The 72,089-nt window shown below is 43.1% G+C and overlaps 2 protein-coding genes across 5 annotated transcripts in view; both read right to left on the reverse strand.

The window, feature by feature from the left end:
* Positions 1-2,306, reverse strand: part of LOC139551904 (fap1 adhesin-like) — a 2,665-nt gene extending 359 nt beyond the window's left edge. Inside the window, exons 1-2 of the mRNA XM_071363242.1 lie at positions 2,233-2,306; positions 1-635 (exon numbers count right to left, since the gene is read on the reverse strand). The exon at positions 1-635 is cut by the window's left edge and continues 359 nt beyond it. Coding sequence (XP_071219343.1) covers positions 1-635; positions 2,233-2,306 — 709 coding nt within the window. The remainder of the gene's footprint in view (positions 636-2,232) is intronic.
* Positions 2,307-5,155: 2,849 nt separating this feature from the next.
* LOC139552828 (sterile alpha motif domain-containing protein 9-like) lies at positions 5,156-56,833 on the reverse strand. 4 transcript variants are annotated; one of them, XM_071364894.1, is made up of 10 exons: positions 56,709-56,833; positions 22,215-22,278; positions 16,088-19,478; positions 15,599-15,636; positions 13,681-13,748; positions 10,462-10,676; positions 7,749-7,990; positions 7,489-7,608; positions 7,193-7,334; positions 5,156-7,040 (listed from the first exon to the last, which is right to left on the reverse strand). In XM_071364894.1, the coding sequence occupies exons 3-10, from the start codon at positions 19,005-19,007 to the stop codon at positions 6,742-6,744; spliced, it is 4,044 nt and encodes a 1,347-aa protein (XP_071220995.1). In that variant the 5' UTR covers positions 19,008-19,478; positions 22,215-22,278; positions 56,709-56,833; the 3' UTR covers positions 5,156-6,741. The 4 variants fall into 4 exon arrangements, 3 of the variants coding, with proteins under 3 accessions (XP_071220995.1, XP_071220996.1, XP_071220997.1); XM_071364895.1 differs by having other exon boundaries at positions 22,215-22,275; positions 56,709-56,827; XR_011670538.1 differs by lacking the exon at positions 15,599-15,636 and having other exon boundaries at positions 6,973-7,040.
* Positions 56,834-72,089: the final 15,256 nt, after the last annotated feature.

Consider the following 72,089-nt stretch of genomic DNA (forward strand, 5'->3'; position numbering starts at 1 on the left):
CTGGTCCACTCACTGGTCCCCTGGATGGTCTCCTGGCTGGTTCCTGGCTGGTCCCCTGGCTGGTCTCATGGCTGGTCTCCTGGCTGGTCTCCTGGCTGGTCCCCTGGCTGGTCCCCTGGCTGGTCCCCTGGCTGGTCCCCTGGCTGGTCTCCTGGCTGGTCCCCTGGCTGGTCCCCTGGCTGGTCTCCTGGCTGGTCCCCTGGCTGGTCCCCTGTCTGGTCTCCTGGCTGGTCCCCTGGCTGGTCCCCTGGCTGGTCCACTCACTGGTCCCCTGGCTGGTCCACTCACTGGTCCCCTGGCTGGTCCACTCTCTGGTCCCCTGGCTGGTCCACTCTCTGGTCCCCTGGCTGGTCCACTCACTGGTCCCCTGGCTGGTCCACTCACTGGTCCCCTGGCTGGTCCACTCACTGGTCCCCTGGCTGGTCCACTCTCTGGTCCCCTGGCTGGTCCACTCTCTGGTCCCCTGGCTGGTCCACTCTCTGGTCCCCTGGCTGGTCCACTCACTGGTCCCCTGGCTGGTCCACTCACTGGTCCCCTGGCTGGTCCACTCACTGGTCCCCTGGCTGGTCCACTCACTGGTCCCCTGGCTGGCCTGCTCTGCATCTGAGGCCACAGCAGAGTGTGTGGTCTCATCCCTGGAAGAGGAGATCACAGGCCTGTAAAAATGGCCACGTCACTGCTGTGACCTCACCAGCTGTCCCTGATCCTGTGCCTGGCGTTATCAGTTCTTATTAGCATATATATCCTGTTGTCATCTCATCACTGTCTAGACCTGCTTATGTAATGTTTCTATTGAACAACAGAGGGGGAAAGGACATTCGTTTGGGGGTAGGTGCTGTCATGTTGTTGTTCCTGACGCTTATGTGGCCAAAGATATTGGCCCTCTGGAATAAATACATTTTTGAAATGAATAGAGGTGGATCAATCAACCTGACACTGACAGCTAACTAACTAACACATTTGACATTGTACTTCCTCTTCAAATTCTCCCATTTCTTGCTATTCTGCTTGCCAGATACTAGCCCCACCAGCTGCACTTCTTTTATTAGGTCCATAGAAGGATCTTTTAAGATATGTACAATGAACAACAGTGGCGAACTCATTAACGTTACTACTAGCTAGCTAGCGACTAGGCACAACTACTCAAAGCCTAGAGTAGATGCATTTCTGCAGCTAGTGGAACTGGTTATATTCTCCTCAACCTTATCAGGGTGAACGTTTGCTTGTCAGTCCGTGCGATGTTGAGAACAAAATGTGTTTAGTATTTAATTAGCTAGTGGAACTGGTTATATTCTCTTCAACCTTATCAAGGTGAACGTTTGCTTGTCAGTCCGTGCGATGTTGAGAACAAAATGTGTTTAGTATTTAATTAGCTAGTGGAACTGGTTATATTCTCCTCAACCTTATCAGGGTGAACGTTTGCTTGTCAGTCCGTGCGATGTTGAGAACAAAATGTGTTTAGTATTTAATTAGCTAGTGGAACTGGTTATATTCTCTTCAACCTTATCAGGGTGAACGTTTGCTTGTCAGTCCGTGCGATGTTGAGAACAAAATGTGTTTAGTATTTAATTAGCGAGTGGAACTGGTTATATTCTCTTCAACCTTATCAAGGTGAACGTTTGCTTGTCAGTCCGTGCGATGTTGAGAACAAAATGTGTTTAGTATTTAATTAGCTAGTGGAACTGGTTATATTCTCTTCAACCTTATCAAGGTGAACGTTTGCTTGTCAGTCCGTGCGATGTTGAGAACAAAATGTGTTTAGTATTTAATTAGCTAGCTTTATAAGACATTGCTAGATGACTACTACGACTAACGTTACTCAGCTAATGTTATGTAGCTAGCTAGCTAGCGTTAAGCCACTTAGCTAGATAGCTATGTTAACGTTAGTAACGTTGAATAGCAAGCTAGAGCTAACGTGAACCTAGCTAGTTAGCTATACTGAACAAAAATATAAACGCAACAATTTCAAAGACTTCATATAAAGAAATCAGTCAATTTGAAATAAATTCATTAGGACCTAATCTATGGATTTCACATGACTGGGAATTCAGATATGCATCTGTTGGTCACAAATACCTTTAAAAAAAAAAGTTGGGGCATGGATCAGAAAACCAGTCATTATCTGGTGTGACCACCATTTCTCTCATGCAGCACGACACAACTCCTTCGCATAGAGTTGATCAGGCTGTTGATTGTGGCCAGTGGACTGTTGTCCCACTCCTCTTCAATGACTGTGTGAAGTTGCAGGATATTGGCGGGAACTGGAACACGCTGTCGTACACGTCGATCCAGAGCATCCCAAACATGCAAGAACTGGGGCATTTTCAGCTTCCAGGAATTGCATACAGATCCTTGCGACATGGCGCCATTGCATTATCATGAGATGATAATTTGTTGCTCCCTACATCCCTACATCTTACATCTTGTAGACAATGTTCGCTCAAAAGAAAAACTGTCACTGAGCAAATTCCAGGTCTGCTGAGAGCAAACTTGAACATTGTGAAAATTCTGTGCAACTTCCATTGTGCTTTTACAATGAGGCTTTACCCACTTTAGGTCACAGTTTTAACCGTGGTCAAGTAGGCTACTGTGGCTATTCGATTATAATGTAGGCCTACCAGAGTGGCCTACCATAAAAAAAAATGCAGAAATTGCATCCCAAAACATTTTAACATGGTAATAGTTGTTCTATCATTCAGCCTACAGTAGCAGCCTATGTGTGGTGTTCAATGTAGGTCTACATTCCATTAGAAAACATGCAGGGCTTGACATGAACCTGTTAATCCACTTGTCCTTCAGACGAGGAGGTCACTGATAAGGCTGATGTGTTGTTTGATGCAAAAAAACACATTACAAAATAAAATGCATCATTATTCCCATACCATTATTACAGAGAATCAGACAAATCATGCTACCCTCTGCCTATTGGCTAATTAGTTTATTCAAGCCTCTCTCAAAATACAACACTGCCCCTTTAAGACAAATAAAGCTCTTTACCTGACTGGCGTTTCAAAGATGTCTAGAAATGTACACGTTTTGTGCTCTTGTAGGAAACAATCAATCCCCCATTGCTGACCACAAATGATCTATAACTGGGCTGATAACTCACTAACTAGCAAAGGATATGAACAAAATGTGCCCACGTGGCTACATGCTGCTCTCGCTCTGATTTCAAAACAAACAAGCGCATCTACTCATGACGCTGTAAACGGGTCCATTTCAAAGTAAACGGCACAGATCCATATATGGCAATGGTCGATTTGCATATAGGCATACTACAGCTCTGATTGGTTATGGCGCACTCGTCTGTGAGGTGTGGAGTATGGGCCGGAGTCGTGCGTGTCAATGCAACCTACTCTGATGTGTTCTGCCTACAACAAAATATATTGCATAGTTTACTTAGTTTTGCATACTAATTCTTGCATAGTTCGTTTTGTTTCGGTATGTTGCATTGAAAGTGAGTAATATTTGCGTTGATTCGATCCCAATTCCCATAGTAAAGCGAAACGTCGATAGTGTTAACTAACGAGGAAAACTCTAGAAAGTTGAGTGAAGTTCAATCGTGCTGATATTTCTCCGGTCCCGGGGGAGCTGCTCGTCCGCGCACAGTTTAGCGCGAACATTGCCTCTCAATAATCAACACCGGTTCTTTGTTGTTAATTAATGTGTTACGATGTCAAAGACACACAATCGACTGGTACAATAAACCAGTATATTCAGAGACACATCATTTCACCAATACCTTTACGGATCATAAGGGTGGGTAATAGCAAACATCATAAACATACAGTATGCAGTAGGATTTGATTGATTGGTTTGTTCAGTGTCTTGCACTCAGTCATGTTCAGCTCACATCATACTAAGCAGTGGCGATTTTAGCATGTCAATCTTGGTGGTTTAAAAAAATGTATAAGTGGGAAGCATGCCAGCAAAGTCACTACACAACAATAAACAATACATTTATTGTGTAAGAAATTATAATAGATACGGGGAAACTTGTAATAATAACTTCTCAACATAAGCTATCTTTTATACAAGATGCACACACCCCCTCTTTCCCTTGGACACATGCTGGTCTCATTAGACACTAACCACAGACACACACAACTCCCATCCCCCATGAAAAGACCCCTGCTAAAACAACCACATACACACTATATTCGAAGTTGGAACTCAAGACAAAGAACTATGTTAAGAACCAATGGAACGTCGACACCAGGTCCGAGCAGGAATACCCACGACCCAGATCGACCAACCAGAAGGCCAGACCACCAGATCAACCTACTTCATTCAATGCATATATAAGCTGTACAATATGTTTAGCGCTCTCTTTTCCAGACGATTCCATACGAATCAGACAGAAGGAGCCGTGCTGCACGATTTACTAAGATATTTTTACATATGAATAAAGGCCTTATTATATAATTATCCACCTCGTCCTATGTCTCTACTTGATCTCCTGTCTCCAGTAAACGTTTTACTAACAATTGCACTATAACGGTGACAAACGGTGCCCATGTAACCGATGTAAAATGGCTAGCTAGGTAGCGGTGGTGCGCGCTAACATCCTTTCAGTCGGTGACGTCACTTGCTCTGAGACTTGAAGCGATGGGTAACGATGCTTCGTGGGTGTCAGTTGTTGATGTGTGCAGAGGGTCCCTGGTTCGCGCCCGGCGAGGGGACGGAAGTAAAGTTATACTGTTACACCCACAAACTGTTAGAGCCTACATAAAGCTGTCCCAACAGCAGAGTCCCAACAGCAGCCCCAACACCTTACCACTGTTACACCTGGCTATCAGTGGAGCCTTGACTGGCAGCGAAACAGTTCATTCAGCCTCATTTACTGACTTTAAAAAAAACATAGCTGATATGGCTGTCTTGTTTAAACAAATGTGGTTTCTACTAACAATTGAGATGTACAAACTATGGAATAAGGGAACGACAAGCGGATAAGAGGCAATCCGTAATTTCGATTAAGACATTAATGAGCGAGCTAGGATGGACGTAGTCAATAGAACTATTTGTTTAGCACTTTTGTAATGTACTGCAACAGAATTCAGAACATGGGCCGTTCTTACAGTGTTCTCCCTGTACACCAAGTCAGAACTTTAGGATAAATGAAGAGGACAATGAAAGCTCTTACAATATTCGATGATTACGTTTCTCTATAATTTTTATTTACAGCATGTGAGAGAACATTCATAAACCAATTGTATCGAACACTAAAAACTAGGATCTATTGTAAGAAAATAAAATAAAATGTAATGCAGGCCTCCAATTCACAAACATACGTTTACAAAAAAATAAATACATAATCAGTATTAATATTAATAACAATAATACAATGTTTCCTTATAAATGTGGTTCATTTTGGTTGGCTGGAATTGAACAATGTACAAAATGTCAGCCAGACGTTCTTATTTACAGAATCGCGTGTTGGGTCAATGTTGATACTCAAATGTTTTAAGTTTTTCTAGTGCTAGCATGCACTGGCTCGCACGGATATACCACAAGAGCTGGTAAACAGCTAATGACCGACTGTTCATTTTGACAACTTCCATGTTGATTGTTTACAATTTGTACATTTTGTTAAACACTTCCAACAATACACAGTTCAAACTTTTTTTAAATGTATACGTGGGCCATTTAGCAGGCGTTCTTAAACATGTTAACATTGTTAACAGAGTTTTGTCTCAGTACAGTGTTGAATGTGAGGTGATATTCTGCGAGTCAGGGTGATGACATCTCTGTGAAAAGATGTAGGATCTTAAAACTTATTTGGGATTGGTGGGTCCCCTGCGGGACAGTTGAACTAACGTAGGCTAATGCAATTAGCATGAGGTTGTAAGTAACAAGAACATTTCCCAGGACATAGACATATCTGATATTGGCAGAAAGCTTAAATTATTGTTAATCTAACTGCACTGTCCAATTTACAGTAGGTATTACAGTGAAAGAATACCATGCTATTGTTTGAGGAGAGGCACAGTTTTGAATGTGAAAAGTTATTAATAAACAAATAAGGCACATTTGGGCAGTCTTGATACAATATTTGGAACAGAAATACAATGGTTCATTGGATCAGTCATTGGATCAGTCTTTGCACGCACAAACTGCTTCCACCTAGTGGCCAAAATCTAAATTGCACCTGGGCTGGAATAATACATTATGGCCTTTCTCTTGCATTTCAAAGATGATGGTACAAAAAAATACAAAAAACTGTTGTTTTTTCCTTGTATTATCTTTTACCAGATCTAATGTGTTATATTCTCCTGCATTTCTTTCACATTTCCACAAACTTCAGTGTTTCCTTTCAAATGGTACCAAGATATCTTTGCTTCAGGTCCTGAGCTACCCTCAGTTAGATTTGGGTATGTAATTTCAAGCGAAAATTTTCAAAAAGGGACCGATCCTTAACCTCTTTTAATTTGAGCCTGTCTCCAACAGCAGGAAAATAATCCTGCAGCAACAAGAAATGTGAAATATCATGTGTACATATTATATTAATGGACATTTAATGTACATTTTGTAGTGGTTAATACATAAGGTAAAATCAAGTCTGAAATTTGGAAATTACAAACTTTAGAAGCCTTTTTAAACATAAAATACACCTCAAGTTTTAAAGGAATGTTCTGCAGCAGAGTTGATCAAATTAAGATCTTACATCTGTAGCTGTTTGCCTAGAGACTAATGCCGGGGGATGGGTATACTCAACAAGTTGTCTCATTCTCCAACAATGTTCTAGCTCAAACCTAGTTCTGAGCATAAGAATTGGTCTAATTCACACAGAAGTGTTTTCATTGTTAAACATGCAAAAGTTCCTTTATTCAGCACCATGTCGATGATGGCACGTGCCTTGTCTGCCCTCTCAGCTATCACCTTTACTGAGTCTTTTTCATAATCATTGATCGCTTTCTTCTGCAGGAGTCCGTCCAGGAGACATTTAATAATAGGCTCTGATACTTTTTCCACAAACTTCCACCGCACAAAACGCAGCTGCTCCACGGCACGGACCTCCAGCCCACCAATCAACACAGTATCTGGGGGGGGGGGGGCAGGGGAAAGTAAGAGATACATTTGCCAAACATGTACTTGTGATGGAAGATACCTTTTACATTTACGTGTAGATGATCCACACTATAGATACGTGTATGACAGTAAAGGGACTGGATGGGTTTAAATAATAACTTACCAGTTAGTGGCACTTGGCGCATCCATACCTCCTCATCCCCTCTCTTCAGTAGCCTAAGCTCCACATCCTCTGTATCTGCCTCCAGGAACACCTGGAAGGTGGGGTGGTAGTTGGGGCCGTAGTCACGGCGAAACCTTTCCGCCTGAAGCACATGGAAAGTCAACGTTATTTCTCCACCAACTGACATTCAGTACATGCATCAGTACAGCTCACATTTCAAAATCACAACAATGTCACATTCACATGATCCAGCACATGTCTGCTGAAAACATGTGAAAAAATATGATTTATTGTACCAATGGTTGTATCTTGTTTTTCTCAGCAGAATCACAGCAGAGTTTGTATATTTCCCCACAGGTGAGCAGGCAGTTGGAAGGGATCTGAATGTATTTGCAGGCCCGCTGTAGCTTCTCCACCTGCAAGAGAGCTGATTATCAATAAGGGTCCTTCGATTATTATAGGAGAGAAAAATTACATATTTTACTACCTAAAGTGACTTTCAGATTCATTTTTAGCAACAAAAGTGTCCTTATACTGAATGTAAGGGTTTTTGCACCTCAGTGACAGGCACGTTCACTGGAAGTAAATGTACGTTCAGAGTTGGCTTGCGGAGTTGTGGTTTGTGGAACAGCAGCACTTGGCCTTCCACTGAGGAAGAAAAGTAGGAGGATACCAGGCCCCATAAGGAGAGTTCTGTGATGTCCATCACAGCATGTGAGTCAGTCACCCTGACTGGCTGCAAAACTTCCACACTGTCACCAGTAACATGGGCCACAGATAAGGAATCAAACCCTTTCCCTGCAATAGAGAAAACAGGTCATTTGTGAACTGTGTTGATTGTGTAACAGGGTGAAGATTGTCCTGTTACTAGGTAGTCATTTTGAGTATTGCTATTGTGCTCTGGGATTGATCTTTCCAATTACTTCAAGGATAACGAGGTGATTAAGCACACCTGTGCCCCTCCCTTTAAAACTTATTTGGGATAGGTGGGACATTAGCTTCCCACCTGGCCAACATCCGGTGAAATTGCAGAGCACGTAATTCAAATTAAATTACAATAAATATTAAACTTTCATGAAATCACAAGTGCAATACATCAAAATATAGCTTAACTTGTTGTTAATCCAGCCGCCGTGTCAGATTTCAAAAAGACTTTACGGCGAAAGCAAACCATGCGATTATCTGAGGACAGCGTCCAGCACACAAATGTATAACAAATCATTTTCAACCAGGGAGTTGCGACACGATAGTCAGAAATAGCGATATAATATATGCCTTACCTTTGAAGATTTTCTTCTGTTGGCACTCCAAAAGGTCCCAGTTACATCACAAATGGTCCTTTTGTTCGATAATGTCCTTTTTTATATCTCAAAATTGTCCATGTGTACGCTCAATAAAATACTTCAGACCTTCACAGTGACACGAACAATTTACAGCCGTACTTCTTCATTCCTCAAAAGAAAAACATCAACCAATTTCTAAAGACTGTTGACATCTAGTGGAAGCCATAGGAACTGCAACCAGGGCCCATATAAATCAAGATTCCCAATGAAACCTGTAGAAAACACAATGAGCTCTAAAAACAATTCCCTGGATGGATTGTGCTCGGGGTTTCGCCTGCCAAATCAGTTCTGTTATACTCACAGACATTATTCTAACCGTTTTAGAAACTTCAGAGTGCTTTCTATCCAAATCTACTAATTATATGCATGTCCTAGCTTCTGGGCCTGAGAAACAGGCAGTTTACTTTGGGCACGCTTTTCATCCGGACATGAAAATACCGCCCCCTACCCCAAAGAATTTAAACTGATAGAAATACTAATTATTTGCTTTCATGATTTTCAATTTGAGTGTCATTATTTTAATATAGCTCACACTTTCTCGTTCTGAACTTCTAAACTGAGTGGGACAGGCAAAAACCTGAGAAAAAGTCCAACCAGGAAGTGGGAAATCTGAGGTTTGTAGTTTTTCAACTCTTTGCTTATCCAAGATAGAGTGGAAATGGGGTCATTATGCACTTCCTAAGGCTTCCACCAGATGTCAACAGTCTTTAGAACCTTGTTTGATGCTTCTACTGTGAAGTGGGGGCGAATGAGAGGGGATTGAGTAAGAGGTCTGCCAGAGAGACACGAGCTGACCATGCGCGTTCACGTGATAGTTAGCTTGCGTTCCATTGCATTTCTGAAGACAAAGGAATTCTCCGGTTGGAACATTATTGAAGATTTATGTTAAAAACATCCTAAAGATTGATTCTATACTTCGTTTGACATGTTTCTACGGACTGTAACGGAACTTTTTGACTTTTCGTCTGCTCCTAGTGATCGCGCCTCATAAATTTGGAATACTGGGCTAAACGCGCTAACAAAAAGGAGCTATTTGGACATAAATTATGAACTTTATCGAACAAATCAAACATTTATTGTGGAACTGGGATTCCTGGGAGTGCATTCTGATGAAGATCATCAAAGGTAAGTGAATATTTATAATGGTATTTCTTTGGCTTGATTTGTTGTCTGAGCGCCGTACTCAGATTATTGCATGGTTAGCTTTTTCCTTTAAAGTTTTTTTGAAATCTGACACAACGGTTGCATTAAGGAGAAGTGGATGTAAAATCCCAACCATAACAGTTGTATCTTTTATCAATGTTTATTATGAATATTTCTGTCAATTGATGTGGCTCTCTGCAAAATCACCGGATGTTTTGGAACTACTGAACATAACACGCCAATGTAAACTCTGATTTTTGGATATAAATATGAACTTTACCGAACAAAACATACATGTATTGTGTAACATGAAGTCCTATGAGTGTCATCTGATGAAGATCATCAAAGGTTAGTAATTAATTAGTGATCTATATTTATCTATATTTCTGCTTTTTGTGACTCCTCTCTTTGGCTGGAAAAATGGCTGTGTTTCTGTGAATAGGCTCTCACCTAACATAATCATTTGGTTTGCTTTCGTCGTAAAGCCTTTTTGAAATCGGACACTGTGACATTTCTACACTGTTTGATGGACTTCTGTAGTAGACAAGCAGTTTGTTTCAATTAGAGCTTTTTCATATTTACCTCTGTAACTGTAACACCTTAATTAATTAGTAATGAATAATATTTGTGTAATTCTGTCTAGCGTGAACTGTTTCCTTACCATGTACCCAGTTGAAGTCTTTAATGACTCTGCTCTATCCCAAGAATATGTGGGTGTTACAATTGTCTATTTGGCCAGATGTTGACATTAGAACTTTGATGAAGACTTCGTGTAAAACTCACCAGAGGGAATCTCACAGTGTGGGAGGTGTAACTGACGAACAGATCCCTGAGGACAGTCAATGCTGAACAGAGGTCCGGCAGGTGTCCGGCCTGTGGAGTGCAGGAGACTGTCGTCCCATTGGACAGTCCTGTAAAGCACCTCCCCCTCCCCCTCCATCAGAAACACCAGCCCTGTCAACCTGCACTGGAACAGGCCTGCATGGGGGCACTGGAGCCTGGGGGTCACAGGACAGAAGTGGCACTCATTTGAATAAACATTTTAGCTGGTTCCTCACCCAGGAAGTAGTGTATGGGCCAGGAGAAACTATAATCCATTGTTCGGTTTTCTTTCTATTTAAAATAAATGATGTCGCTTTGACTACGGCGATATAATATATATGAACGCTGCTGCCGCCACATTATTACGTGTGACCGATTTGACATACATCACTGTGATCTGTATCAGAAAGTGGGCTGGCTGTCACTGGCAAAGCAGAGAATGCAACATTGCATTCTGTTCATTTACAGCTCTCTTGCAGAATTTCCCATATTACCTCACATCACTTCTAACGCACAGAGGAAGGAAATACACGACATGGCCGAAGGCACAGTATGTGGGCATCCCTTCAAATTAGTGGATTCGTTGCTGACAGGTGTATAAAATCGAACACACAGCCATGCAATCTCCATAGACAAACATTGGCAGTAGAATGGCCCGTAATGAAGAGCTCAGTGACTTTCACCGGGGCACCGTCATAGGATACCACCTTTCCAACAAGTCAGTTCGTCAAATTTCTGCCCTGCTAGAGAACTGTAAATGCTGTTATTGTGAAGTGGAAACGTCTAGGAGCAACAACGGCTCAGTCGCTAATTGGCAGGCCACACAAGCTCACAGAATGGAACCGCGAGTGCTGAAGTGTGTAAAAAGTCGGCTGTCCTTGGTTGTTTTCACTACCGTGTTCCAAACTGAGTACCCTAAAATTCACTACTGCCTTTTGGGCATTTTAGGGAATTGGTAAATGACCTGTTCACAGACAAAATGTACAGTGAGCTCCAAAAGTTGTGGCTCTGTACTCCAGCATTTTGGATTTGAAATGATACAATGACTATGAAGTTGAAGTGCTGACAGTCAGCTTTAATTTCAGGGTATTTTCATCCATATCAGGTGAATCGTTTAGAAATTACAGCACTTTTTTTTTTACATACTGTAGTCCCCCCCTTTTAGGGGACCAAAAGTACTGTATTGGGACAAATTCACTTATGTGTAATAAAGCAGTACAAATACTGCTTTAATATCATATCCTAACTTCCCCTGTTGTTCTAATTGTGAGAGGTTAAGATGTCTTGGGGTATGATATTTATGTAACTTTCTCGCTCATCATTATTCACGATTAATTATCCATCATTAGCAACATTAATGTAGAAGTGTTTAGAAACATATTCTATTCTTATTTACAATACAAGTGACTCCAAAATGACACAATACATTATTTACCATTCCTTTCCTTTCTGTTGGGAACAAAATAATCTGACCAAATGCATCCAACCAGTTTGTGGAGTCTCTAGCTTGATGTTAGTCATTCTGAATATGGGACCAAATACTTACCTGTTTACTATAATATATATATAAATATATACTGAACAAAAAATATAAAGGCAACATGTAAAGTGTTGGTCCCATGTTTCATGAGCTGAAATAAAAAATCTCAGAAATGTTCCATACGCACAAAAAGCTTATTTCTCAAATATTTGGTGCACACATTTTTATCCATACCTGTTAGTGAGCATTTCTCCTTTGCCAAGAGAATCCATCCACCTGACAGGTGTGGCATATCAAAAAGCTGATTAAACAGCAGGATCATTACACAGGTGCACCTTGTGCTGGGGACAATAAAAGGCCACTCTAAAACGAGCAGTTTTGTCACACAACAAAAATGCCACGGATGTCTCAAGTTTTGAGGGAGCGTGCAATTGGCATGCTGACTGCAGCAATCTCCACTAGAGCTGTTGGCAGAGCATTTAATGTTCATTTCTCTACCATAAGCCACCTCCAACGTCGTTTTAGAGAATTTGGCAGTACGTCCAACCTGTCTCACAACTGCAGACAGTATGTATGGTGTCGTTTGGGCAAGCGGTTTGCTGATGTTAACGTTGTGAACAGAGTGCCCAATGGTGGTGGTGGGGTTATGGTATGGGTAGGCATAAGCTACGGACACAATTGCATTTTATCAATGTTAATTTGAATGCACAGAGATACCGTGATGAGATCATGAGGCCTGTTTGCTGTGCCATTCATCCGCCACCATCACCTCATGTTTCAGCATGATAATGCACAGCCCCATGTCGCAAGGATCTGGACACCATTCCTAGAAGCTGAAAATGTCTCAGTTCTTCCATAGCCAGCACACTCACCAGACATGTCAACCATTGAGCATGTTTGGGATGCTCTGGTGTAACCAACAGATGCATATCTGTATTCCTAGTCATGTGGAATCCATAGACTAGGATCAAATACATGTATTTCCTAATATGAACTTTAACTTCGTAAAATATTTGAAATTGTTGCATTTTGCATTTATATTTTTTGTTCAGTGTACTTTAATACACATATAAGTTAATTTGTCTCAATGCTAATAAATAAAGTGCTGTAATTTCTGACAGTCTTGCACTTTAACCTCATAGTCACTGTGTCATTTCAAATCCAAAGTGCTGGAGTACAGAGACAAAACTACAACAACAGAATTTACTGTCCCAATACTTTTGGAGCTCACAGTTTTTTTCTAGCATTGTTTAGTATTGTTGTATATCTGATGATACTGCCTTTATTGTTGTATTTATATAATTTATTCTATATATTATATCATCCTGCTGCATTGTTTTGTATGAAGCAGGGCTCCCCTTGCAAAAAGACAAATGTTTAAAGAAACATATAAAACAGTCCTACAAACTTCAACTAACCTGGCAACCACTAGCAAACAATCAATGGAAGCAATAGGGGCGTGTTTTCTTTCTTCTTAATTAACATCAAACCAAATATGGAGTTGATTTGAGTTGATTTGACATGTTGAACATTTGCACACGTCATCACTCCAGCTGAGCGGCTATTTAGACACAACTGAACCAAGACTTACAGTTTCTCCTGGTTTTCTGTCAGCGTGAGGAACCATCTAACATCAGGTTGTAAAATCCTGACCTTCCCCTTCAAGTGAAAAAATGTATTCATGGATAATAAAGGCTAACCTGTAATGGGTTTTTGTCAATTGTGGATGGATGTTTTTCAATTCAGGTTCTGTCAAAAGAGTTGGGGTCTGGAATAGAAAAAGGAACACAAACATGTCAGCCAACACTTTAAGGCCTACATTCTCTCTACTAAGCAGTGATGATGTTAATAACAACAGGATGCATTACCGACAATGTTTGCCTCTGTTTGGAATGAGAGACTTTCCACGCCTGTGTTTGAGACTGTCATTATGCCATGCTTTGATACAATACAACTTTTATTAATCAAACTCTTATACAACTGTTATCCATAAACACACAACGACACAGAGCACAGAGTTAGAGAGCACTTTGATTGTCTTTAAGACCAACTGTCTGGCCATGGTGTTCATGTTGCATTATTGGTCCCTACACTCTACAAATTAGGGGTTCAACAAGGCGTCTTCTAAGATCATCAAAGATCTCTGAAGAACTTTTAAAAGTTTGGGGGCAATTTTTAAAAGTTTGTAAAAGTTTGTTTCTTTTGAAATAGACTAAAATGAACAGCTTTGTTTACATAAAACAACATGTCCCGCTAGGTCCATTGTCACGCCCTGACCATAGAGAGCCATTGGTTCTCTATGGTATAGTAGAACAGGGCGTGACTAGGGGTGTTCTAGGTTTATTATTTCTATGTTGGTGCTCTTGGTATGGTTCCCAATTAGAGGCAGCTAAGGTTCGTTGTCTCTAATTGGGGATCATACTTAAGGGTTCCCTGTTCCCACCGGCTTCGTGGGATATTGTTTTGAGTTAGTGCATGTAGCACCGCTGATGTCACGGTTCTTTTTGTTTAGAAGTTTCGCTTGATTAAATATGTGGAACTTTAATCACGCTGCGCCTTGGTTCCGTCTCTCCACACAACCGTGACATCCTGGTGGTGCAGTGGACTAGTTGATAAAGAACAATAGATCATAGGTTTGAATCTCACCGATGCCTTGTCACAATATAAAATACATGTGTTTGCATGATTAGTGAATTTCCATGTGATTGGAGTTCAAAAAAGTTTACCCAAAATAAGCTAGCAGTGTTATTAAAAGTCTTATTGAAACATTCAGTGAATGTTTAAAGGACGTTACGGTAAAACTGAAATTAATAGAGGCATACTACGACAAACGAAACGTGACACAGTATGTAAATGATAACACATTAGTGCAGAAAATGAAGATATTGATTAAACTGCTGTAAGTGAATGCTTGAATCTAAATATTAACTATGCAAAGAAGGAAAAGCTGTGTGCATTAAGGAAATATAAGCATGGCTTAAATAGAAGCCTGTCTCTAATAAGTGCCTGTTGTGTTCAGTGATTTAAGAAAATAAAAGCCCAGGCTATTGATTGAAGTTTTACAATATAAAAAAAACCTTGTTATTAAACCTCGTTATTAAATTACATCAATAAAACCTCCCAGGATAACTTTTAAGGAACCAGAGTAAAACGTTCTCAGAACCTCCCTGCGACCTCAATATAAACGCTTTGATGCTAGCTTGCTAACCAGCTATGTTAAGTGTATGGAAGAGGCTAGCTATCTAGCATCAGCTTTGTAGTGGTTATGCGATGTGGAAATCAAATAAAATTTGATTTGATTTGAAACACTCGTTTTACAATGTTCCTCCATTGGTCTCATTGTTGTCGCTTTTCTAATTCTGTGAATGTTACTAAGTAATTTTAACAAATTTGATCCATGTTTAACGACATCACCTTCCTGATGGCAAGGCAAGGCAAGGCCTGACGACGTATCCGAAATTATATTTGGCCGACAAGAAGAGGGCGTGGAGCATTCAAGCGTGGTACGTGCATTGAGAGTGTTGGAGTTGGAATTTTCAGTTTACTTCCTGAATTAACGGAATTAAAAGGGAATTTAACTCAACCCTTCAGTATGCCAACATTTAGGTTATTACTTACATGAATGTGGCTAGAAGTCTTAAAGCCCATTGGAATCCCTGAAATAAGAATCAATGGTCAACATTATCTCACTTGTTTTGGATTTGGTCAACATTATCTCACTTGTTTTGGATTTGGTCAACATTATCTCACTTGTTTTGGATTTGGTCAACATTATCTCACTTGTTTTGGATTTGGAGACATCTGGTAGTGTATCTCAGAAACAAACCCACGGATATAGTATACACACCATTGTATATTTGTATTAAACCAAATAAATAACTGTCGAACATAAATATAAATCGAGATATTCACCCCACATAATATTCTGTATAAGACTTTCATCTGTGTATTCATTCTTTAGTAAGTCACTTATTTTGCCCCCAATGTCTAGGTAATTCAACATTACAAGGTAAACATTTACTTCATAAAGTTTTACACTCATTACTAACATTTAAAACGGGCACCATCATGTGGAATAGACCTAATACAAGTCAAGGTATGACTTACCTCGATTGAATGTTTTTGATTCTTGCATTCTGGTTCCCTCTGATCCAATGGCATCATCCTTTTGTTTCTTAACGTTTGCTCCAGATCCCACTGTATGCATTGCGTACTTTATGTCAAAAGCCACAGGGCCACTGATATCGAAGCCAAGGTAAAATGAAATGTTACCATCCTTCCACACACTGGCCTGTTTCTGAGGACAAATCTCAATCTCTTTATCTGCCATACGGGCAAATGCTTTATGCACTCTGACCACTCCATTGACACGAAGAAGGTGATCCTGAATGCAAGTGTCCCTGAACTCTGCACTGCGTCTTGTTTTATTGAGAGTCCTAGATTTCGTGTTTTTCAGATGCGCACAGATGTCGTCTATGCTTAATTTGTGAACAAGTCTTTTCAACCCAGCACCTTTTCCCAGGTAAAACAAGGGCACAAGTTCCCTAGATTGTAGGTACTTCTTGTATTTGTTGTCAAAGGCCTGTTTCATGCACTCAACATACTTGTTAAGATCAATGTCATTGGTGACATCGCCCTCTCTTGCCTCCTCGGGCCAAAACAGTAGGAGGACAAGGAGGTAAAACTCTGGAGTCCAAAGTTTGGTATTTTCTTCCTCCATGAACTTCTGAAGAATGGCTCTAAGTTGTGGTAGAGTTGCGGGTTCTGGAGATGCGACTGGGCCATTGGTCTGGAGGATGTTGGCCAGGATGTAATTACAGGCAGTGTTAACATCGTCAGGGTTTTCTTTATTGATTATTTTCCACAGCTCTGTGATTTTACTCAAGTTCGCATTTCGATTGAGAGAGGAGAGGCCAGGAAAGGTAGAGGCCATTTTTTCTTTGAGTGTCTTTAATGGTAGGTCCTCTTTTGGACTGGGGGCACTTGTATACTTGCAAAAACAATCAACAATGTCTCGCTGAAAGTATGGTGTCTGATCCTTCCAGTTCCTGGGCTCAGAGTAAGTGAGGTAACTCTCAAAAAAACTATAAAATTTCCTTTCAACCGAAACTCTGAGGCTGGTGATGAAATTCTGGTACTTCATGAGCTTTCTGTCCTCAAACAGTATCGAGAGATGTTCAGCTGATATTTCCTGGGTAAGGATTTTCCTCCATTTTGGGTTGAGATTTGTGAGGGAATTATAAACAATGTTAGCAACCTGTAGATAACCAAAGATTCCCCTGTTGTTGAAGGTGTGATACATTTTTGTTGGACTGTCACCCTCCATGTGATTCACTGATTCCTTTTCAGCTAACTCCTCCTCTTGTTTGAAAGCCTTGATGGCTTTCTCTGCCCAAAACAAAATGTTTCTGGTCCCTGATCCACCTGATTTTCCGTTGACTTGTTTATACAAATGGTTCTTATGAACTTGTCCCAGTGTATCAGCAATGAATGAGTTGGTGGGAACTCTCTCTTTTGCTTTTTCAGCCCAAATCTCAGCTCTTGTAAAATCAGACATTTTGATGTAGTAAAAACGTGCAAGAGATTGAGGGTAGAACGGGTCATGCTTAAATGTTTCTGACGCGGTTTTCAACACATTTGCACATTCAGGAATGCCTTCATGTTTCTCAATATCTAGAATTAACCTGGAAAAGATCTCTTGGCCATTTGAGGTTGTTTCTCTCTTTGTTAACATGTCTTTGAAGAACAGTAACAAGGATGGCTGGATTTGTTGTCTGGTTAAGTACTGCAGGAAGTCCAGCGTTGCAGAGCTCCTAGCTATACCAGCATCTGCCAGCAACTGAACACATTGATGTGCAAGTACTGGGTGTGCTATGCGGACTCTCTTGTCTTCTCCTCCATGTCTTGAGAATGTGACTATGAGATCACTGAAAGGTTGCATGCGTTTCTCAAATGACAGGTTCACACCGAAGGGGTCTTGATGGCTGAGGAATGCCTCACATTGTGACTGTAAGAGGTAGGAACCAGGAACATAAGAGTTCACCAGAGCTAAAAATGCAAAGAGTTTGGTGTTACGGGAGACTTTGTTTTGCTGAAGATATTTTATGATTTCTTTTCCCTTTTCTGAACAAAATGTTTTTGCCATGTATTCTTCATTGAAATTATTTTGCATTACATTAAAGCCGTGAAACTTCCCCATCTCGTCTCTGTGATGCCTCTGTATTCGTTTTTCTTTGCTAACAAAGCTTGTTTTCTCTTTGTCAGAAAGACGTGATTTCAGGAGTAAATCTGCCTCAGTTCTACTCTCATCCTCCTCATCGTCTATGATACAGGTCGAGCGTATGCATTGTAGAATGATGACCACAGGGAATTTAGCACTGATTTTTTGCTCTGTTACTTCTCTGATGAGAAAGTCCTGTAAGTGGTCCCTCAGGTGTTCGTTGTCCTGCAACAGAAGCACTGTATTCTGGTTTTCTGGATCACCGGTTGCAAAAAGTTCGACCACCTGTTTAGCAATAGTCCTGGTGTCCGACAGGGGGTCTTTCTGGACTTGTTTGCCCATATCTTTCTTGTCAGAAGACGGGTCGACCAGAACAGCACACCTGAGCTCTTTCCTCAGGTCCCAGAGTATTTGCATGGCCAGGGTGGTTCCTCCACTGCCTGGCTGGTGCAACAGCTTAATACTGTTTACACTCCAACTGCCCTGTCTCTGTAACTTGATGAGTTCCCTCAGCTTTTTGTAACCATCTCTTCTGATAAATTCAACGTCCTTTTCTTCTCCTCTGGGTGTGGCACTGCCATCAGAGTTTGCCCTCTCATCAGCCAGGTAAAAGTTCATCCATTTGGGTGGGGTTCCCTTGTAAAAATCTGACTCAGTCTCCAAAGCAACTGCTGTGTCGATTTGCTCTCCTTCAAACTCACTTGCACTCAAGACGTCTAGAAATGAGAGTGAGTCCTTGAGTTCACTGTCCATGAGAATTACCCCCCCTCCAGCATTGGGTAGGGTTGGCATCACTTTGCCTGCCATGACAGGTAGCTATGTTGGGACTCTCTCACAGTGGAGGGAAAAGAGATTTGCATCTGTGGCATCTGATGACGCCTGCAAAGGCTGATAATTCCTGTGGCAAGGAGGGAGTAACCTTTTCCCCTAGGCTATTACTAAGTACAGCACAGATAAGCCTGGAATATCAACCACTCCAACTAATGTATTGCATATATCTTATCTTAACAATTCACATGAGTGCGAGGCATGGCCAAGAATCAGAGACGTATAGTGTGCTCAGAGGCTGTGTTCAGAGAGAGGTTCACAAAGAGTTGCCTGATTTGAGATAAAGCCAATCGTTGTTGGTCAGGACTTTGTTCCTTGCTTTCTATTGGGTTTAACAAAGGCCACATTTGAATGAAGCTTTGTTAAAAAAAGACGATGTTATTTTTACGTGGAGCTGTCATTTGTTCCAGTTGATCTTGGTTATTTTCAACATGTTTTGTCATGTTCAATCTACAGGGAGAATGTTCAGAAAACAAACAACATTTCAGTCAAAATAAGATTGAGTTTGATGAATGAAAACCAGGATGGACAAAAATGACTAAATACAATGAAAAAATACTGATACAAAATACCATAAAGATCAAGGGACAATTTCAGCTTGATCTGACATAATTAAAACACTGCTGAATTACTCATTCTACAAACAAAATACCATACTTGTATTTTGTAATGTACAGTATTTCATAAAAATATATTATTTTGCATTTTTGGATATAAACATACATTTGCAAGTAGGCGGGATGAACAGCAACAACATTCTCAGTAACAGTTACAAAAGAGTTTTACTTGCTATGACTGTGATATGTTGTCGTTTCTCTACCTTAATTGAGCAAGCCAATCTGAATAAGAGTGTCTGCTAAATTACCAAAATCAAAATATATAAGTGAAAATGAACACAACAAAATAAACTGCAAAGCACACTGGGTATTATTTTTTACCTCATTTCAGGGCGGAGCTCATTAGAATAATACTCAGCATGCTTTGCACTAGTTTACTTTTACATATACATGTATATTTTTAATGGGGCAGAAGCTCTTACTTATTACACCATAGTGGAAGTAAACTTCTGATACCAATGCATGGTGAAAGGGGGGCCACAAAATATAAACGTATTTAGCATTTTGAAAATACAAATGGCAGTATTTTGAGAATAACAAATATCGAATACATTGGATTGTAGTTCAGCCCAGTGTAATTCAAAAGACAAAATACTCAGAAGTAATTAAAATACGTATTTCTAATACATGTAAAAGACAATTTCAGCTCGATATTATACAGCTAAAATACTGTTGAACTACGCACCTTACAAACGAAATACCAGAAATACCATACATATACTGTAAAAACACTTTTAAAGTTATTTCCTAGTGGACGGAAGGCATTTTGAAACCCTTTGCCCTGATTCCTCACCTAAAGCTACTGTAAGCTGTCTGTATTTGTTGGTCTGTTGCCATAGAAGCCAGGAAAACCAGCAAAATATGATCCCATTGGCCCCATGTGGGTATTCGGTGTGTAAGGTGGGCACTAGCTATCCCACATCAAGCCCAACCTGCCCAGCACGTGCTAGCCCACACCAGCCCAACACAGGCTTGCCTACACCAAGACCACACCATCGCAACACAGGCTAGCCAACACCAAGCTCACACCAGCCCAACACACCAAGCCCACACCAAGCCCACGTTAGCCTTACACGGGCCAGCCGAGACCAGCTCAACACAGGCCTCAAATCAGCCTAACACATGCTGGCCACAAAAAGCCCACACCAGCCCAACACAGACTAAACCACACCAAGTCCAGCATGGGCTAAACCACACCAAATCCAGCACGGGCTAAACCACACCAAGTCCAGCACGGGCTAAACCACACCAAGTCCAGCACGGGCTAAACCACACCAAGTCCAGCACGGGCTAAACCACACCAAGTCCAGCACGGGCTAAACCACACCAAGTCCAGCACGGGCTAAACCACACCAAGTCCAGCACGGGCTAAACCACACCAAGTCCAGCACGGGCTAAACCACACCAAGTCCAGCACGGGCTAAACCACACCAAGTCCAGCACGGGCTAAACCACACCAAGTCCAGCACGGGCTAAACCGCACCAAGTCCAGCACGGGTTAACCCACAATCAAAAACCCAGCAAAAAAATTGGCAAAACACTACAATGAATACTGTAGTATTTACTGTGGTATACTGTAGTATTTACAGTTAACTATAGTATAAATACTGTAGTAAAATAGAACTGTAGAATACTGTAGTATTTACAGTTAACTATAGTATAAATACTGTAGTAAAATAGAACTGTAGTATACTGTAGTATTTACAGTTAACTATAGTATAAATACTGTAGTAAAATAGAACTGTTTACTGTAGTGTTTTTGCGGACATTACTGTAGTGTTTACTATAGTGTTTTTGTGTTATTATCTTTGACAGAGAATTGGAGGCTTTCTCATTTGCTCTTTTAGTATTACTGGAGAAATACTAAAAGAGCACATTTTCCATAACCTGTACATACTGTAGGTAGGACTGGGGTCTGAACAGATTGTTCAGCGCTTCTGCTATTTTCTATAACCTGCATGTTGGGATATGGGGAGGGGAATGGGCAGGGTATAAGCAAATTAAATACTGTACTATTTACTATAGTTAAAAAAAGTGTAGGGTTTTGCAGACATTACAGTAGATTTACTGTAGTATTCTACAGTATACTACAAAATTCTATGGTAACTCCTACACATGCGGGATATTGGCCTACATGGGGCCAATATTTTAACCCGGGTTGGGCCCAAATCGTGCCAATGTGAACATGTTTACTGGGACTCCTACCTCCATGGAACAACAGTATGCAGGAGATCCTACACGTGACACTATGTGTTAATTCCCATCAACTCCGTTCAAAGTTATACACCTCAGTGCCATTCTCAGTAATTAAACTCATAGCGAATGTAATTGCCATAGTATGTGTATATGTGGTTGTCAAAACGTATTCAGTTTTCCATTCACCACCAAAATACTTTTATTAACACGTCTAAACTCCACCACCATCTTAACATTCCCTTCCTCTGTAAACGTTGCCAGTGACAGGGACATAGTTCAACCATTATTCAATGAACTTCTGTCTAATACTCTTAAATTTAGATAATCACTTTATCTGCTTAGTCTTTTCCCTATTTTCATTCTGGATACTTACTCTGCTCTCTCCTCTCTCCGGAATAGAGATTATCTTGTGCTCTGTCGTCTCCAAATGGATCCTACTGCACAGAGACAGATTTAGTTTCGTTTTTACTTAAACCACTCCTACATGTAGAAAAACATGACGCAGGAGGCCAATCCTACACTAGAGATTTGTCACAAATGGCCTTCTATTCCCTGTATAGTGTACTACTTCATAGGGCTCTGGTTGAATGTAGTGCACTATATAGGGAATATAAAGCCATTTAGGACACAGCCTGGGTGTGTTACTTCCTAAGGACAGTTCACTCATAATAGGGAACTGAATTTCATACATTTGAAAAATCTCACAACACCATGTAATGGAACTATATAACCCCAGTCTAACAACACCATGTAATGGAACTATATAACCCCAGTCTAACAACACCATGTAATGGAACTATACAACCCCAGTCTAACAACACCATGTAATGGAACTATATAACCCCAGTCTAACAACACCATGTGATGGAACTATATAACCCCAGTCTAACAACACCATGTAATGGAACTATACAACCCCAGTCTAACAGCACCATGTAATGGAACTATACAACCCCAGTCTCACAACACCATGTAATGGAACTATACAACCCCAGTCTAACACCACCATGTAATGGAACTATACAACCCCAGTCTAACAACACCATGTAATGGAACTATACAACCCCAGTCTAACAACACCATGTAATGGAACTATATAACCCCAGTCTAACAACACCATGTGATGGAACTATATAACCCCAGTCTAACAACACCATGTAATGGAACTATATAACCCCAGTCTAACAACACCATGTAATGGAACTATACAACCCCAGTCTAACAGCACCATGTAATGGAACTATATAACCCCAGTCTAACACCACCATGTAATGGAACTATATAACCCCAGTCTAACAACACCATGTAATGGAACTATACAACCCCAGTCTAACAACACCATGTAATGGAACTATATAACCCCAGTCTAACAACACCATGTAATGGAACTATATAACCCCAGTCTAACAACACCATGTAATGGAACTATACAACCCCAGTCTAACAACACCATGTAATGGAACTATATAACCTCAGTCTAACAACACCATGTAATGGAACTATATAACCCCAGTCTAACAACACCATGTAATGGAACTATATAACCCCAGTCTAACAACACCATGTAATGGAACTATACAACCCCAGTCTAATAACACCATATAATGGAACTATATAACCCCAGTCTAACAACACCATGTAATGGAACTATACAACCCCAGTCTAACAGCACCATGTAATGGAACTATATAACCCCAGTCTAACAACACCATGTAATGGAACTATATAACCCCAGTCTAACAACACTATGTAATGGAACTATATAACCCCAGTCTAACAACACCATGTAATGGAACTATACAACCCCAGTCTAACAACACCATGTAATGGAACTATATAACCTCAGTCTAACAACACCATGTAATGGAACTATATAACCCCAGTCTATCAACACCATGTAATGGAACTATATAACCCCAGTCTAACAACACCATGTAATGGAACTATACAAGCCCAGTCTAATAACACCATATAATGGAACTATATAACCCCAGTCTAACAACACCATGTAATGGAACTATACAACCCCAGTCTAACAGCACCATGTAATGGAACTATATAACCCCAGTCTAACAACACCATGTAATGGAACTATACAACCCCAGTGTAACAACACCATGTAATGGAACTATATAACCCCAGTCTAACAGCACCATGTAATGGAACTATATAACCCCAGTCTAACAGCACCATGTAATGGAACTATATAACCCCAGTGTAACAACACCATGTAATGGAACTATATAACCCCAGTCTAACAGCACCATGTAATGGAACTATATAACCCCAGTCTAACAGCACCATGTAATGGAACTATATAACCCCAGTCTAACAACACCATGTAATGGAACTATACAACCCCAGTCTAACAACACCATGTAATGGAACTATACAACCCCAGTCTAACAACACCATGTAATGGAACTATATAACCCCAGTCTAACAACACCATGTAATGGAACTATAATACCCCAGTCTAACACCACCATGTAATGGAACTATAATACCTCAGTCTAACACCACCATGTAATGGAACTATATAACCCCAGTCTAACAACACCATGTAATGGAACTATAATACCCCAGTCTAACAGCACCATGTAATGGAACTATATAACCCCAGTCTAACAACACCATGTAATGGAACTATAATACCCTAGTCTAACACCACCATGTAATGGAACTATAATACCCCAGTCTAACACCACCATGTAATGGAACTATAATACCCCAGTCTAACACCACCATGTAATGGAACTATAATACCCCAGTCTAACAGCACCATGTAATGGAACTATATAACCCCAGTCTAACAACACCATGTAATGGAACTATAATACCCCAGTCTAACACCACCATGTAATGGAACTATAATACCCCAGTCTAACACCACCATGTAATGGAACTATATAACCCCAGTCTAACAACACCATGTAATGGAACTATACATCCCCAGTCTAAGAACACCATGTAATGGAACTATACAACCCCAGTCTAACAACACCATGTAATGGAACTATATAACCCCAGTCTAACAACACCATGTAATGGAACTATAATACCCCAGTCTAACACCACCATGTAATGGAACTATAATACCCCAGTCTAACAACACCATGTAATGGAACTATATAACCCCAGTCTAACAACACCATGTAATGGAACTCTATAACCCCAGTCTAACAACACCATGTAATGGAACTATATAACCCCAGTCTAACAGCATGTAATGGAACTATAATACCCCAGTCTAACAACACCATGTAATGGAACTATATAACCCCAGTCTAACAGGACCATGTAATGGAACTATATAACCCCAGTCTAACAACACCATGTAATGGAACTATATAACCCCAGTCTAACAGCACCATGTAATGGAACTATACAACCCCAGTCTAACAGCACCATGTAATGGAACTATATAACCCCAGTCTAACAACACCATGTGATGGAACTATATAACCCCAGTCTAACAACACCATGTAATGGAACTATATAACCCCAGTCTAACAGCACCATGTAATGGAACTATAATACCCCAGTCTAACAACACCATATAATGGAACTATATAACCCCAGTCTAACAACACCATGTAATGGAACTATATAACCCCAGTCTAACGGCAGCCAACGTCGACACAGGCCAACACAGACCAGTTGGAACAGATCAACAGACACATATGCCACCCACACCAGAAACACATACAACCAGCTGACACAGACAGACACAGAGCGATTAGACACACAGACTGGAACCACAACCAAGTTAGAAGACCCAGCAACTGAACTGATACAACCCCAAGTCAACAGCACCAATGTAACTGAATAAAGTCACTCACCACATACCCCAGTCTAACAACACCATGTAATGGAACTATATAACCCCAGTCTAACAACACCATGTAATGGACTATATAACCCCAGTCTAACAGCACCATGTAATGGAACTATATAACCCCAGTCTAACAGCACCATGTAATGGAACTATATAACCCCAGTCTAACACCACCATGTAATGGAACTATATAACGCCGTTACACGTTCTCAGTGTAAGAAGCCAGGAAAGCCAGCAAATATGACCACATTGGCCCCATGTGGGTATTCGGTGGGTAAGGTGGGCACTAGCTATCACACCCCAAGCCCAACCTGCACCATGCACGTGGAACTAGCCCACCCCAGCCCAACAGCACGCATGCACTGCACCTAGACCACCCCAGTCCCAACAACACCAAGCCAACGCCAAGCCCACACCAGCCCAACACAGGCTAGCCCACATTAGCCTTACACGGGCCAGCCGAGACCAGCCCAACACAGGCCTAGCCTTTACCAAACTCAAATCAGCCCAACACAGGCCTAGCCAATACCAAGCTCAAATCGGAACCATACACAGCCCCAGCCTAACACCAAGCTCAAATCGGACCCATACACAGCCCCAGCCTATACCAACACTCAAATCAGTCCAACGCAGGCCTAGCCTATAACCCCAGCTCAAATCAGCACCAACGCAATGCCGAGCCTATACCAAACCCCAGTCTAGCCCAGCACCAGGCACTGGACCTATACCAACCCCAGATCTAGCCCAACACCAGGCACTGGACCTATACCAAACCCAAATCAGTCCAACACCAGGCCTAGCCTGGAGCCAAAATAACCCCAGTCTAACAGCACCATGTAATGGAACTATATAACCCCAGTCTAACAACACCATGTAATGGAACTATACAACCCCAGTCTAACAGCACCATGTAATGGAACTATATAACCCCAGTCTAACAGCACCATGTAATGGAACTATATAACCCCAGTCTAACACCACCATGTAATGGAACTATATAACCCCAGTCTAACAGCACCATGTAATGGAACTATATAACCCCAGTCTAACAACACCATGTAATGGAACTATATAACCCCAGTCTAACAGCACCATGTAATGGAACTATACAACCCCAGTCTAACAACACCATGTAATGGAACTATATAACCCCAGTCTAACAGCACCATGTAATGGAACTATATAACCCCAGTCTAACACCACCATGTAATGGAACTATATAACCCCAGTCTAACAGCACCATGTAATGGAACTATATAACCCCAGTCTAACACCACCATGTAATGGAACTATATAACCCCAGTCTAACAGCACCATGTAATGGAACTATACAACCCCAGTCTAACAACACCATGTAATGGAACTATACAACCCCAGTCTAACAACACCATGTAATGGAACTATATAACCCCAGTCTAACACCATGTAATGGAACTATATAACCCCAGTCTAACAACACCATGTAATGGAACTATACAACCCCAGTCTAACAACACCATGTAATGGAACTATATAACCCCAGTCTAACAGCACCATGTAATGGAACTATATAACCCCAGTCTAACAGCACCATGTAATGGAACTATATAACCCCAGTCTAACAGCACCATGTAATGGAACTATACAACCCCAGTCTAACAACACCATGTAATGGAACTATATAACCCCAGTCTAACAGCACCATGTAATGGAACTATATAACCCCAGTCTAACACCATGTAAGGGAACTATATAACCCCAGTCTAACAGCACCATGTAATGGAACTATACAACCCCAGTCTAACAGCACCATGTAATGGAACTATATAACCCCAGTCTAACAACACCATGTAATGGAACTATATAACCCCAGTCTAACAACACCATGTAATGGAACTATACAACCCCAGTCTAACAACACCATGTAATGGAACTATATAACCCCAGTCTAACAGCACCATGTAATGGAACTATATAACCCCAGTCTAACAACACCATGTAATGGAACTATATAACCCCAGTCTAACAGCACCATGTAATGGAACTATATAATCCCAGTCTAACAACACCATGTAATGGAACTATATAACCCCAGTCTAACAACACCATGTAATGGAACTATACAACCCCAGTCTAACAGCACCATGTAATGGAACTATATAACCCCAGTCTAACAGCACCATATAATAGACATTACCCATCAATAACCCAAATGCCTATGGCCCCAGTCTAACAGCACCTCAATGGAACTATATAACCCCAGCTAAGCCTCTAATGGAACCATCTAACCCCAGTCTAACAGCACCATGTAATGGAACTATACAACCCACTAACCCCATGTAAACTACAAACCCCAGTCAACACCATGTAATGGAACTATATACATTCCCCATGTCATACCCTGACCCAGCTAAAATACCATGTAATGGAACCAAACAGTCTAACGCCATGAGTGGACAGTACCCCAGTCTAACAACACCATGTAATGGTACGGACCCCGGCCGCCCAGTATGACATAGAACCCCAGTCTAACAGCCCATGTAATGGGCCTTACTACGGCGGCGGCCCGGGTATGGGACGTAGCCCCCACTCCACCATTGTCAATACCCGTCTAACAGCACCATGCTAGAGCGGTGACCCCTGTAGCACGCCTGGACTGAAGACCAACCCCAGTCTAACAACACCATGTAATGGAACTATATAACCCCAGTCTAACAGCACCATGTAATGGAACTGATAACCCCAGTCTAACACCACCATGTAATGGAACTATATAACCCCAGTCTAACAGCACTATGTAATGGAACTATATAACCCCAGTCTAACACCATGTAATGGAACTATATAACCCCAGTCTAACAGCACCATGTAATGGAACTATACAACCCCGTCTAACCCCAGTGCTAACCCCAGTCTACGCCATGTAATGGAACTATATAACCCCAGTCTAACACCACCATGTAATGGAACTATATAACCCCAGTCTAACAGCACCATGTAATGGAACTATATAACCCCAGTCTAACACACCATGTAATGGAACTATATAACCCCACGTCGTAGCAGCACCATGTAATGGAACCATGCAACCCCAGTGCCAACAACATCCATGTAATGCCGCTATACAACCCCACTCTGGCAACACCGTGTAACGGAACTGGGTAACCCCAGTCTACGATCGCCATGCAATGGAGCTAGAGAGCCCCGGACCAACGGCGCCAGCGTAGTGCGAACTATACATACCCCAGTCTAACTAGCACCATGTAGTGGAACTATATAACCCCAGTCTAACAGCACCACTGCAATGCGAACTAAACAACCCCAGTCAAACAGCACCGTGTAATGGAACTATACGACCCCAGTGCATAACAGCACCATGCAACGGAACTGTACAACCCCAGTCTAACGACACCATGTACCGGCACTATATAACCCCAGTCTAACAGCACCATGTGCTGGACCTATATAACCCCGGCTCTCACACCATGTAATGGAACAATATAACCCCAGTCTAACAGCACCATCTAATTGAGAACCAATCTAGCCCCAGCCATAGACATACACACACCTAAGGGAACTATATAACCCCAGTCTAACAGCACCATGTAATGGAACTATATAACCCCAGTCTAATAACACCATGTAATGGAACTATACAACCCCAGTCTAACAACACCATGTAATGGAACTATATAACCCCAGTCTAATAACACCATGTAATGGAACTATATAACCCCAACCCCAGTCTAACAGCACCATGTAATGGAACTATATAACCCCAGTCTAACAACACCATGTAATGGAACTATATAACACCAGTCTAACAGCACCATGTAATGGAACTATATAACCCCAGTCTAACAGCACCATGGTAATGGAACTATATAACCCCAGTCTAACAACACCATGTAATGGAACTCTATAAAGCCAGTCTAACACCACCATGTAATGGAACTATACAACCCCAGTCTAACAGCACCATGTAATGGAACTATATAACCCCAGTCTAACAGCACCATGTAATGGAACTATATAACCCCATTCTAACAGCACCATGTAATGGAACTATATAACCCCAGTCTAACAGCACCATGTAATGGAACTATATAACCCCAGTCTAACAACACCATGTAATGGAACTATATAACACCAGTCTAACAGCACCATGTAATGGAACTATATAACCCCAGTCTAACAGCACCATGTAATGGAACTATATAACCCCAGTCTAACAACACCATGTAATGGAACTATATAACCCCAGTCTAACAGCACCATGTAATGGAACTATATAACCCCAGTCTAACAGCACCATGTAATGGAACTATATAACCCCAGTCTAACAGCACCATGTAATGGAACTATATAACCCCAGTCTAACAGCACCATGTAATGGAACTATATAACGCCAGTCTAACAGCACCATGTAATGGAACTATATAACCCCAGTCTAACACCATGTAATGGAACTATATAACCCCAGTCTCACAACACCATGTAATAGAAGATCTATAACCCCAGTCTAACAACACCATGTAATGGAACTATAATACCCCAGTCTAACAGCACCATGTAATGGAACTATATAACCCCAGTCTAACAGCACCATGTAATGGAACTATACAACCCCAGTCTAACAACACCATGTAATGGAACTATATAACCCCAGTCTAACAGCACCATGTAATGGAACTATACAACCCCCAGTCTTAACAGCACCATGTAATGGAACTATATAACCCCAGTCTAACAACACCATGTAATGGAACTATATAACCCCAGTCTAACAGCACCATGTAATGGAACTATACAACCCCAGTCTAACACCACCATGTAATGGAACTATATAACCCCAGTCTAACAGCACCATGTAATGGAACTATATAACCCCAGTCTAACAACACCATGTAATGGAACTATATGACCCCAGTCTAACAGCACCATGTAATGGAACTATACAACCCCAGTCTAACAACACCATGTAATGGAACTATATAACCCCAGTCTAACAACACCATGTAATGGAACTATATAACCCCAGTCTAACAACACCATGTAATGGAACTATATAACCCCAGTCTAACAGCACCATGTAATGGAACTATATAACCCCAGTCTCACAACACCATGTAATGGAACTATATAACCCCAGTCTAACAACACCATGTAATGGAACTATACAACCCCAGTCTAACAGCACCATGTAATGGAACTATAAAACCCCAGTCTAACAGCACCATGTAATGGAACTATAATTCCCCAGTCTAATAATACCATGTAATGGAACTATATAACCCCAGTCTAACACCACCATGTAATGGAACTATACAACCCCAGTCTAACAGCACCATGTAATGGAACTATATAACCCCAGTCTAACAGCACCATGTAATGGAACTATATAACCCCAGTCTAACAACACCATGTAATGGAACTATATAACCCCAGTCTAATAACACCATGTAATGGAACTATACAACCCCAGTCTAACAACACCATGTAATGGAACTATATAACCCCAGTCTAATAACACCATGTAATGGAACTATATAACCCCAGTCTAACAACACCATGTAATGGAACTATATAACCCCAGTCTAAACAGCACCATGTAATGGAACTATACAACCCCAGTCTAACACCACCATGTAATGGAACTATATAACCCCAGTCTAACAGCACCATGTAATGGAACTATATAACCCCAGTCTAACAACACCATGTAATGGAACTATATAACCCCAGTCTAACAGCAACATGTAATGGAACTATACAACCCCAGTCTAACAACACCATGTAATGGAACTATACAACCCCAGTCTAACAACACCATGTAATGGAACTATATAACCCCAGTCTAACACCATGTAATGGAACTATATAACCCCTGTCTAACAACACCATGTAATGGAACTATACAACCCCAGTCTAACAGCACCATGTAATGTAACTATATAACCCCCAGTCTTAACAGCACCACATGTAATGGAACTCTGTGACCCCAGTCTAACAGCACCATGTAATGGAACTATTTAACCCCAGTCTAACAGCACCATGTAATGGAACTATATAACCCCAGTCTAACAACACCATGCAATGGAACTATATAACCCCAGTCTAACAGCACCATGTAATGGAACTATATAACCCCAGTCTAACACCATGTAATGGAACTATACAACACCAGTCTAACAGCACCATGTAATGGAACTATATAACCCCAGTCTAACAGCACCATATAATGGAACTATATAACCCCAGTCTAACAACACCATGTAATGGAACTATATAACCACAGTCTAATAACACCATGTAATGGAACTATACAACCCCAGTCTAACAACACCATGTAATGGAACTATATAACCCCAGTCTAATAACACCATGTAATGGAACTATACAACCCCATTCTAACAACACCATGTAATGGAACTATATAACCCCAGTCTAACACCATGTAATGGAACTATATAACCCCAGTCTAACAACACCATGTAATGGAACTATAAAACCCCAGTCTAACAACACCATGTAATGGAACTATATAACCCCAGTCTAACAGCACCATGTAATGGAACTATATAACCCCAGTCTAACAACACCATGTAATGGAACTATATAACCCCAGGCTAACACCATGTAATGGAACTATATAACCCCAGTCTAACAGCACCATGTAATGGAACTATACAACCCCAGTCTAACAACACCATGTAATGGAACTATATAACCCCAGTCTAACAACACCATGTAATGGAACTATATAACCCCAGTCTAACACCATGTAATGGAACTATATAACCCCAGTCTAACACCATGTAATGGAACTATATAACCCCAGTCTAACAACACCATGTAATGGAACTATATAACCCCAGTCTAACACCATGTAATGGAACTATATAACCCCAGTCTAACAACACCATGTAAGGGAACTATATAACCCCAGTCTAACAACACCATGTAATGGAACTATATAACCCCAGTCTAACAGCACCATGTAATGGAACTATACAACCCCAGTCTAACACCATGTAATGGAACTATATAACCCCAGTCTAACAACACCATGTAATGGAACTATATAACCCCAGTCTAACAGCACCATGTAATGGAACTATATAACCCCAGTCTAACAACACCATGTAATGGAACTATATAACCCCAGTCTAATAACACCATGTAATGGAACTATATAACCCCAGTCTAACAGCACCATGTAATGGAACTATATAACCCCAGTCTAACAACACCATGTAAGGGAACTATATAACCCCAGTCTAACAGCACCATGTAATGGAACTATATAACCCCAGTCTAACAACACCATGTAATGGAACTATATAACCCCAGTCTAACACCATGTAATGGAAATATATAACCCCAGTCTAACAACACCATGTATGTCACGATCGTCTTGCGGAGAGAGAGAGGACCAATGCGCAGCGTGTGCAAAATACATACTCTTTTATTTAGAGCAGGGGAAAAAAACACGAAACGATCACTGAAACTAAACAAAACAACACACGACCGTGAAGCTAACGACGTAAGTGCATAACACAAGCAACACACGTACAACATAGACAATTACCCACAAAACCCAAATGCCTATGGCTGCCTTAAATATGGCTCTCCCAGTCTAGCAGCACCATGTAATGGAACTATATAACCCCAGTCTAGCAACACCATGTAATTGAGAACCAATCTAGCCCCAGTCCAACAGCACCATGCAATGGAACCTAGACAACCCCAGTCTAACGACACCATGTAATGGAACGTACATAACCCCTAGTCTAACAACACCATGTAATGGACACTATACTAACCCCATGTCTAACACCCTGTACCTGGAACTATATAACCCCAGTCTAACACCATGTAATGGAACTATATAGACCCCAGTACTAACAGCGCCATGTGGCGTGAACTATGTAACCCCAGCCCAACACCATGTAAGGTGCGGACTACACGGCCCCAGTCTAACAACACCATGTAAGGGAACTATAGAACCCCGGGCGAGCGGCACCGTGTGGTGGGCCTATATAACCCCGGTCTGGCGGCACCGGGTAGCGGGACTGTGGCAACCCCAGTCTACCACCATGTAGTGGAACTATATAACCCCAGCTCTGGTGGCGCCATGCAATGGAGCGGCGATAACCCCAGTCTAACACGCACCATGTAACTGGAACGACATAACCCCAGTCTAACAGCACCACGTAACGGAACTGTATAACCCCAGTCAACAGCACCATGTAATGGACATATAACCCATCAACAGCACCATGTATGGCTGTATAACTCCGGCTCACAATCAGAGACAATAAACCACAGCTGCCTCTAATTGAGAACCAATCTAGGCAGCCATAGACATACAAAAACCTAGACAAGACACTGACCCATGAATGGAACTGTACAACCCCAGTCTAGACAACACCATGAAGACTATACAATCCCCATGTCACACCCTGCTACCTCCAGTCTAACAACACCATGTAATGAACAACAACCCAGTCTAACAGCACATGTGGCGTGAACTAGTACCCCAGTCCAACACCACCAGGTAGCGGAACTACCGGCCCAGTCTAACACACCATGTACATGGAACGATATGGCCCGCGGTCGAGCCTTACCATGTAGTGGCAGCTCAGATGCCCGACGTGGCTCCCACTCCACCATTGTCAATGGCCGCTATGGTAACGCCAGTCTGGAGCGGCGACCCATGTAGCACGTCCGGGACTAAGACTATCCCAGAGGGCGCCACCGGACGGAGGGGTAACTCCGGACCGAGGTGTAGCTATGGAACTGATACATAGCTCCGGTCTAGGGGTAGCACCAGGGTAATGGAACTATGGTAGCTCCAGTCTGAACAGCACCATGCTAATGGAACTATATAACCCCAGTCTAACGGCACCATGTAATGGAACTATATACCCCGTCAACGCGCCAGTGAACTCCAATGCGCCGGCACGTCACCATGGATCGCATTGCCCAGCTAGAACCCAGTATGACTCGATCCTGCCTCACATGGCCTCAATCGATCCACTTGCCGCATCTGCCTCTACATTGGTAACCCATATCCAGGCAGCCATAGATCCTGTCACGATACACCTACGTATGGACGCCAGTGACGCGCGTGTAAACGTACACACCGTCTATACAGAGACCAGAGCGGAACAATCCACATGTACAACACCACTGTCCTAACTAAAGCAAAACAAAACAAACGAATGACTGAGACAGGCTAACGACGTAAGCTACATAACCCCAGTCTAACAACACGCACGTAATGGACAATATAACCCCAGTCTAACAAACACCAAATGGACTATATTGCCCCAGCTAAAACCCTGAATGGACCTATAAGCCAGTCTAACATCGCCATGTAATGGAGCATAAACCAGTCTAGCAGCCATGTAATGACGAACCCCAGTCTAACAGCCATGAATGAAACTACAAACCCCTAGACAAACCATGACATGAAACATATAACCCCAGTCACAACCTGTATAACATATAACCCCAGTCAACAACACCATGTAATAACTAAAACCAGTAACTGACAATGTAATGGAACTATATAACCCCAGTCTAACAGCACCATGTAATGGAACTATATAACCCCAGTCTAACAACACCATGTAATGGAACTATATAACCCCAGTCTAACAACACCATGTAATGGAACTATATAACCCCAGTCTAACAACACCATGTAATGGAACTATAAACCCCAGTCTAACAGCACCATGTAATGGAACTATATAACCCCAGTCTAACAGCACCATGTAATGGAACTATATAACCCCAGTCTAACAACACCATGTAATGGAACTATAATAACCCCAGTCTAACAGCACCATGTAATGGAACTAAATAACCCCAGTCTAACAGCACCATGTAATGGAACTATATAACCCCAGTCTAACAGCACCATGTAATGGAACTATATAACCCCAGTCTAACAACACCATGTAATGGAACTTATATAACACCAGTCTAACAGCACCATGTAATGGAACTATATAACCCCATGTCTAACAGCACCATGTAATGGAACTATATAACCCCAGTCTAACAACACCATGTAATGGAACTATATAACCCCAGTCTAACAGCACCATGTAATGGAACTATATAACCCCAGTCTAACAGCACCATGTAATGGAACTATATAACCCCAGTCTAACAGCACCATGTAATGGAACTATATAACCCCAGTCTAACAGCACCATGTAATGGAACTATATAACGCCAGTCTAACAGCACCATGTAATGGAACTATATAACCCCAGTCTAACACCATGTAATGGAACTATATAACCCCAGTCTCACAACACCATGTAATGGAACTCTATAACCCCAGTCTAACAACACCATGTAATGGAACTATAATACCCCAGTCTAACAGCACCATGTAATGGAACTATATAACCCCAGTCTAACACCATGTAATGGAACTATACAACCCCAGTCTAACAACACCATGTAATGGAACTATATAACCCCAGTCTAACAGCACCATGTAATGGAACTATACAACCCCAGTCTAACAACACCATGTAATGGAACTATATAACCCCAGTCTAACAACACCATGTAATGGAACTATATAACCCCAGTCTAACAGCACCATGTAATGGAACTATACAACCCCAGTCTAACAACACCATGTAATGGAACTATATAACCCCAGTCTAACAGCACCATGTAATGGAACTATACAACCCCAGTCTAACAACACCATGTAATGGAACTATATAACCCCAGTCTAACAACACCATGTAATGGAACTATATAACCCCAGTCTAACAGCACCATGTAATGGAACTATATAACCCTAGTCTAACATCACCATGTAATGGAACTATATAACCCCAGTCTAACAACACCATGTAATGGAACTATATAACCCCAGTCTAACAACACCATGTAATGGAACTATATAACCCCAGTCTAACAACACCATGTAATGGAACTATATAACCCCAGTCTAACAACACCATGTAATGGAACTATATAACCCCAGTCTAACAACACCATGTAATGGAACTATATAACCCCAGTCTAACAGCACCATGTAATGGAACTATATAACCCCAGTCTAACAACACCATGTAAGGGAACTATATAACCCCAGTCTAACAACACCATGTAATGGAACTATACAACCCCAGTCTAACAGCACCATGTAATGGAACTGTAGCACGTCCCGGACTGAAGACCATGCAGAGGGCGCCACCGGACGGAGGGGTAGCTCCGGACTGAGGGGTAGCTCCGGACTGAGGGGTAGCTCCGGACTGAGGGGTAGCTCATGACTGGAAGGCAGCTCCGGACTGAGGGACTATATAACCCCGTCTTCGTGCTGCCTCCATTCGCCGGTATCCCTCCTCGCACTGCGCCAGAGAATCCAAGGCGGGCTCCGGCACTCGCCCTGGGTCGATCGCCCACCTGTCGATCTCCTCCCACGTAGTGTAGCAGGGAGTTGCGTTCCCTCTTCCCAGAGGCGAGCGTAACACCATGTAATGGAACTATACAACCCCAGTCTAACAGCACCATGTAATAGAACTATATAACCCCAGTCTAATAACACCATGTAATGGAACTATATAACCCCAGTCTAACACCACCATGTAATGGAACTATATAACCCCAGTCTAACAACACCATGTAATGGAACTATATAACCCCAGTCTAACAACACCATGTAATGGAACTATATAACCCCAGTCTAACAGCACCATGTGATGGAACTATATAACCCCAGTCTAACACCATGTAATGGAACTATATAACCCCAGTCTAACAACACCATGTAATGGAACTATATAACCCCAGTCTAACACCATGTAATGGAACTATATAACCCCAGTCTAACAACACCATGTAATGGAACTATATAACCCCAGTCTAACACCATGTAATGGAACTATATAACCCCAGTCTAACAACACCATGTAATGGAACTATATAACCCCAGTCTAACAGCACCATGTAATGGAACTATATAACCCCAGTCTAACAACACCATGTAATGGAACTATATAACCCCAGTCTAACAGCACCATGTAATGGAACTATACAACCCCAGTCTAACAGCACCATGTAATGGAACTATATAACCCCAGTCTAACAGCACCATGTAATGGAACTATATAACCCCAGTCTAACATCACCATGTAATGGAACTATACAACCCCAGTCTAACAGCACCATGTAATAGAACTATATAACCCCAGTCTAATAACACCATGTAATGGAACTATATAACCCCAGTCTAACACCACCATGTAATGGAACTATATAACCCCAGTCTAACAACACCATGTAATGGAACTATATAACCCCAGTCTAACAACACCATGTAATGGAACTATATAACCCCAGTCTAACAGCACCATGTGATGGAACTATATAACCCCAGTCTAACAGCACCATGTAATGGAACTATATAACCCCAGTCTAACAACACCATGTAATGGAACTAAATAACCCAGTCTAACAGCACCATGTAATCAAAGGTACTGTCCAACCCCAGTCTAACAGCACCATGTAATGGAACTATACTAACCCCAGTCTAACAGCACCATGTAATGGAACTATATAACACCAGTCTAACAGCACCATGTAATGGAACTATATAACCCCAGTCTGTAACAGCACCATGTAATGGAACTATGACCCCCAGTCTAACAACACCATGTAATGGAACTATATAACCCCAGTCTAACAGCACCATGTAATGGAACTATACTAACCCCAGTCTAACAGCACCATGTAATGGAACTATATAACCCCAGTCTAACAGCACCATGTAATGGAACTATATAACCCCAGTCTAACAACACCATGTAATGGAACTATATAACCCCAGTCTAACAACACCATGTAATGGAACTATATAACCCCAGTCTAACAACACCATGTAATGGAACTATATAACCCCAGTCTAACAACACCATGTAATGGAACTATATAACCCCAGTCTAACAACACCATGTAATGGAACTATATAACCCCAGTCTAACAGCACCATGTAATGGAACTATATAACCCCAGTCTAACAGCACCATGTAATGGAACTATACAACCCCAGTCTAACAACACCATGTAATGGAACTATATAACCCCAGTCTAATAACACCATGTAATGGAACTATATAACCCCAGTCTAACAGCACCATGTAATGGAACTATACAACCCCAGTCTAACAGCACCATGTAATGGAACTATACAACCCCAGTCTAACAACACCATGTAATGGAACTATATAACCCCAGTCTAACAACACCATGTAATGGAACTATATAACCCCAAGTCTAACCGCACCATGTAATGGAACTATACAACCCCAGTCTAACAGCACCATGTAATGGAACTATATAACCCCAGTCTAACAACACCATGTAATGGAACTATATAACCCCAGTCTAACAGCACCATGTAATGGAACTATACAACCCCAGTCTAACAGCACCATGTAATGGAACTATATAACCCCAGTCTAACAACACCATGTAATGGAACTATATAACCCCAGTCTAACAGCACCATGTAATGGAACTATATAACCCTAGTCTAACATCACCATGTAATGGAACTATATAACCCCAGTCTAACAACACCATGTAATGGAACTATGTAACCCCAGTCTAACAACACCATGTAATGGAACTATATAACCCCAGTCTAACAACACCATGTAATGGAAACTATATAACCCCAGTCTAACAACACCATGTAATGGAACTATATAACCCCAGTCTAACAACACCATGTAATGGAACTATATAACCCCAGTCTAACAGCACCATGACACCATGTAATGGAACTATATAACCCCAAACTAATACCATGCAATGGAATATATAACCCCAGTCTAACAACACCATGTAATGGAACTATATAACCCCAGTCTAACAGCACCATGTAATGGAACTATATAACCCCAGTCTAACAGCACCATGTAATGGAACTATATAACCCCAGTGTTACGTTCCCCAGTTTCTGTGTTCTGTTTTGTATTTGAGTGTGTGTGTTTCAGGAGATGGCTTCCTGAAGTACTCCCCAACCAGCTGATTGGTCGACCCCAGGCTAATTGATGATTAGAGCTGACCCCGCCCCCTCGTCAAGAAGCAGCTGACTCTAATCACCATTGCCACCTGAAGATATAAAAACCAGTGTTTTGTTCAGAAGGGAGATGGTAGAAAGGAGAGTAGAGAAATTGGAGATTGGAGAGAGAGGAGAGGAGATGGTAGAAAGGAGAGTAGAGAAATTGGAGATTAGAGGGAGATTGCATATTTTGGAGAAATCATTAGAGCGAGTTCTGTGTTTGTTGCTTTGTCAAAGCTTCTTTAGTTAGTTTACTAGTTTACTGAGTTAGTTTACTCAGTTTTGTTGTAAAGTGTTTGTGAAATTGTTAATTATTATTCTGTTTCATTTGTTCCCAGGGGGGAAGGAGAAGGCACTTTGGGAGTGCTTAGGCAAGAGGCCCGAGGGCATACATATACCCGTAGTATATTTACTGTCTAGGCACACTAGGTAAGACCTGGGCGGACCACCCCCTGTATTTTGGTTAGGGCACCAGGAGGTGCTAAGTTAGGTAAGTTAAGTGGGTAGGCAGGTTAGATAGGAGAGGGGGAACTTTGCTATTTACTTTCTTTGCTTTGGTTCCGTCCAGCCCCTTTTCCCCATATTACCGTGTAAGAAAATAAATCAGAGTAAACGGTAAATTCTGCTTTTGTGTCATCCTTACTCGCACCTACAGTCCATACCTCTTTCACTTCAGAGAGTTGAGTTGTAGCAGGGAGTTGCGTTCCCTCTTCCCAGAGGCGTGCGTAACATAAATGGGGGCTCATCCGGGATTCCATTAAACCCACCGGACCCTGCTGCACTGAGCTCTCTGTGGTTAGTGATTGAGGTGTGATGGTAGGTTGTGAGTTTGGATGACTTGTTTAGCTTGTGTGTTCAGTAAATTGTTGTGTACAAGATGGCTGCCTCAGCCATCTCCAAGTTCATTGAAGCGCCCTCTATTGATTGTTTGTTGAGGTTTCGAAAAGTAGACCTTATAGCTATAGCTGACCATTATGGATTCATTATCCCTGAGAAAGCCCTGAAGGCTGAGCTTTTGGTGCTAGTCAGGGAGGGATTAGTAAGAGAGAAAATTCTCTCATTGCAAGGAGAGGAGACGGGTAGACCTTCCGATGTCAAGTCGGAGGACAGGGCGAAGGAAGGGGTTGCTCGTACTCCCTTTGCATTGCCTCGATATGATCCTTTATCTTCTGCTTCAGGTCGTTCAGACGGGACCGCTAGGCTGAAGGTGAGGCTGGCCCGGTTAGAAATGGAGCAAAAAGATAAAGAGAGACAAATGTATTTTGATCTTGAAATTAGGAAAATAGAAGCCGACAAGGAGGTGAGGATCCGACAACTGGAGCTAGACGCTGGCTCCGGTACGACTCCAAAAGCTGCTCATCATCAAGCCCACTTCGATGTGAGTAAAAATATAGCTTTAGTCCCTCCATTCCGAGAGTCGGAAGTTGATTCCTATTTCTCTGCGTTTGAGCGTGTGGCCGCTGCGCTGCATTGGCCACTCGAGGTTTGGCCGCTCTTGTTACAATGTAAATTGTCTGGGAAAGCCCAGGAAGTAGTAGCTGCTCTCTCGCTGGAAGACAGTTTACATTACGAAACAGTTAAAACTACCGTGTTGCGGGCTTATGAGTTGGTGCCTGAAGCTTACAGACAGCGCTTCAGGAACCACAAGAAACCCTCTCACTGTACTTTTGTTGAGTTTGCTAGGGACAAAGAGTCTCTGTTTAATCGATGGTGTTCAGCCAGCAAAGCCAACACCTTTTCTGATATTCGGGAGTTGATGCTGCTGGAGGATTTTAAAAGCAACCTCCCTGATAGAATTGTAGTTCATTTAAATGAACAGAAAGTGGTGACTTTGGCCCAGGCAGCAGTGTTGGCAGATGAGTATGCTTTGACACACAAGACTGTCTTTGGTGCACCTCGTTTTGAAGGTAGACTGATTACGTCATCAGTGCCTCGTTCAGGTCGCTTTTCCTCTGACAAGCCTTTTCATGAAATCCGTGAATGTTTTTACTGTCACCAAAAGGGTCATGTGATTGCGGACTGCCCAGTTTTGAAAAATAAACCGAAACAGTCCCAGTCACCGCCCCCAAAAAGAAAAAGTTTGGGTTTTGTCAAGTCTTTGGCTCGTCCATTGGCCCGAGTTCTTGATTCAGCATTTGAGAAACCGGATCCTGTCTATGCTCCGTTTATCTCTACCGGTTGTATTTCCTTAACTGGAGAACAAGCTGATCAAAAGCCCATTAAAATCTTACGAGACACCGGGGCGGCGCAGTCAGTAATCATTACTGATGCTTTACCCTGGTCTCCTGAAACGTATTGTGGCTCACATGTTATATTACAGGGGATAGAGACAAAAACAGTACCTGTACCATTACACTGGGTCCACTTAGTGTCAGACTTGGTATCAGGACGTTTCCGTGTTGGTGTAGTGTGTACACTGCCAGTAAAAGGAGTCACATTGCTACTAGGGAATGATATTGCTGGTGGTAACGTTACTCCTGTGTTAGAGGTAGTAGAAATCCCAGAAATCAGAATTGCAGATGAGAAATTGGTTCAAGCATTTCCCCATGTTTTTCCTGCTTGTGTCTTAACGAGGGCACAAACTCGCAAGTTTGGAGATGTGGTGGATTTGGCTAGTTCCATTTTTGAGAATGTTGAAGTAGAAGACAATGCACCGAGTATTCCTTCTGCAAGTCAGACAGTTTTTACTCCTGTAAAAACTAAGGAAGGGGACTGCGAAATCGCACCCCAATTACATGACATTCTTTTGTCTGTCACCCCTGAGAAGGTGATTGAATGTCAAAAAGGAGACACCAGTCTTCGCAAGTGTTTTGCTTCGGTAATTTCCATTGAGGAAGCTAAAACTAGAGAGACTGCCTACTTTATGGAAGCAGGAGTTTTGATGCGTAAATGGGCTGCTCATGACACCGTTAATGACTGGAGTGAAGTGTGTCAAGTGGTTGTTCCTACACCGTTCCGACAGCAGGTGCTGTCACTCGCCCATGACCAGGCGTGGTCTGGACATTTGGGGATCACAAAGACCTATAACCGAGTCCTTCGACATTTTTTCTGGCCAGGTTTGAAGTCTGATGTGGTCCAATTTTGTAAAACATGTCACGTATGTCAACTCACTGGGAAAGCGAATCAAACAGTTCCTCGAGCACCGCTCTACCCGATTCCTGTGGTGGGGGAACCGTTTGAAAGAGTGATAGTTGATTGTGTAGGTCCATTGCCGAAAACCAGGTCAGGTAACCAGTTCTTACTAGATAATGAACAGATAGCCTATGTGAAGGGCTCGGCGTATGTGGTTGCTGACGCTCTACCACGGGTTTACTAACTGGGGAAGCGTTGGTTTTTGTTATTACAAACTGTATGTTTGCAATTTTTGTGGTGGGCGTGTTACGTTCCCCAGTTTCTGTGTTCTGTTTTGTATTTGAGTGTGTGTGTTTCAGGAGATGGCTTCCTGAAGTACTCCCCAACCAGCTGATTGGTCGACCCCAGGCTAATTGATGATTAGAGCTGACCCCGCCCCCTCGTCAAGAAGCAGCTGACTCTAATCACCATTGCCACCTGAAGATATAAAAACCAGTGTTTTGTTCAGAAGGGAGATGGTAGAAAGGAGAGTAGAGAAATTGGAGATTGGAGAGAGAGGAGAGGAGATGGTAGAAAGGAGAGTAGAGAAATTGGAGATTAGAGGGAGATTGCATATTTTGGAGAAATCATTAGAGCGAGTTCTGTGTTTGTTGCTTTGTCAAAGCTTCTTTAGTTAGTTTACTAGTTTACTGAGTTAGTTTACTCAGTTTTGTTGTAAAGTGTTTGTGAAATTGTTAATTATTATTCTGTTTCATTTGTTCCCAGGGGGGAAGGAGAAGGCACTTTGGGAGTGCTTAGGCAAGAGGCCCGAGGGCATACATATACCCGTAGTATATTTACTGTCTAGGCACACTAGGTAAGACCTGGGCGGACCACCCCCTGTATTTTGGTTAGGGCACCAGGAGGTGCTAAGTTAGGTAAGTTAAGTGGGTAGGCAGGTTAGATAGGAGAGGGGGAACTTTGCTATTTACTTTCTTTGCTTTGGTTCCGTCCAGCCCCTTTCCCCATATTACCGTGTAAGAAAATAAATCAGAGTAAACGGTAAATTCTGCTTTTGTGTAATCCTTACTCGCACCTACAGTCCATACCTCTTTCACTTCAGAGAGTTGAGTTGTAGCAGGGAGTTGCGTTCCCTCTTCCCAGAGGCGAGCGTAACACCATGTAATGGAACTATACAACCCCAGTCTAACAGCACCATGTAATAGAACTATATAACCCCAGTCTAATAACACCATGTAATGGAACTATATAACCCCAGTCTAACACCACCATGTAATGGAACTATATAACCCCAGTCTAACAACACCATGTAATGGAACTATATAACCCCAGTCTAACAACACCATGTAATGGAACTATATAACCCCAGTCTAACAGCACCATGTGATGGAACTATATAACCCCAGTCTAACACCATGTAATGGAACTATATAACCCCAGTCTAACAACACCATGTAATGGAACTATATAACCCCAGTCTAACACCATGTAATGGAACTATATAACCCCAGTCTAACAACACCATGTAATGGAACTATATAACCCCAGTCTAACACCATGTAATGGAACTATATAACCCCAGTCTAACAACACCATGTAATGGAACTATATAACCCCAGTCTAACAGCACCATGTAATGGAACTATATAACCCCAGTCTAACAACACCATGTAATGGAACTATATAACCCCAGTCTAACAGCACCATGTAATGGAACTATACAACCCCAGTCTAACAGCACCATGTAATGGAACTATATAACCCCAGTCTAACAGCACCATGTAATGGAACTATATAACCCCAGTCTAACATCACCATGTAATGGAACTATACAACCCCAGTCTAACAGCACCATGTAATAGAACTATATAACCCCAGTCTAATAACACCATGTAATGGAACTATATAACCCCAGTCTAACACCACCATGTAATGGAACTATATAACCCCAGTCTAACAACACCATGTAATGGAACTATATAACCCCAGTCTAACAACACCATGTAATGGAACTATATAACCCCAGTCTAACAGCACCATGTGATGGAACTATATAACCCCAGTCTAACAGCACCATGTAATGGAACTATATAACCCCAGTCTAACAACACCATGTAATGGAACTATATAACCCCAGTCTAACAGCACCATGTAATGGAACTATATAACCCCAGTCTAACACCATGTAATGGAACTATATAACCCCAGTCTCACAGCACCATGTAATGGAACTATATAACCCCAGTCTAACAGCACCATGTAATGGAACTATATAACCCCAGTCTAACAACACCATGTAATGGAACTATATAACCCCAGTCTAATAACACATGGTAATGGAACTATACAACCCCAGTCTAACAACACCATGTAATGGAACTATATAACCCCAGTCTAACAACACCATGTAATGGAACTATATAACCCCAGTCTAACAACACCATGTCATGGAACTATATAACCCCAGTCTAACAGCACCATGTAATGGAACTATACAACCCCAGTCTAACAGCACCATGTAATGGTACTATATAACCCAGTCTAACAACACCATGTAATGGAACTATATAACCCCAGTCTAACAGCACCATGTAATGGAACTATATAACCCCAGTCTAACATCACCATGTAATGGAACTATATAACCCCAGTCTAACAACACCATGTAATGGAACTATATAACCCCAGTCTAACAACACCATGTAATGGAACTATATAACCCCAGTCTAACAACACCATGTAATGGAACTATATAACCCCAGTCTAACAACACCATGTAATGGAACTATATAACCCCAGTCTAACAACACCATGTCATGGAACTATATAACCCCAGTCTAACAGCACCATGTAATGGAACTATATAACCCCAGTCTAACAGCACCATGTAATGGAACTATACAACCCCAGTCTAACAACACCATGTAATGGAACTATATAACCCCAGTCTAATAACACCATGTAATGGAACTATATAACCCCAGTCTAACAGCACCATGTAATGGAACTATACAACCCCAGTCTAACAGCACCATGTAATGGAACTATACAACCCCAGTCTAACAACACCATGTAATGGAACTATATAACCCCAGTCTAACAACACCATGTAATGGAACTATATAACCCCAAGTCTAACCGCACCATGTAATGGAACTATACAACCCCAGTCTAACAGCACCATGTAATGGAACTATATAACCCCAGTCTAACAACACCATGTAATGGAACTATATAACCCCAGTCTAACAGCACCATGTAATGGAACTATACAACCCCAGTCTAACAGCACCATGTAATGGAACTATATAACCCCAGTCTAACAACACCATGTAATGGAACTATATAACCCCAGTCTAACAGCACCATGTAATGGAACTATATAACCCTAGTCTAACATCACCATGTAATGGAACTATATAACCCCAGTCTAACAACACCATGTAATGGAACTATGTAACCCCAGTCTAACAACACCATGTAATGGAACTATATAACCCCAGTCTAACAACACCATGTAATGGAAACTATATAACCCCAGTCTAACAACACCATGTAATGGAACTATATAACCCCAGTCTAACAACACCATGTAATGGAACTATATAACCCCAGTCTAACAGCACCATGTAATGGAACTATATAACCCCAGTCTAACAACACCATGTAAGGGAACTATATAACCCCAGTCTAACAACACCATGTAATGGAACTATATAACCCCAGTCTAATAGCACCATGTAATGGAACCATACAACCCCAGTCTAACAACACCATGTAATGGAACTATATAACCCCAGTCTAACAGCACCATGTAATGGAACTATATAACCCCAGTCTAACAGCACCATGTAATGGAACTATATAACCCCAGTGTTACGTTCCCCAGTTTCTGTGTTCTGTTTTGTATTTGAGTGTGTGTGTTTCAGGAGATGGCTTCCTGAAGTACTCCCCAACCAGCTGATTGGTCGACCCCAGGCTAATTGATGATTAGAGCTGACCCCGCCCCCTCGTCAAGAAGCAGCTGACTCTAATCACCATTGCCACCTGAAGATATAAAAACCAGTGTTTTGTTCAGAAGGGAGATGGTAGAAAGGAGAGTAGAGAAATTGGAGATTGGAGAGAGAGGAGAGGAGATGGTAGAAAGGAGAGTAGAGAAATTGGAGATTAGAGGGAGATTGCATATTTTGGAGAAATCATTAGAGCGAGTTCTGTGTTTGTTGCTTTGTCAAAGCTTCTTTAGTTAGTTTACTAGTTTACTGAGTTAGTTTACTCAGTTTTGTTGTAAAGTGTTTGTGAAATTGTTAATTATTATTCTGTTTCATTTGTTCCCAGGGGGGAAGGAGAAGGCACTTTGGGAGTGCTTAGGCAAGAGGCCCGAGGGCATACATATACCCGTAGTATATTTACTGTCTAGGCACACTAGGTAAGACCTGGGCGGACCACCCCCTGTATTTTGGTTAGGGCACCAGGAGGTGCTAAGTTAGGTAAGTTAAGTGGGTAGGCAGGTTAGATAGGAGAGGGGGAACTTTGCTATTTACTTTCTTTGCTTTGGTTCCGTCCAGCCCCTTTTCCCCATATTACCGTGTAAGAAAATAAATCCGAGTAAACGGTAAATTCTGCTTTTGTGTCATCCTTACTCGCACCTACAGTCCATACCTCTTTCACTTCAGAGAGTTGAGTTGTAGCAGGGAGTTGCGTTCCCTCTTCCCAGAGGCGTGCGTAACATAAATGGGGGCTCATCCGGGATTCCATTAAACCCACCGGACCCTGCTGCACTGAGCTCTCTGTGGTTAGTGATTGAGGTGTGATGGTAGGTTGTGAGTTTGGATGACTTGTTTAGCTTGTGTGTTCAGTAAATTGTTGTGTACAAGATGGCTGCCTCAGCCATCTCCAAGTTCATTGAAGCGCCCTCTATTGATTGTTTGTTGAGGTTTCGAAAAGTAGACCTTATAGCTATAGCTGACCATTATGGATTCATTATCCCTGAGAAAGCCCTGAAGGCTGAGCTTTTGGTGCTAGTCAGGGAGGGATTAGTAAGAGAGAAAATTCTCTCATTGCAAGGAGAGGAGACGGGTAGACCTTCCGATGTCAAGTCGGAGGACAGGGCGAAGGAAGGGGTTGCTCGTACTCCCTTTGCATTGCCTCGATATGATCCTTTATCTTCTGCTTCAGGTCGTTCAGACGGGACCGCTAGGCTGAAGGTGAGGCTGGCCCGGTTAGAAATGGAGCAAAAAGATAAAGAGAGACAAATGTATTTTGATCTTGAAATTAGGAAAATAGAAGCCGACAAGGAGGTGAGGATCCGACAACTGGAGCTAGACGCTGGCTCCGGTACGACTCCAAAAGCTGCTCATCATCAAGCCCACTTCGATGTGAGTAAAAATATAGCTTTAGTCCCTCCATTCCGAGAGTCGGAAGTTGATTCCTATTTCTCTGCGTTTGAGCGTGTGGCCGCTGCGCTGCATTGGCCACTCGAGGTTTGGCCGCTCTTGTTACAATGTAAATTGTCTGGGAAAGCCCAGGAAGTAGTAGCTGCTCTCTCGCTGGAAGACAGTTTACATTACGAAACAGTTAAAACTACCGTGTTGCGGGCTTATGAGTTGGTGCCTGAAGCTTACAGACAGCGCTTCAGGAACCACAAGAAACCCTCTCACTGTACTTTTGTTGAGTTTGCTAGGGACAAAGAGTCTCTGTTTAATCGATGGTGTTCAGCCAGCAAAGCCAACACCTTTTCTGATATTCGGGAGTTGATGCTGCTGGAGGATTTTAAAAGCAACCTCCCTGATAGAATTGTAGTTCATTTAAATGAACAGAAAGTGGTGACTTTGGCCCAGGCAGCAGTGTTGGCAGATGAGTATGCTTTGACACACAAGACTGTCTTTGGTGCACCTCGTTTTGAAGGTAGACTGATTACGTCATCAGTGCCTCGTTCAGGTCGCTTTTCCTCTGACAAGCCTTTTCATGAAATCCGTGAATGTTTTTACTGTCACCAAAAGGGTCATGTGATTGCGGACTGCCCAGTTTTGAAAAATAAACCGAAACAGTCCCAGTCACCGCCCCCAAAAAGAAAAAGTTTGGGTTTTGTCAAGTCTTTGGCTCGTCCATTGGCCCGAGTTCTTGATTCAGCATTTGAGAAACCGGATCCTGTCTATGCTCCGTTTATCTCTACCGGTTGTATTTCCTTAACTGGAGAACAAGCTGATCAAAAGCCCATTAAAATCTTACGAGACACCGGGGCGGCGCAGTCAGTAATCATTACTGATGCTTTACCCTGGTCTCCTGAAACGTATTGTGGCTCACATGTTATATTACAGGGGATAGAGACAAAAACAGTACCTGTACCATTACACTGGGTCCACTTAGTGTCAGACTTGGTATCAGGACGTTTCCGTGTTGGTGTAGTGTGTACACTGCCAGTAAAAGGAGTCACATTGCTACTAGGGAATGATATTGCTGGTGGTAACGTTACTCCTGTGTTAGAGGTAGTAGAAATCCCAGAAATCAGAATTGCAGATGAGAAATTGGTTCAAGCATTTCCCCATGTTTTTCCTGCTTGTGTCTTAACGAGGGCACAAACTCGCAAGTTTGGAGATGTGGTGGATTTGGCTAGTTCCATTTTTGAGAATGTTGAAGTAGAAGACAATGCACCGAGTATTCCTTCTGCAAGTCAGACAGTTTTTACTCCTGTAAAAACTAAGGAAGGGGACTGCGAAATCGCACCCCAATTACATGACATTCTTTTGTCTGTCACCCCTGAGAAGGTGATTGAATGTCAAAAAGGAGACACCAGTCTTCGCAAGTGTTTTGCTTCGGTAATTTCCATTGAGGAAGCTAAAACTAGAGAGACTGCCTACTTTATGGAAGCAGGAGTTTTGATGCGTAAATGGGCTGCTCATGACACCGTTAATGACTGGAGTGAAGTGTGTCAAGTGGTTGTTCCTACACCGTTCCGACAGCAGGTGCTGTCACTCGCCCATGACCAGGCGTGGTCTGGACATTTGGGGATCACAAAGACCTATAACCGAGTCCTTCGACATTTTTTCTGGCCAGGTTTGAAGTCTGATGTGGTCCAATTTTGTAAAACATGTCACGTATGTCAACTCACTGGGAAAGCGAATCAAACAGTTCCTCGAGCACCGCTCTACCCGATTCCTGTGGTGGGGGAACCGTTTGAAAGAGTGATAGTTGATTGTGTAGGTCCATTGCCGAAAACCAGGTCAGGTAACCAGTTCTTACTAGATAATGAACAGATAGCCTATGTGAAGGGCTCGGCGTATGTGGTTGCTGACGCTCTACCACGGGTTTACTAACTGGGGAAGCGTTGGTTTTTGTTATTACAAACTGTATGTTTGCAATTTTTGTGGTGGGCGTGTTACGTTCCCCAGTTTCTGTGTTCTGTTTTGTATTTGAGTGTGTGTGTTTCAGGAGATGGCTTCCTGAAGTACTCCCCAACCAGCTGATTGGTCGACCCCAGGCTAATTGATGATTAGAGCTGACCCCGCCCCCTCGTCAAGAAGCAGCTGACTCTAATCACCATTGCCACCTGAAGATATAAAAACCAGTGTTTTGTTCAGAAGGGAGATGGTAGAAAGGAGAGTAGAGAAATTGGAGATTGGAGAGAGAGGAGAGGAGATGGTAGAAAGGAGAGTAGATGGTAGAAAGGAGAGTAGAGAAATTGGAGATTAGAGGGAGATTGCATATTTTGGAGAAATCATTAGAGCGAGTTCTGTGTTTGTTGCTTTGTCAAAGCTTCTTTAGTTAGTTTACTAGTTTACTGAGTTAGTTTACTCAGTTTTGTTGTAAAGTGTTTGTGAAATTGTTAATTATTATTCTGTTTCATTTGTTCCCAGGGGGGAAGGAGAAGGCACTTTGGGAGTGCTTAGGCAAGAGGCCCGAGGGCATACATATACCCGTAGTATATTTACTGTCTAGGCACACTAGGTAAGACCTGGGCGGACCACCCCCTGTATTTTGGTTAGGGCACCAGGAGGTGCTAAGTTAGGTAAGTTAAGTGGGTAGGCAGGTTAGATAGGAGAGGGGGAACTTTGCTATTTACTTTCTTTGCTTTGGTTCCGTCCAGCCCCTTTTCCCCATATTACCGTGTAAGAAAATAAATCCGAGTAAACGGTAAATTCTGCTTTTGTGTCATCCTTACTCGCACCTACAGTCCATACCTCTTTCACTTCAGAGAGTTGAGTTGTAGCAGGGAGTTGCGTTCCCTCTTCCCAGAGGCGTGCGTAACATAAATGGGGGCTCATCCGGGATTCCATTAAACCCACCGGACCCTGCTGCACTGAGCTCTCTGTGGTTAGTGATTGAGGTGTGATGGTAGGTTGTGAGTTTGGATGACTTGTTTAGCTTGTGTGTTCAGTAAATTGTTGTGTACAAGATGGCTGCCTCAGCCATCTCCAAGTTCATTGAAGCGCCCTCTATTGATTGTTTGTTGAGGTTTCGAAAAGTAGACCTTATAGCTATAGCTGACCATTATGGATTCATTATCCCTGAGAAAGCCCTGAAGGCTGAGCTTTTGGTGCTAGTCAGGGAGGGATTAGTAAGAGAGAAAATTCTCTCATTGCAAGGAGAGGAGACGGGTAGACCTTCCGATGTCAAGTCGGAGGACAGGGCGAAGGAAGGGGTTGCTCGTACTCCCTTTGCATTGCCTCGATATGATCCTTTATCTTCTGCTTCAGGTCGTTCAGACGGGACCGCTAGGCTGAAGGTGAGGCTGGCCCGGTTAGAAATGGAGCAAAAAGATAAAGAGAGACAAATGTATTTTGATCTTGAAATTAGGAAAATAGAAGCCGACAAGGAGGTGAGGATCCGACAACTGGAGCTAGACGCTGGCTCCGGTACGACTCCAAAAGCTGCTCATCATCAAGCCCACTTCGATGTGAGTAAAAATATAGCTTTAGTCCCTCCATTCCGAGAGTCGGAAGTTGATTCCTATTTCTCTGCGTTTGAGCGTGTGGCCGCTGCGCTGCATTGGCCACTCGAGGTTTGGCCGCTCTTGTTACAATGTAAATTGTCTGGGAAAGCCCAGGAAGTAGTAGCTGCTCTCTCGCTGGAAGACAGTTTACATTACGAAACAGTTAAAACTACCGTGTTGCGGGCTTATGAGTTGGTGCCTGAAGCTTACAGACAGCGCTTCAGGAACCACAAGAAACCCTCTCACTGTACTTTTGTTGAGTTTGCTAGGGACAAAGAGTCTCTGTTTAATCGATGGTGTTCAGCCAGCAAAGCCAACACCTTTTCTGATATTCGGGAGTTGATGCTGCTGGAGGATTTTAAAAGCAACCTCCCTGATAGAATTGTAGTTCATTTAAATGAACAGAAAGTGGTGACTTTGGCCCAGGCAGCAGTGTTGGCAGATGAGTATGCTTTGACACACAAGACTGTCTTTGGTGCACCTCGTTTTGAAGGTAGACTGATTACGTCATCAGTGCCTCGTTCAGGTCGCTTTTCCTCTGACAAGCCTTTTCATGAAATCCGTGAATGTTTTTACTGTCACCAAAAGGGTCATGTGATTGCGGACTGCCCAGTTTTGAAAAATAAACCGAAACAGTCCCAGTCACCGCCCCCAAAAAGAAAAAGTTTGGGTTTTGTCAAGTCTTTGGCTCGTCCATTGGCCCGAGTTCTTGATTCAGCATTTGAGAAACCGGATCCTGTCTATGCTCCGTTTATCTCTACCGGTTGTATTTCCTTAACTGGAGAACAAGCTGATCAAAAGCCCATTAAAATCTTACGAGACACCGGGGCGGCGCAGTCAGTAATCATTACTGATGCTTTACCCTGGTCTCCTGAAACGTATTGTGGCTCACATGTTATATTACAGGGGATAGAGACAAAAACAGTACCTGTACCATTACACTGGGTCCACTTAGTGTCAGACTTGGTATCAGGACGTTTCCGTGTTGGTGTAGTGTGTACACTGCCAGTAAAAGGAGTCACATTGCTACTAGGGAATGATATTGCTGGTGGTAACGTTACTCCTGTGTTAGAGGTAGTAGAAATCCCAGAAATCAGAATTGCAGATGAGAAATTGGTTCAAGCATTTCCCCATGTTTTTCCTGCTTGTGTCTTAACGAGGGCACAAACTCGCAAGTTTGGAGATGTGGTGGATTTGGCTAGTTCCATTTTTGAGAATGTTGAAGTAGAAGACAATGCACCGAGTATTCCTTCTGCAAGTCAGACAGTTTTTACTCCTGTAAAAACTAAGGAAGGGGACTGCGAAATCGCACCCCAATTACATGACATTCTTTTGTCTGTCACCCCTGAGAAGGTGATTGAATGTCAAAAAGGAGACACCAGTCTTCGCAAGTGTTTTGCTTCGGTAATTTCCATTGAGGAAGCTAAAACTAGAGAGACTGCCTACTTTATGGAAGCAGGAGTTTTGATGCGTAAATGGGCTGCTCATGACACCGTTAATGACTGGAGTGAAGTGTGTCAAGTGGTTGTTCCTACACCGTTCCGACAGCAGGTGCTGTCACTCGCCCATGACCAGGCGTGGTCTGGACATTTGGGGATCACAAAGACCTATAACCGAGTCCTTCGACATTTTTTCTGGCCAGGTTTGAAGTCTGATGTGGTCCAATTTTGTAAAACATGTCACGTATGTCAACTCACTGGGAAAGCGAATCAAACAGTTCCTCGAGCACCGCTCTACCCGATTCCTGTGGTGGGGGAACCGTTTGAAAGAGTGATAGTTGATTGTGTAGGTCCATTGCCGAAAACCAGGTCAGGTAACCAGTTCTTACTAGATAATGAACAGATAGCCTATGTGAAGGGCTCGGCGTATGTGGTTGCTGACGCTCTACCACGGGTTTACTAACTGGGGAAGCGTTGGTTTTTGTTATTACAAACTGTATGTTTGCAATTTTTGTGGTGGGCGTGTTACGTTCCCCAGTTTCTGTGTTCTGTTTTGTATTTGAGTGTGTGTGTTTCAGGAGATGGCTTCCTGAAGTACTCCCCAACCAGCTGATTGGTCGACCCCAGGCTAATTGATGATTAGAGCTGACCCCGCCCCCTCGTCAAGAAGCAGCTGACTCTAATCACCATTGCCACCTGAAGATATAAAAACCAGTGTTTTGTTCAGAAGGGAGATGGTAGAAAGGAGAGTAGAGAAATTGGAGATTGGAGAGAGAGGAGAGGAGATGGTAGAAAGGAGAGTAGAGAAATTGGAGATTAGAGGGAGATTGCATATTTTGGAGAAATCATTAGAGCGAGTTCTGTGTTTGTTGCTTTGTCAAAGCTTCTTTAGTTAGTTTACTAGTTTACTGAGTTAGTTTACTCAGTTTTGTTGTAAAGTGTTTGTGAAATTGTTAATTATTATTCTGTTTCATTTGTTCCCAGGGGGGAAGGAGAAGGCACTTTGGGAGTGCTTAGGCAAGAGGCCCGAGGGCATACATATACCCGTAGTATATTTACTGTCTAGGCACACTAGGTAAGACCTGGGCGGACCACCCCCTGTATTTTGGTTAGGGCACCAGGAGGTGCTAAGTTAGGTAAGTTAAGTGGGTAGGCAGGTTAGATAGGAGAGGGGGAACTTTGCTATTTACTTTCTTTGCTTTGGTTCCGTCCAGCCCCTTTTCCCCATATTACCGTGTAAGAAAATAAATCAGAGTAAACGGTAAATTCTGCTTTTGTGTAATCCTTACTCGCACCTACAGTCCATACCTCTTTCACTTCAGAGAGTTGAGTTGTAGCAGGGAGTTGCGTTCCCTCTTCCCAGAGGCGAGCGTAACACCATGTAATGGAACTATACAACCCCAGTCTAACAGCACCATGTAATAGAACTATATAACCCCAGTCTAATAACACCATGTAATGGAACTATATAACCCCAGTCTAACACCACCATGTAATGGAACTATATAACCCCAGTCTAACAACACCATGTAATGGAACTATATAACCCCAGTCTAACAACACCATGTAATGGAACTATATAACCCCAGTCTAACAGCACCATGTGATGGAACTATATAACCCCAGTCTAACACCATGTAATGGAACTATATAACCCCAGTCTAACAACACCATGTAAGGGAACTATATAACCCCAGTCTAACACCATGTAATGGAACTATATAACCCCAGTCTAACAACACCATGTAATGGAACTATATAACCCCAGTCTAACACCATGTAATGGAACTATATAACCCCAGTCTAACAACACCATGTAATGGAACTATATAACCCCAGTCTAACAGCACCATGTAATGGAACTATATAACCCCAGTCTAACAACACCATGTAATGGAACTATATAACCCCAGTCTAACAGCACCATGTAATGGAACTATACAACCCCAGTCTAACAGCACCATGTAATGGAACTATATAACCCCAGTCTAACAGCACCATGTAATGGAACTATATAACCCCAGTCTAACATCACCATGTAATGGAACTATATAACCCCAGTCTAACAGCACCATGTAATGGAACTATATAACCCCAGTCTAACAACACCATGTAATGGAACTATATAACCCCAGTCTAACAACACCATGTAATGGAACTATAAAACCCCAGTCTAACACCATGTAATGGAACTATATAACCCCAGTCTAACAACACCATGTAATGGAACTATATAACCCCAGTCTAACAACACCATGTAATGGAACTATATAACCCCAGTCTAACAGCACCATGTAACGGAACTATATAACCCCAGTCTAACAGCACCATGTAATGGAACAATATAACCCCAGTCTAACACCATGTAATGGAACTATATAACCCCAGTCTAACACCATGTAATGGAACTATATAACCCCAGTCTAACACCATTTAATGGAACTATATAACCCCAGTCTAACACCATGTAATGGAACTATATAACTCCAGTCTAATAACACCATGTAATGGAACTATACAACCCCAGTCTAACACCATGTAATGGAACTATATAACCCCAGTCTAACACCATGTAATGGAACTATATAACCCCAGTCTAACAGCACCATGTAATGGAACTATATAACCCCAGTCTAACAACACCATGTAATGGAACTATATAACCCCAGTCTAACAACACCATGTAATGGAACTATAAAACCCCAGTCTAACACCATGTAATGGAACTATATAACCCCAGTCTAACAACACCATGTAATGGAACTATATAACTTCAGTCTAACAGCACCATGTAATGGAACTATATAACCCCAGTCTAACAGCACCATGTAACGGAACTATATAACCCCAGTCTAACAGCACCATGTAATGGAACAATATAACCCCAGTCTAACACCATGTAATGGAACTATATAACCCCAGTCTAACACCATGTAATGGAACTATATAACCCCAGTCTAACACCATGTAATGGAACTATATAACCCCAGTCTAACACCATGTAATGGAACTATATAACTCCAGTCTAATAACACCATGTAATGGAACTATACAACCCCAGTCTAACACCATGTAATGGAACTATATAACCCCAGTCTAACACCATGTAATGGAACTATATAACCCCAGTCTAACACCATGTAATGGAACTATATAACCCCAGTCTAACAAAATCATGTGAAGGTGCGTGCGTGCGTGCTTATGTGCGTGTGTGTGTGTGTGTGTGTGTGTGTGTGTGTGTGTGTGTGTGTGTGTGTGTGTGTGTGTGTGTGTGTGTGTGTGTGTGTGTGTGTGTGTGTGTGTGTGTGTGTTACATAGCCTCACGTTAACAATCCTCCAAAGCCAATGTGGACATGTTTGCTGGGAACTCCGCAGACTGAACGTTTTGCTTTTCTCCGAGGCTATTGGGTGCAAACGATATAGCTCTACCAAAAATATCTTACGTTTCTGAGTTGTAACAAGTATAATGATGTTATTTTTAGAGACAATAATAAACGTACCTTCTGTCTGGTCTACCCATACAAACACTGGACTTTTGGAGAAACCTTGACTATTCATTCCAACACACCAACTACAGCAAGCTTCTTTTTGTGTATCAAACAGAGATACTGGTCCACGCATGATTTGATTACAAAACATGTGAATAAACAGTAAGTCCGCTACCCAAGAATAGTAAAGCCCCCTTTACTGGCTCAAATAGCCGACCAATCAGCCTTTTACCAAACCTCAGTAAAGTTTTGGAAAAAATGGTGTTTGACCAGATACAATACTATTTTACAGTAAACAAATTGACAACAGACTTTCCGCATGCTTATAGGGAAGGACATTCAACAATCACAGCACAGATGACTGATGATTGGCTGATGATGATAAAAAGATTGTGGGGGCTGTTTTGTTAGACTTCACTTCAGCTTTTGACATTATTGATCATAGTCTGCTTATTGAAAAATGTATGTGTTATGGCTTTACACTCCCTGCTATATTGTGGATAGAGAGTTACCTGTCTGACAGAACACAGAGGGTGTTCTTTAATAATGGAAGCCTCTCCAACATAATCCAGGTAGAATCAGGAATTCCCCAGGGCAGCTGTCTAGGCCCCTTACATTTTTTCAATCATTACTAATGACATGCCACTGGCCTTGAGTAAAGCCAGTGTGTCTATGTATGTGGATGACTCAACACGATACACATCAGCTACTACAGCGAGTGAAATCACTGCAACACTTAACAAAGAGCTGTAGTTAGTTTCAGAATGGGTGACAAGGAATAAGTCAGTCCTAAATAAAATAAAAAAATAAAATAATTGTATTTGGGACAAATCATTTGAACAAGTTGAGGTGACTAAACTGCTTGAAGTAAATCTGGATTGTAAACTGTCATGCTCAAAACATGATGATACAACAGTAGCTAAGATGGGGAGAAGTCTGTCCATATTAAATCGCTGCTCTGCCTTTTTAAGAACACTATCAACAAGGCAGGTCCTACAGGCTCTGGTTTTGTCGCACCTGGACTACTGTTCAGTCGTGTGGTCAGGTGCCACAAAGACGGACCTCGGAAAAATACAATTGGCTCAGGACAGGGTAGCACGGCTGACCCTCGGATGTACACGGAGAGTTAACATTAACATGCATGTCAATCTATCATAGCTCAAAGTGGATGAGACATTGACTTCATCATTACTTGTTTTTGTAAGAAGTGTTGAGAAGCTGAATGCACTGAGGTGTCTGTTTAAACTACTGGCACACAGCTCGGACACCCATGCATACCCCACAAGACATGTCACCAGAGGTCTCTTTACAATCCCCAAGTCCAGAACAGACTATGGGAGGCGCACAGTGCTACATGGAACTCTATTCCACATCAGGTAACTGATGCAAGCAGTATAATCAAATTTTAAAAAATCAGATAAAAATTCACCTTATGAAACAGCGGGCACTGTGAAGAGACACACACAGGCACAGACACACATACACATGATAAGACACGCACTCTACTTACACGTACACATAGATGGGGTGGAGTGGTGGCCTGAGGGAACACACTGAATGTGTTGGGTAAGGTTTTATGAAATGTAATGTCATGTAGTATTGTATGTAACTGTCTTATGTTGTTGTACCCCAGGAAGAGTAGCTGCTGCTTTGGCAGGAACTAATAGGGATCTATAATAAACCCCAGAAAGAGTAGCTACTGCCTTGGCAGGAACTAATGGGGATCCATAATAAACCCCAGGAAGGGTAGCTGCTGCCTTGGCAGGAACTAATGGGGATCCATAATAAACCCCAGGAAGGGTAGCTGCTGCCTTGGCAGGAACTAACGGAGCTCCATAATAAGAGTAGCTGCTGGCTTGGCAGGAACTAATGGGGATCTATATTAAATACATAATACATACAAATACATAGGAAACAACACACTCGTAGAAAAAAGGGTTCCCAAAGAGTTATTTTGTTGTCCCCATATGATAACCCTTTTTGGTTCTAGGTAGAACCCTTTATGGTTCCAGGTCGAACCCTTCTGGGTTCCTTGTAGAATCAGCTGTGGAAACGGTTGTTTTTTTGCTCAGTGTGTAGATTGATGAGGAAAACATTGTTTCACTAAATTAGTCAGTCAAACATTCCCTTGTGAGTGTCAGTTTGTGAGTGTGTGTGTGTGTGTGTGTGTGTGTGTGTGTGTGTGTGTGTGTGTGTGTGTGTGTGTGTGTGTGTGTGTGTGTGTGTGTGTGTGTGTGTGTGTGTGTGTGTGTGTGTGTGTGTGTGTGTGTGTGTGTGTGTGTGTGTGTGTGTGTGTGTGTGATGTTGGACTGAAGCTACTGACCCGGTAGCTTGGCTATCTCACTCCTCCCAGGCTTTTGGAACGGAGGGTGGACAATGAGTCGTTCGGATGTAAGCAATGTCCCCACGCTCTCTGGCAGCTTTCATAGCTGATAAGTTTTTTCTGGCGCACAGCTTCAGAGAAGTCCTCGTTGAGGAATGTGTTGGTTACTCTCAAGTTCTTGGCTCTCTCTAGAACATCCATCTTGTCCTTGAAACGTAGGAACTTGACCACCATCGGCCTGGGTCTGTCACCTGGGCTCGTTACAGGTATTCCAGACCCGTGGGCGTGGCTTCACCTCAATCTACCTATGATCCATCTGCAGTGGATAATCCATCTTTTCTGTGATAATTTTTCTCCCACTTTCTCCTCAGACTCCATCCAGGTGTCATATGGACTCTGGTATGCCATCCACAACAATATTATTCCTCCTGGAGTGTCCCTCTAGATAGTCTGTTTTTCCAGTCATCTGTAATAATGAGACAGTGCACAGTGCTGATGCCATCTCGCATGGACTTAAAGTTTGTTGTCATCTTGCTGCAAGATGTCACGGCCGTCAAAAGAACAGGACCAAAGCGCAGCGTGGTTAGCGTACATATTCCTCTTTATTAGAAATGACGCCGACAAAAACAATAAACAATACAAAACAACCGTGAACCTCAAGGGCTATGTGGCACAAACAAAGTTAACTTCCCACAAAGAAAGGAGGGAAAAGGGGTACCTAAGTATGGTTCCCAATCAGAGACAACGATAGACAGCTGTCCCTGATTGGGAACCATACCCGGCCAAAACATAGAAATACAAAATCATAGAAAAACAAAACATAGAATGCCCACCCCAAATCACACCCTGACCAAACCAAATAGAGACATAAAAAGCCTCTCTAAGGTCAGAGTGTGACACAAGTCTCTTTCAGGACATCCACCTCTTCTGTTGTTCTTTACAACTTTACATACTTTAAATACTTTAAATCCTGTTATGGATTAAAGAAAATTATACCTACACCACGAAGAAGGCTGTAAAGACGAAAGTGTCTGTGTACGCCATCCCTGACGCAGTAAAACATTTAAAACATTGAATAATGAAATTAGCTTTTATGAGACATCTTTTTTAGTGTGAACCCATTACACCTCTTAGTCAGTCTGAATTCACAGGGTTTTATGCACCAGCCAAGCTTCTGGGAGAACGCTTTTAATTTAGGACATCCACCTCTCCCTGGGAAAACTGCAAGCTGTTATTAAGGTCTTGGACGTCTCTGGTCAGATCGTCCATTCATTTGTTAGTTGAGTCCACCAGTATTTGGACAAAGCTCTTGAAGCGATTTTCTTGTTGCTGTAACAATTGCTTGAAGACATATTTCTGTTGATTTAAAAGATCATTCACCTGTAATAGCGAAACACTGTCCATTACCATTACTCCAACCTTCAATAACTTTGGGCAAAATGTCGGTATCAACGTTGGCTAACGCTGGTACGCCACGCAAATCCAGCCAGCACAGCTCGTAGGGCCGAAAGAAACAGCAACAAACAGCAGGGATTTAAACAGCTGGGGATGGAACCAGGGGAGGATATGGGCCTCCTTCCAGACCCTGGGGATGGAACCAGGGGAGGATATGGGCCTCCTTCCAGACCCTGGGGATGGAACCAGGGGAGGATATGGGCCTCCTTCCAGACCCTGGGGATGGAACCAGGGGAGGATATGGGCCTCCTTCCAGACCCTGGGGATGGAACCAGGGGGAGGATATGGACCTCCTTCCAGACCCTGGGGATGGAACCAGGGGGAGGATATGGACCTCCTTCCAGACCCTGGGGATGGAACCAGGGGGAGGATATGGACCTCCTTCCATACCCTAGGGATGGAACCAGGGGGAGGATATGGGCCTCCTTCCAGACCCTGGGGATGGTACCAGGGGAGGATATGGGCCTCCTTCCAGACCCTGGGGATGGAACCAGGGGAGGATATGGGCCTCCTTCCAGACCCTGGGGATGGTACCAGGGGGAGGATATGGACCTCCTTCCATACCCTGGGGATGGAACCAGGGGGAGGATATGGACCTCCTTCCAGACCCTGGGGATACCCTGGGGATGGAACCAGGGGGAGGATATGGACCTCCTTCCAGACCCTGGCAATGACAAGGGGGAGGATATCAACCTGTTGAGTACCCTGGGGATGGAACCAGGGGGAGGATATGTGACCTCCTTCCAGACCCTAGGGATGGAACCAGGGGAGGATATGGACCTCCTTCCAGACCCTGGGGATGGAACCAGGGGGAGGATATGGACCTCCTTCCAGACCCTGGGGATGGAACCAGGGGGAAGATATGGACCTCCTTCCATACCCTGGGGATGGAACCAGGGGGAGGATATGGACCTCCTTCCAGACCCTGGGGATGGAACCAGGGGGAGGATATGGACCTCCTTCCATACCCTGGGGATGGAACCAGGGGGAGGATATGGACCTCCTTCCAGACCCTGGGGATGGAACCAGGGGGAGGATATGGACCTCCTTCCAGACCCTAGGGATGGAACCAGGGGAGGATATGGACCTCCTTCCAGACCCTAGGGATGGAACCAGGGGAGGATATGGACCTCCTTCCAGACCCTAGGGATGGAACCAGGGGAGGATATGGACCTCCTTCCAGACCCTAGGGATGGAACCAGGGGAGGATATGGACCTCCTTCCATACCCTGGGGATGGAACCAGGGGGAGGATATGGGCCTCCTTCCAGACCCTAGGGATGGAACCAGGGGGAGGATATGGGCCTCCTTCCAGACCCTGGGGATGGAACCAGGGGAGGATATGGACCTCCTTCCAGACCCTGGGGATGGAACCAGGGGGGGATATGGACCTCCTTCCAGACCCTGGGGATGGTACCAGGGGGAGGATATGGACCTCCTTCCATACCTTTGGGATGGAACCAGGGGGAGGATATGGACCTCCTTCCATACCCTGGGGATGGAACCAGGGGGAGGATATGGACCTCCTTCCAGACCCTGGGGATGGTACCAGGGGGAGGATATGGACCTCCTTCCATACCCTGGGGATGGAACCAGGGGGAGGATATGGACCTCCTTCCAGACCCTGGGGATGGTACCAGGGGGAGGATATGGACCTCCTTCCATACCCTGGGGATGGAACCAGAGGGAGGATATGGGCCTCCTTCCAGACCCTAGGGATGGAACCAGAAACCACCGTTAGGTAAAAAATTGTTTCTGCTATCAGGGGAGTAGCAAGCTGTAGCAAGAAAGGATTGAGTCAATTTGCCCAGTGGATTATTTTTTTTTACATCAATCTTAGGGCTCTATTCAATCCGTATCACAGAAGTTCAGCTTTACAACATGATTGAAATTTAAAGGAAATGTTCTCGCTTTAGCAGAGATTGCAATCACGGTAAAACGCTGCATACAGTACGTCGGCTCAATGGGAAATCACCTTTACATTTCTGTTGTGGATTCTGTAACGCTTCAGCTTTACAGACTGAGTAGAGGCTTTAAGCAAGGCATCTAGCACATCACAACTACAACATTGTTTAAATGAAAACAAAAGATTCACTGATCTTCCATCAAGCCAACTAGAGTCTGAGAGAGGGAAGCGTGGAGAGGGAAGAGCGGAGAGGGAAGAGCGGAGAGGTAAGAGCGGAGAGGGAAGAGCGGAGAGGTAGGAGCGGAGAGGTAAGAGCGGAGAGGGAAGAGCGGAGAGGTAAGAGCGGAGAGGGAAGAGCGGAGAGGGAAGAGCGGAGAGGGAAGAGCGGAGAGGTAAGAGCGGAGAGGGAAGAGCGGAGAGGTAAGAGCGGAGAGGGAAGAGGGGAGAGGTAAGAGCGGGGAGGGAAGAGCGGAGAGGTAAGAGCGGAGAGGGAAGACCGGAGAGGGAAGAGCGGAGAGGTAAGAGCGGAGAGGGAAGAGCGGAGAGGTAAGAGCGGAGAGGGAAGAGCAGTCGACTGGCTGACCAGGGTCAATTAAACTAGAATTTAATTTAAATTAAAGCTTGCCTAGACAAAATGCTGATTAAAAGCATCACTTATCACATTTTTCTCAGTAATGATGCCAGAGTCTGACTCAATTTGTTTAGGCAGGGAAGGTTGAGTTGAATAGTTGAGGTCTGTCTCTGGTTGTCTCTTTTAAGAGGAACCCAAAGGCAAGAGTCGAGAGAGAGGACATGTCATAACACTGCTTGACCAATCATAGCCGAGCATGCCATCCTTAGGGGCTGCTCGGTAATTCCCATGATTCCTTTCGAGGCCAAGCTGGTCCTGTGGGCCACTGGATGAATGTGTTTCGTCTATGCAAGGATTGAACGACTGAAGCATGGAGATAAGAGCGTTGGCCTCGGCCGGCTGTTGTCACTAATCCGTACGCACGTACACACACACACACACATAGGCCGGCTGTTGTCACTAATCCCAGAAGACGAGGGAAGTGGTTGAAGATGTTGATTCCATGTTGCTCCCTGATATCCCAGCCTGCTCTAATTCCAGGCTGTGTGTGTGTCAGTGCCTTTGTGAAGACTTGAGTCAATGCTGTCCATGTTAAAAAGAGGAAAGGACAAATGCTTATGCATCTGGTGACAAATTTACAACGACCGAAAAGGGGTTACTTGCAGAACAGTGTAAGCTCCCCGGAGCCCTAGGACTGCCTTTTTCAAACCTCTCGGACGTTTCACAATTTAGCCCTGAACTAAACTCGGAAAAATCTGAATAACTTCACAGATCTTCATTGTAAAGGGTTTAAACACTGTTTCCCATGCTTGTTCAATGAAGCATAAACAATTAGTGAACATGCACCTGTGGAACGGTCGTTAAGACACTAACAGCTTACAGACAGTAGGCAATTAAGGTCACAGTTATGAAAACTTAGGACACTGAAGAGGCCTTTCTACTGACTCTGAAAAACAGAAAGATGCTTAGGATCCCTGCTCATCTGCGTGAACGTGCCTTAGGCATGCTGCAAGGAGGCATGAGGACTGCAGATGTGGCCAGGGAAATAAATTGCATTGACCGTACTGTGAGACGCCTATGACAGCGCTACAGGGAGACAGGACGGACAGCTGATTGTCCTCACGGTGTCAGACCACGTGTAACAACACCTGCACAATAAATACAAATGGATAGCATACGATCATAGACTCACTCACTTAGGCTTGTGTGGTCTTAAGTGAGTCTATGATCGTATGCTATCCATTTGTATTTATTGTATGCTGCTCTTTCTATGCCATTTTAATATTTGAGAAATTAACCAATGATATTAGGTCACTCTTGGCCATGATTACAGACACCTGTGTGTCTTGACACTATATATAAACGAGTCATCCCGCAGTGTCTGTGATTGTACCCTGATGAAGACAGCTTGCCTGTCGAAACGTTGGTAAATTAAATTATTTTTGCATCTGAGCTCCTAGAGTGTGCGGCTCTCCTTTATTTTTAAGTAAGGCAGGTCCTCACCAGACATCACCGGGCAACAACGTCACCTATGGGCACAAACCTACCGTCTCTGGACCAGACAGGACTGGCAAAAAGTGCTCTTCACTGATGAGTCACGGTTTTGTCTCACCGGGGGTGATGGTCGGATTCGAGTTTATCGTCGAAGGAATGAGCGTTACACCGAGGCCTGTACTCTGGAGCGGGATTGATTTGGAGGTGGAGGGTCCGTCATGGTCTGGGGCGGTGTGTCACAGCATCATCGGACTGAGCTTGTTGTCATTGCAGGCAATCTCAACGCTGTGCGTTACAGGGAAGACATCCTCCTTCCTCATGTGGTACCCTTCCTGCAGGCTCATTCTGTCATGACCCTCCAGCATGACAATGCCACCAGACATAATGCTCGTTCTGTGCGGGATTTCCTGCAAGACAGGAATGTCAGTGTTCTGCCATGGCCAGCGAAGAGCCCGGATCTCAATCCCATTGGCCACATCTGGGACCTGTTGGATCGGAGGGTGAGGGCTAGAGTCATTCCCCCCAGAAATGTCCAGGAACTTGCAGGTGCCTTGGTGGAAGAGTGGGGTAACATCTCACAGCAAGAACTGGCAAATCTGGTGCAGTCCATGAGGAGGAGATGCACTGCAGTACTTAATGCAGCTGATGGCCACACCAGATACTGACTGTTACTTTTGATTTTGACCTCCTCTTTGTTCAGGGACACATTATTCCATTTCTGTCAGTCACATGTCTGTGGAACTTGTTCAGTTTATGTCTCAGTTGTTGAATCTTATGTTCATACATATATTAACATGTTAAGTTTGCTGAAAATAAACACAGTTGACAGTGAGAGGACATTTCTTTTTTTGCCTGGCTACCCAGAATCCTTGCTCCGGCCAAATGCTTCCCCAAGCCCATGGACGTTAGTTTCTTCTCCACAGTGAGTCTGGATCTGAGTACCTCTCCGACCCTTCAGCGAACACATTCAGGGCCGTCTGGTCCAGAAACCAATGTGTTGGCTCAGAGCCAGATCACAAGTGGGAAAAAAGACGGTTTGAAAATTCATCAGTGGCTTTGATACTCTGATTGGTTAAAGACGATCCAATCGCTGATGACTTTGTTTCGTACGACACTCCTCGTGTCCCTCGTCACCACAAACGACTTCAAATATGGCAGACTCAGACAAAAGTAAGTAGCGAACGACAGAACAGCGGAAGAATTTAGTGTGAGCCGTCAGGCTAGTGAACTAGCACACTTGATTCTACATGTCAAGCTCCTGACGATTAGTTGACAAAGTTGAATCAGGTGTGCTAGTTCTGGAATAGTTCAAATTACACGGAACGGCTGTCGGTCCCCAAGGAGAGGTTTGAAAAAGGCTGCCGCAGGACATCCAGTAATGTATGGTATACGAGACAGGAGGCTATGCATATTTCATACATGTTAGAACAAAGGCTGAGCCAACTATGGGAGCAATGCCGTGCTAATTGAAAGAAGATAAAACACACAACCACACACAGGGGAGTAACACCTCATCTCCTCTAATACTGTGGTATTCTCATCTCCTCTAATACTGTGATATTCTCACCTCTCTCTCCTCTGTCTCCTCTAATACTGTGGTATTCTCATCTCTCTCTCCTCTGTCTGTTCTCTAGGCTTCTACCTGTCTCTCTCTCTCCTCTCTCTCTCTCCTCTGTCTCCTCTAATACTGTGGTATTCTCATCTCTCTCTCCTCTGTCTCCTCTAATACTGTGATATTCTCATCTCTCTCTCCTCTGTCTGTTCTCTAGGCTTCTACCTGTCTCTCTCTCTCCTCTCTCTCTCTCCTCTGTCTGCTCTCTTGGCTTCTACCTGTTTCTCTCTCTCTCTCCTCTGTCTGCTCTCTTGGCTTCTACCTGTCTCTCTCCTCTGTCTGCTCTCTTGGCTTCTACCTGTCTCTCTCTCTCAATACTCTATCTGCTCTCTTGGCTTCTACCTGTCTCTCTCTCTCCTCTCTCTCTCTCTCTCTCTCTCTCTCTCTGTCAGCTCTCTTGGCTTCTACCTGTCTCTCTCTCTCTCTCCTCTGTCAGCTCTCTTGGCTTCTACCTGTCTCTCTCTCTCCTCTGTCTGCTCTCTTGGCTTCTACCTGTCTCTCTCTCTCCTCTCTCTCTCTCCTCTGTCTGCTCTCTTGGCTTCTACCTGTCTCTCTCTCCTCTCTCTCTCTCTCTACTCTGTCTGCTCTCATGGCTTCTATTTGTCTCTCTTCTCTTTTTCTCTGTCTTTCTATCTTGTCCCCTCACTGGCTTAATCCTGGCCTCTCTCTCTCTATCTTTCTCAGCCACTGAAGCGGCTTAGCAGGATATATCTTTCCAGAATTCCAATGAGATATGACCACAGATACTCTCAAGCTTACACACACTACCACCACGTTGAACCAGTGAGGATGAGGCAGGCGAAGCGAAAGGTTTTACTCCACACAAAATCTGTCCATGAAAATAAGCCCACGGAGTGAGGAATTGTTTTATGGAGGTCAACGAGTGTTGAATTTGGTCAACAAAAAATAGATTTGCTAATTTGCTATGTGAGGCTTATTTGATCTAAAAGTAGTTTTGTAATGATTATGTTGTTACGAATATACTGATATAAATGAACGCACGTGCCATTTCGACAACATAGATTTTTTTTAACCTTATATCAGAGTTGTGCCTGGTGTCATAGAGATAGATAGAGGACATCATAGATAAACCTGGTTTTAGCATGGACGTTGCCATTGAGGGCTTCCGTCAACTGGATGGGATCCTACGAGTTGGGAGCAATCAGCCAATGAAGAAGAAGAAATTGACCACTTTAAAATGGAGATAGCCTCACTGACGCTTGCCCATGCTGTCACAGAAGCTATAATGGTACAGATCTATCTATCTATCTATCTCTATGACCTGTTGTTCACACATGTATCTGCCCTTCCATTGGTCAGAATGGTCCCACCTGATCTCGCTTCCTTCCCCCTGCCTTCCATGTTTGAGGACATGTATTTCCATTGTTAGAGTTGTCCCAAAGAATTAGGAATTAGAATACCAGAATGGACATTAACCTTCTTATGATGGGATAAATGTCAGCTATTTTGGTCAGGGGAGTTGGTCAACCGTTGGTTTGCCAGTTCTTTGATAAGATATTGTGTAAAATAATGATTTTTGAAGAATTGATCTGCGCTGTGTGTTTGTTAGCTAGCTAGCCAGAACGTTTTAGAGGAGTGATTCCATACGTGTTTCAAATTAACTGACAAAATGCCAACATTCCATTCAGACAAGGAAGTGAATCCACAGACAAACACTGGCTGAAATCAGTACATGATGGGACTTAGACAAGTTGTCAATGCAACAAGTACTGCGATTGTCTCATACTGTATCATAGCAGTCTCAGCTTTCCAAGATGTCTTTGTTGTTGAGACATTTATGGTCTGTTTACATATATTTTAGAGGTTATTTTCACAGAAAAATTGCATAAAACTCGTTTAAACTGTATTTATAAACTGTTACATTTTAGGTTGACAATAATTCTATTACACAATTTGTGACATATCATATGCCTTTGTTTTAGTTTTCTGTTAAATCAGGATTCTGCCTCTACTGCCATTCATTCCAATTAGACTGGTTTGGATTTTTCCCTGACCAATATGGCTGCCATTTTCACCCCATTCTGGAACTTGAAGGGTTTATGACACAGCCCCTCTAGTCATTTAATAGGATCTATATGGAGCGGTAACTCTAATATCTTGTCAATATAATAGACAATCTTTGGTTGAACCTAATCAGTTAAATGAAATATTATAACATCAGCAACACTACAATTCACCACATAGAGATCCTATTAAATTACCATCTGAACCCAGATCCTCTGGTAGGCCCAGTGACCATCTGAACCCAGATCCTCTGGTAGGCCCCGTGACCATCTGAACCCAGATCTTCTGGTAGGCCCCGTGACCATCTGAACCCAGATCTTCTGGTAGGCCCCTTGACCATCTGAACCCAGATCCTCTGGTAGGCCCCTTGACCATCTGAACCCAGATCCTCTGGTAGGCCCAGTAACCATCTGAACCCAGATCCTCTGTTAGGCCCCTTGACCATCTGAACCCAGATCCTCTGGTAGGCCCCGTAACCATCTGAACCCAGATCCTCTGGTAGGCCCCTTGACCATCTGAACCCAGATCCTCTGGTAGGCACCTTGACCATCTGAACCCAGATCCTCTGGTAGGCCCCGTAACCATCTGAACCCAGATCCTCTGGTAGGCCCAGTGACCATCTGAACCCAGATCCTCTGGAAGGCCCCGTAACCATCTGAACCCAGATCCTCTGGAAGGCCCCGTAACCATCTGAACCCAGATCCGCTGGTAGGCCCCTTGACCATCTGAACCCAGATCCTCTGGTAGGCCCAGTGACCATCTGAACCCAGATCCTCTGGTAGGCCCAGTGACCATCTGAACCCAGATCCTCTGGTAGGCCCCTTGACCATCTAAACCCAGATCCTCTGGTAGGCCCCGTAACCATCTGAACCCAGATCCTCTGGTAGGCCCCTTGACCATCTGAACCCAGATCCTCTGGTAGGCCCAGTGACCATCTGAACCCAGATCCTCTGGTAGGCCCCTTGACCATCTGAACCCAGATCCTCTGGTAGGACCCTTGACCATCTGAACCCAGATCCTCTGGTAGGCTCCTTGACCATCTGAACCCAGATCCTCTGGTAGGCCCCGTAACCATCTGAGCCCAGATCCTCTGGTAGACCCCGTGACGATCTGAAAGGGAAGAAGGAAATATATTAGGTGAAGAAGTAAGAAGAAGAGAAAGTGTCCTCCAAAGTCTGGATTTCTTTGAATTAATCATTTAAAAGGAAGAGGATTCAGGGATTCTTAAATTGCCAAACCCCTACTCTTCATACATACATTATTCATAGAGCTAGGGGCTAGAGATGTTCAGAGGGGGGACACACATAAAACACACACACAAACTCATGCACAAACTCAAACACAAATGCATGCACGTACACTCACAATGACATGCATACAATTGCACATGCGCACACACACACACACACACACACACACACACACACACACACACACACACACACACACACACACACACACACACACACACACACACACACACACACACACACACACACACACACACACACACACACATGTAGGACAGATACAGTATAATTTGAATATTTAATGAGGAATAAAAAAATACCTTAAGTAAACAGTTAAAGTTTCATCAAAGGTTGTCTCATCATTATGGTTAGAGCCATAATAACGTGTACGATATCTTAAAGCAGGATATCGTCAGGCACGGTCATTAAATTGAGCCTTTCTCTCTCTCAATTCAATTCAATTCATTTCAATTGACTTTATTGACATGGCAAGTTCATTATTACTTACATTGTCAATGTCTCTCTCTCTCTCACTGACCAGGGTCGTTGTGGAACCAGGGGAAGGAGCTTTCCAGAAGGGAGGTGTTTTTGACTGGGCACAGATGGAGCAGGAAGAGACGTATAAGAAAGTGTGAATTGGAACCTGGCTCTGGTTTAGCCTCCACACCGGGAAAGGGTGTTTGGACAACTCCAGCCAGTGCCTCCACACCTTCTGAGCCTTCTTGACCAAAAATAGTTCACGGTCCCCTATGTAGTAGTTCCTTTGGGCGGGGCTCCGCTGCTTGGAGTAGAAGGCGCAGGGCCGCAGTTTTGGAGGGGTTCCGGTGCGCTGGGACAGCACTGCCCCGACTCTTACTTCGGAGGCATCCACCTCGACGATGAAGGGAAGTGAGGGGTGCAGGAATCGCTGGACTGGTTTCACGGAGTTGGGGATGGGCCATGACCTGACTGCGCTGATGCGAGGCTCCTCCATCTCCATAGATCATGCCCCAACAATCTTCGCAGCACAGACCTGACTAACGAGACATGCTGGGCACGTATAAACCACTACGCCCCGTCCCAGCATGTCCCGAAACACTTTGTTAATAAATGCCTGGAAGACTGAAGGAGCATTAGACAGGCCAAAAGGCATTAAGAGATACTCGTAATAGCCCGTGGTCATAGAAAATGCCGTTTTCCATTCGTCGCCTGCACAAATGCGCCCCAGATTGTAGGCGCACCTCAAGTCCAGTTTCGTGAAGTACTGCGCCCCATGTATTTGTTCGATGATTTGTGGGATGATGGGTAAAGGATAGCTGAACTTAACGGTGGCTTTATTCAGAGTTCAATAATCAATGCAGGGGCAAAACGACAGGTCAAGGGCAGGCAGAGGTCAGTAATTCAGATCAGAGTCCATAAGGTACAGAGCGGCAGGCAGTCTCGGGGTCAGGGCAGGTAGAGGTCAATAATCCAGTGTGGTGTGACAAGGTACACAACGGCAGGCAGTCTCGGGGTCAGGGCAGGTAGAGGTCAATAATCCAGTGTGGTGTGACAAGGTACACAACGGCAGGCAGTCTTGGGGTCAGGGCAGGTAGAAATGGTCAAAACTGGGAAAACTAGAAAAAGACAGGAGCAAGGGGAAAAACACCGGTATGCTTGATGAACAAAACAAAGTGGCAACAGAAAAACAGTGAACACAGGTATAAATACACAAGGGATAATGGGGAAGATGGGGCGACACCTGGAGGGGTGTGGAGACGAGCACAAAGACAGGTGAAACAGATCAGGGTGTGACAATGCCACCATCTACCACTAACGGTTGCGGCATAAGCTCAATACTTTTAAAAGAAGAACCGCTGTATCAAATAAAAATACTTTTCCTGTCAATGACTTTAATTTATAAACTTCCTTTGTTGTGTTTTTGGAGGTTTAAGATATCCATATTTTCATTGGTGGAATATTTTAACAGACTGAACAGTCATGTACCAATGAGATGAATTAGTTCCCGTTGCAGTTGTGTGTGGTGCAGTTGCCATTCGGCCTTGGTGTGGAATAACTGATAACTGACGAAATACCTCAGCCTAGAGGAAATCAATGGAGAAAGAAGTCACACTTCCTGTTTTTGCACTCATCGTTATTTGACTTGCTGTAATACAGAGATAACGACTGTATAAAAGACATACATTCAATATAACAATGTCTTCATTGTCTTAATTGAAAATAAAAGAATAGTCTTTCTTTATTCATACATTCAATAAGGATAGAACAATACCAGTATTAATAACCAGCAGGCTCTGACAATGTCCATAATGACTACAGAGAGAGTCCTAACACTTCAAGACCCTATGGTCAGATTACTTTTCATAAAGACATCATGGTAAGTAATGAAATCCAAATTTCTGGGTGTTTGGGGAGTGTTTGGAGCTGTCAGTGACTTGAGGGGGCCAGGTGTAATTGGTAGAGTGGCATTGGGTGGGATTGGGACAGGGTTGCATTGGGTGGGATTGGGACAGGGTTGCATTGGGTGGGATTGGGACAGGGTTGCATTGGGTGGGATTGGGACAGGGTTGCATTGGGTGGGATTGGGACAGGGTTGTCCTCAGTCGCGGTCCAAGAGCCTCAGGCCCTCCGGAAGGGGAGACAGAGAGAGAGAAAATATGAGGGTTAGCGAGATCATGGATAAGACCATAGTACACCACATACACTGGGGGGCTAAGACCACAGTACACCACATACACTGGGGGGATAAGACCATAGTACACCACATACACTGGGGGGC

Source organism: Salvelinus alpinus, chromosome 24 (genome assembly GCF_045679555.1).
Source record: "Salvelinus alpinus chromosome 24, SLU_Salpinus.1, whole genome shotgun sequence".
Lineage (NCBI taxonomy): Eukaryota > Metazoa > Chordata > Actinopteri > Salmoniformes > Salmonidae > Salvelinus > Salvelinus alpinus.

Excerpts from the sequence above, each read along its gene's own strand:
- LOC139552828 (XM_071364894.1), bottom strand. The coding sequence starts at position 19,007 with ATGGCAGGCAAAGTGATGCCAACCCTACCCAATGCTGGAGGGGGGGTA. Across the intron at positions 13,749-15,598 it reads AGACTTCTAGCCACATTCAT|ACCCCAACTCTTTTGACAGA; the intron begins GTAAGTAATAAC and ends TTTCTATTCCAG. Across the intron at positions 7,335-7,488 it reads AAAACAAGATACAACCATTG|GCGGAAAGGTTTCGCCGTGA; the intron begins GTACAATAAATC and ends CATGTGCTTCAG.